At 40.1% G+C, this 72,089-nt stretch overlaps 3 protein-coding genes and 1 long non-coding RNA gene across 8 annotated transcripts; 2 read left to right on the top strand and 2 right to left on the bottom strand.

The window, feature by feature from the left end:
• Nucleotides 1–4,042: 4,042 nt before the first annotated feature.
• Nucleotides 4,043–20,007, bottom strand: LOC104931383 (vascular endothelial zinc finger 1). 3 transcript variants are annotated; one of them, XM_019262834.2, is made up of 7 exons: nucleotides 19,842–20,007; nucleotides 10,809–11,560; nucleotides 9,723–9,792; nucleotides 8,944–9,112; nucleotides 7,194–7,235; nucleotides 6,550–6,615; nucleotides 4,043–6,363 (listed from the first exon to the last, which is right to left on the bottom strand). In XM_019262834.2, the coding sequence occupies exons 1-7, from the start codon at nucleotides 19,872–19,874 to the stop codon at nucleotides 5,999–6,001; spliced, it is 1,497 nt and encodes a 498-aa protein (XP_019118379.1). In that variant the 5' UTR covers nucleotides 19,875–20,007; the 3' UTR covers nucleotides 4,043–5,998. The 3 variants fall into 3 exon arrangements, with proteins under 3 accessions (XP_019118379.1, XP_019118380.1, XP_010744679.1); XM_019262835.2 differs by lacking the exon at nucleotides 6,550–6,615 and having other exon boundaries at nucleotides 19,842–20,005; XM_010746377.3 differs by lacking the exons at nucleotides 6,550–6,615; nucleotides 7,194–7,235 and having other exon boundaries at nucleotides 19,842–20,005.
• Nucleotides 20,008–30,769: 10,762 nt separating this feature from the next.
• mrps23 (mitochondrial ribosomal protein S23) lies at nucleotides 30,770–34,072 on the bottom strand. Its single transcript, XM_010746376.3, has 5 exons — nucleotides 33,972–34,072; nucleotides 32,851–33,030; nucleotides 32,580–32,657; nucleotides 32,209–32,332; nucleotides 30,770–31,704 (listed from the first exon to the last, which is right to left on the bottom strand). The coding sequence occupies exons 1-5, from the start codon at nucleotides 34,013–34,015 to the stop codon at nucleotides 31,624–31,626; spliced, it is 507 nt and encodes a 168-aa protein (XP_010744678.1). The 5' UTR covers nucleotides 34,016–34,072; the 3' UTR covers nucleotides 30,770–31,623.
• Nucleotides 33,072–61,578, top strand: ngef (neuronal guanine nucleotide exchange factor). Of its 3 annotated transcripts, XM_027280852.1 has the most exons (17): nucleotides 33,072–33,747; nucleotides 35,015–35,159; nucleotides 36,797–36,984; nucleotides 44,143–44,242; nucleotides 46,171–46,500; nucleotides 46,852–46,916; nucleotides 49,793–50,034; nucleotides 51,091–51,251; nucleotides 51,326–51,478; nucleotides 56,080–56,209; nucleotides 56,385–56,459; nucleotides 56,900–56,989; nucleotides 57,310–57,473; nucleotides 57,810–57,968; nucleotides 58,342–58,421; nucleotides 58,508–58,612; nucleotides 58,705–61,578. In XM_027280852.1, exons 2-17 carry the CDS (start codon nucleotides 35,146–35,148, stop codon nucleotides 58,962–58,964), a joined length of 2,316 nt encoding a protein of 771 aa, XP_027136653.1. In that variant the 5' UTR covers nucleotides 33,072–33,747; nucleotides 35,015–35,145; the 3' UTR covers nucleotides 58,965–61,578. The 3 variants fall into 3 exon arrangements, with proteins under 3 accessions (XP_027136653.1, XP_027136652.1, XP_010744677.1); XM_027280851.1 differs by lacking the exons at nucleotides 33,072–33,747; nucleotides 35,015–35,159; nucleotides 36,797–36,984 and adding an exon at nucleotides 37,809–38,311; XM_010746375.3 differs by lacking the exons at nucleotides 33,072–33,747; nucleotides 35,015–35,159; nucleotides 36,797–36,984 and adding an exon at nucleotides 37,810–38,296.
• A 4,879-nt stretch (nucleotides 61,579–66,457) lies between these two features.
• On the top strand, nucleotides 66,458–68,891 carry LOC113746164 (uncharacterized). Its single transcript, XR_003462645.1, has 3 exons — nucleotides 66,458–66,731; nucleotides 66,990–67,657; nucleotides 67,846–68,891. It is a non-coding gene; the product is annotated as an uncharacterized LOC113746164 (long non-coding RNA).
• The last annotated feature ends 3,198 nt before the right edge of the window (nucleotides 68,892–72,089 follow it).

The following is a 72,089-nucleotide window of genomic DNA, read 5'->3' as shown; positions in this document are numbered from 1 at the left end:
TGAAGGTCGATGGGGGAAAAACAGTCTAAATACATATCAGGTTTTACAGCTGTTTCCAAACTTGCTGTATCAGAATGCAGATCAGTGCCTGATGAGGGCAAGAGGTGATGGATTTTGTTTCTAATAGTTATAATTTTATCATTAAAGAAGCTCATGAAGTCATTGAATAGATGGCTCAGTAGAGCATTAATGTGCTGCTATGTCAGCCACCACTCTTCTGGTGGATGATGAAACAGGGCAGCAGGGATTTGCGTAGTGAGATTCATCATTAATGTTGGACAAAGGTTGCTGCCTCTTTAAAGGAAGTTTATCCTCGCCACTGTCACTAAGTGCTCATGGTGGGAATTGTTGGATCTCTGTAAATAATATAGTGCAGTGTAGACCTGCTTTACATGGAAAGTGTTGTGTGATAACCTCCTTTATAATCTGGTGTTTCCTTTCACTGGAGCTGAGGGACTTAACCCTAACCAGGAAAACCATGGCCAGACCAGCACATTTCATTCAGAGGTCAGTTTACCACTGAATGTCAAAAAAAGACACTTCACACAGCCGTCACATTTTCCAAGTTTAATAGTTAAAGAATGAAAAAACACCGAAATGTTTTTGTTGTCACATACAGACCATGATTTGGCACAAATCCTCCACAATCCACTCCAATAAGCGAGGTCACAGAGGCACTTTCATCATGAGCAGGCCAACAGTGAGCCAGTGAAGACACTGAGTAGCCAGAGATCAGAGACATCCACAGACTGGGGACTTCAGAGCCATCTCAACCTCCCAGACACTGAAACTAAAGCTAGGAAAAGCAACTAAAACCAGAAAGGAATACATCTCTCCTGATCTGGGGTGTCTTGAATTCAGGGTGAGGGTGGGGGTGGGGTTCAGTCTGGAGATTGAGCTGAGATGGACAGTATTGACTTTCCTCTGTGGGACTCAGTATGGACAGTCCACAATCATGTTTTATTGTTTTCTTTTATTTAGACAAACCCAAATAAAAGGCACATAAAACATTGCGCATATGTTTCCATAATTATTCTCAATGGACATACATTTAAAAAAAATGTAGGAATGTTTTACCTTTCTGCTAATCAGAAAGCCTAGCCTTCGTATATATACAAAAATTACCATTGTTAATGTTCTAATACAAAAAGATTTATAAAAGTTTTTTTTCTTGCATGTGTCTGTCATAACTAACATGTCCTCTGAACTAAATGGTTTGTACAAAGATATACATTCATTTGCCTTCACATCTGCCAAATTCATCATACAAACTTCACAGAAAACAGAAAATCTTACAAATCATCACATGGCCAAATAAACTGTTTGTTTTTCACATTAGGTTAGAGTCAAATTAAAAAATGTTTTAATAACATGGAGAAATGGTCATCGATGCATTGACATGATCTGGACTCAAATAAAGATCTCATTCTATTTGTGTTTCAAGGTTGTTCCTGAAGTAGAATATGATAACTTCACAATCATTAGGTGTAAAATAAAAACAGTTTGGCTGCAGACCTATGCGGCCCTTGGCCATCGGAACTGATGAAGGCTTCCTTCACAAAACGATTCCATCACACAGCACATCTGGAGGAGGAAGCATTAACGTGTGGAAAAGTCTTGCAAAGTATTTCAGGCACACTTGTTTACGGCCACTGGAGAAGGACAAATGACACCACACACTTCCTTTCATCCTAATTTTTTTTTAGTGTTTTCTTTTCATAAAAAGTCACTAGCCTTCTAATAACTGCTGATGAACTTAAACCTACACTAGACAAGCTCAGTCATCCACATGCAACATTGGAAAAAGAAAAAGAAAAGAAAGATGGAAAATTAATCAATTTCCAAGATCATAATGCCATTCCACATTTGAGCATTTCCTTTGGTGGACAGTGTTGGCATGCATACAATGAAATTATTGGGCCAAACATCTGGGCTGCCAAGATGCAGATGTGGCCAGGTGATGTGTCAAAACAAACACTGATCATTGTCTCATTCCACCTCTCTGAAATGCCCGTCTAAGTACCTCTCTTCTGTAGTGTGCACAGCCTACAGTTTGCTGCAAGTGCTTCAGACTTCCTGCGCTGAAAAAGGCCTTTGACAACACAAGGCTTCACATCTAAAAAACTAATTCACGTGTGCTCCCCAACACACACACAGCCAGGGAACTGTAGGACAGTATGCAAGTCTGGTGTAGGAACCGATGAGGCTGAGATCACAAAAGAGAAGCTGACATGTCATAACTCGGTTGAGACGAGCACATGCCTCCAACCTAACTTTGGATGAGTGTGTTCTGTAAACGTGTTCTGGATTCACATCACAGCCCTCACACAGGGACTGAAGGTGGAGCTGCTGGAAGATAGCTTTGACTTTTTGCTGCCATATTCCTCCCTGTCCTCTTAATGGAAGATGTGGCGGTAAAGCTAAGAACAGTTCATTAAATCATTAACAGCACGTGAAAAACATTTTCTTTATGGAATCTGGTGGCAGTGAATGACACTCACTGACGGAGGCCTGTTCAACTCTGGGCCTGACAGCATCTGCAACACACACAGAGTGAGAGATACTTCAAGGTGACACTGACCAGGAAAACATCAGCACCCGAGGTTGGAAGTGGATGGTTCTTTCTACTGATATGCATTCACCACCATCTCACTGACACAGGCAGCCTGTTCACTGTTGCACCTCATCTGACCACTGCTAAACCATCTTGTCCTCTGTTGGATTACACATGAAGGAAGACCCTAGCACCCTGACATAAAGGTGTCCATCGTCAGAAGCATGTTTATGCCAGCTGAATGCACAAACTATTCATTTCATATAACAAAGTGCTGTCTCCGATGTTTCAATGACCACTCATGTACTGGCCCAGTTATTCATTTTTTTAAAAAATTCAATTGTTCCACAGTCTTGATGGACAAACATTCACTCAGTAATGGAAAGCATGTGTGAAAATGAAACGATGCTGCAACATGTATGCAATACTCTCACAGGGGGAGGTGTGGGGCTACAACCTGTGGGTGCACCACTCTTATTGTCACTGAGTCTACATGGTTCAAAGTTTGTCAACCCTTGTGCTGCTCATGATGTCACTTCCACCCTCTGACATCATGCTCTTTCAGGTTCACCTGAGCCTCCTTTGTGATCACAGCCTCTTTTTTCCAGTAAAAATAAACTGCCAGGATTCAAAATTAAAAACAAAAACTAAACAACATTCTGAACTATGCAAGTGACATCTACAGAGAAAAGCCATCTTAAAAAAAAAAAAAAAAAAAAAAAGAGCAAGGCTGGTGTCCTCGAGTCCACAGAAGAATTTTTAAGAACTACAAACAGTGTGTTCATCCTGGTTCCTTGGTTCCATGAGAAGAACATGAGCCATGTTTATTCTGTCTGCACAGGTAATGATGAGCACTGATGTTTAACATTGAAGCAGCATGTTAACTAACTAAGCATGGCTTCTTAGTGTGTTTCTGTGGTACCAGCAGTGTGAGCTGGACCTGTCAGCAGGAGCTTTCTTTAATCTTTTCTGGGATTTGTTGATTGAGATATATATATATATATATATATATATATATATTATATATATATAATTCTATTATCTATATATATATCTATATATATCTATATATATATATTTGAAACACCAACCTTGTCCTTTCATTAACCTCTGCCCATTTCTCTGTCTTCTCCTTGGTGGACGGCCACATCAGAGGTGACATACTGTAGTTCTTGCTAGCATTGCTAGCCTGTGGTATGAAGAGAGGCTCCATCTACCACAGGCAAAAGGCAATAAAATAGTGTTTCATATTTACAAAGAAATGGTCAGTGTGTAAATTGTTGAACATGGTGTTAAAAGACTATTCTCAGTAACCTTCCTGAGTTTGACTGACAGTGACAGGATCCTATACCTGCTAAAGTAAACAATCTAACCAACTGAACACACCACAAAAGTTCACTTTGGGACTGCTTTTGTAGCACAGAGTCTAATGAGCCACGGTGTGACCTCTACAGTTAAAAAAAGTCCTCAGTAATTAAAATTTAAATCATCTGACCTTTTATAATACTGCCATTTTAAGGGCAAGTGTCATGCTTTCAGTACGAGCTGTACCATAAACTGTCATGTCCTCACATAAATACATCCAAAGATTCCCAGACGTCACAGAAACATCCCAAAGCGACGGGGGACTGTTTTAAAATACAGACACGGGGGAGCTGATGGTTGATCTACACAGCCTCTGAACCATCACTTACCCTCCCCCGAAATGGAAGCTTTGTTTGTTTGTTTGCAATTAAACTTTAAAATACATAAACTATCAAATACTGATAAGTCCACTAAAAGAAAAAAGAACAGAAAACTAAAGTTGTCTTAGAGGAAGCATTGAAGAACAACTCCAGCAACATACTTCCATTTAAGGAGCTGTTAGGTATAGTAACGTATCACGTCACCCACATTTGGAGTCAGACGGCCAGTTGAGGAAATCATTTTCTGGTCACCTTTACCAGACCAACACTGTCCTTCAGTGGCTAGATAGAAATGAAAGAATTGGGAAAAAGGGCTTGCCTCTCCACAGCATACAACGTGTTCACTACAAACACTGCTGCAATGAGCTGGCTCACCCACAACTACGGCTCATGGTAAAACAAACTATTCAAATTTGAAAAAAAGGGTAAGCCAGGGATAAATACAAACACAGTATGGGTGAACATGTAGCAGTGGATATTGTGCTAACTGCCCAATAATGTGAAACCATGTCAAAGGAAGGAAACCTGTTGATGTGATGAACTTCCAGTAAGGCAGGGAATTCAATAGAAATAGACATGATCACATTCAAATGATGGAAAACGTATATTATTACAAGAACAGAATGGGTTTGGGGTTTTGGGGAACGTCTAGCTGGCGGTGCCAAATTCATGACTCGTGATTTTAATAAGAAACTTTAACGTCCTGTGACGCCGTTTTAAAAGGGTTTTCCCTTCTTTCTTTCTTTCTTTCTTTCTTTCTTTCTTTCTTTTTTAAATACAGCATTCAGGAGAAACACTACACCTCGAGAATCTTTGGCATTACTTTTCAAACTATATCTGCACTAAATATCATCCTGGGGTCACTTCAGGTCAGCATGTCAAACAAGTGACATCATTCAGGTCATTTAAGCAGAGGTAATCTGAAGTGTGAAAGTTTGTCTTTGCTTGTCATGCTGTCGATCAGCAGATAGAGACTGGAGGTCAGTCACATCTGGCACTAAAGCACCTTTGAACAGACAGGAGTTACAATCCTGTTCTCACATGACTGAGTTCCACACAATGACGGCTCAAAAGCAACCGATGAAGATTGTGACGTGGTTGATTTTGGCCTTTAGAACTTTAATTAGTACGTCTGACAAAGACTTAAGAGGCCATTTGGTGATACTTGAGGTATCTCTCCCTTTTGGTGTATTAGACCAGTGTGGACAATGCTGCATACACATGAGCAGGAGTGCCTTGTGTTGACATGTAGTTTACAGAAGTTTTGCATCAATGTGATGAAGTACCTAGATTTGTCAGCTAATTCAATCACTGGGTTAGCCTAAAACAGAAAGTCATCAGGTGTCAAATCCTTTTCTGTTGAATTGATAGAAATTACCTCTATTACAATATCTAAAACATTTAAAAAACCTGCTAAACGTAGAAGAGTCCGTATATCTCCGGTGAAAAGCAGCTAACTTGATCTCACATGCTCTTTAGGCCAATACTCTACGCTGAGTCCCTGTAAGCTAAGCAAGTCATTTTCTATCATGCTGGAGGGATTTGAAACTTTTTTCTTTGATGAATACAAAGAAATGTACTAAATGACGTCGTAATGACTCCAAGTAACTGCAAATCACATCACTGTGGTTGGATTACAGTAGTTATCTTTTTGAGTTGAATACACTATGAACCCATGTGCCACTGCACTAAGATTTGACAGGTTGTCCATTATTAGGCAGTTAAAACACCATCGGCTCTTACACGGACTAAAAAAGCTCTACCAGGGAGGGGAGGAAGGCAGAACTTGGGATAGAAAAGGCATGCTCTCCATGGGCCTCATGGCAATGTTGAGTGGCCCGGTGATATTCATGGGCATGGGAGTGGTGATGGCCACTGGATGGGCGATATTCATGTGTGCCGTTGTAGGGATGTTGACGGAGGCCAAGTTCACGGGGCCGGTGATGGTGACGGGGTGCTGCAGGTTCACTGGTGAAGTGATGTTGACCGTGCTGGTGGCAATGTTCATCTGAGCGGCGATGGTGACGGGATTGCTGGCGTTGCCACCGCGGTTCAGAGCTGAGGTGATGGCTGCAGAGTTGGTGACTGGCGTCGTGGTGGCCGAGTTGTGCACGTTGTTGGCATCTGTGTTAGGAAAAGACACAAGGGTACGTTTAGGGCTGGTCAACCCTGGAGAAATATACTACCCCTCCAAAACAAGGAAAGCCAACAGCCCTCTATGTTCCTCGGCTGTTTAGCTGAGTCACTGAAAATGTCAATACATCATTAATACATTGTGTCAACTGTGGTAATATTGATGAAGAAACCTACCTTTGTGAGAGTTGTCAATTAGGACTTGGAAGGAGTTATTTAAAATCTCTCCTACCGTCAACTCACCTGAGGGGTAAATTCAAAAAGCAGGATCAATAGACTAACCAGCTAACTGTCCATTTGTTTTAATTCAAACTTCACTTTAAACAGTAACACATTATGTATATGCCTAAGGATGGGCACACACTAGGACGGGACTGCCAATTTGACCATCACAGATGATTTCAGGGCCAGCACAGTCATTATCTAGATGGGTTTTTTTTTTTTAAATACATATTTTTCAGAAAGAATTGGTAGTTGTGTAGAGTAGGTGGTTAGCAAGCTGCTTTATCAATCAGGTCAGAACCAAGACAGAAATGACAGCTGGGTAATAGAAGACGACCTGATGAAAGGCCTTGTAGTGTGCATCTAGCTTGAGTGTTATGGTCCAGTTTGTGGTTCGTTTCAATCATCTACTGATCCTGCTTCATGAAATTTAACCTTACATTAGCAAAGCGTTCTATCTTTAAAACAGGAGAACCTTTAATCACACCAGTACTCAGAGACAAATGTTTGTGTAATTGAGCGACGTGGTACGTGAAGAAAAACTGGCCACTTAGTTAATTGAGTGTTGGGGCGGGTTCTGCTACTAACTACTGGATTACCTTTTCGTGGCCCTGAGTGGTTCCACTGCCAGTCACTTATGCCTATTCAGAAATACAGACACATATTGGGTTACAAGAGCACAGGGCAACAGTGCTGTCATCTGGGAGTCAGCTTCAACAGTTGGTCATATTCTGTGTATGTGGCATGGGGATGGGCTGTTACATATTAAACATTTTTACGAAAGGCTTCATGGTTTCTATGATTCTTTTCTTTGAGTTATCACTGAAACCAAAGTCATAACATCCAACACATAGATTTTAAATCACTGTCAAAAAGCATTGGGAACATGTTGGTGAAAGACGTTTTTCTAAACTAATGTAGCAGCAGCAGTCCTGAAGAATGTTTAACATACTGCTCGTTTCTGTATGAGATTTGTGAAAAGGGAGGTTATGCCACACACAAAACACATTCATTTGTTTAGCATCGTTCGTGACATGAAATACATATTCCGTTTTGAGCTGATTTAGTATTGCAAATCCATAAAGTTGATTCAAGACAGATTTGAATCCAGAGCAGTCACAATCAAAGCAGCAAACACATGGAGACTTGTAGCCCTTTGTGTGGGTCAAGCTCCAAGAACGCTGGATCATACAGTGATACTTATGAGGTCTTTGTTTGTCCACTGCCTGCTAAACACACACACCTCTCAAAGGCAAGTCTGGAACACAGATTTGTTGTCATACATTTGTATTCTCATGATGACTTCCTTTCTTTAGAGCCACAGAAGACACATTATACACTTCACTTCTCACAGGATCCAGTCAGGTTATTATTATAATAGAAAGTTAAAGTTGAATATACTCAAGCAAGTGTTTGACTCTCACATCTCTGTAAATCTAGCATAGATGAGGTTGATGGTTGAAGACATGTGCAAGGTGGGACACTGGGAGCGCTGGGAATGGAACCAGCTTCGACCATCAATAACTAGGCGACCCGCTCGACAACCTGAGCCACAGCCACTCCATTACCTGCCCCCACATCAGCCAGTAACGGAATTCAATTGCAATAGCCACATTTCAACCAGTAGAGGGAGATCACTGTGCTTATTTACAGCAGAATATGGAGATTTGAAATATTTTCAGATTGATCAGCAACACTACAATACCCACAAAGATGAGTCATTTTTAGCTGAAGAAGTGGATTCAGTTACAGTGACTACATTTATTTTTCTAAAAAAAAAAATAAACAAAACAAAACAATGAAGACTGCAGTTCAAATACTAGGGATCAACCCTGTGTTACAACTTTAAGAAAAATTATGGCAGAAAGTTCAATTAGAGAACTGAAGCACAGTTAAAATGACAATTATAGTTATCATGATTATTACTGCTACTAGGCATATTTGTCTCTCTCTTGCAGAAAACACTTGCTCATGGTAAAATAATATTTTAAAAGGGTACAGTCTAGACCTGCTCTGTATGAAAATTGTCATGCGATAACTTGTGATTTGTTGCTATATAAACAGAACTGAATTGAACTGACTCAAGAAACAAGTGACAAGTTCTGAACAGCCACTGAGGCAGTCGTGGTGTGAAGTTCAGTTCCACTGTTCATGAAATCACTGCTGGAGGAGTGGAGCATGGATTAAAAACCCACACGAGTATCATAACAAATGACGTCTTCAATATAGAACATTTGGTTGTGTCTGAGGAGTTTGACATAGTTTAAACTTTGTTATTGTTGAAGTGTTAAACTTAAGGTGGACAAAGTGAGGAGTCTGAAGAGAAGTGAAATGAGACATGTGGCCTACCTTTATTGTTACATGGGTTGCTGAAGCTGGCCTGGCCATGCGTCTTGAGGTGACTTGTGATGTAGGCAGCACTTAGCATTTTGCCACAGATGTTGCAGGTCACTTTACCTTCATGCCTGATCATGTGGGAGCGTAGACGGTCTTTGGTAGCAAAGGCAGAGGTACAGGCCTGGAACAGAAAACCAATAAATGTAAAATCTTTAGTCTCTAAACACCTGAGGAAAATCAGAATGGAACAAAAACACACAGTAAAGACTACAAGTGTGTACCAAAATGTGCAGATACTGTAGGTGTGCAAGGCTTTTCGAGCTCATGCTGCTGACACAGCAGCATCTTCAAACTGTCAGCAATTTATGTTCTGCAACAAATTCTGGACAGACTTGGCCACTACGAGATATTAACATTGTTGATTTTAAGCCTGGAGAACTCATTCATTTCCAATGAGAGTAGCTCTGTAACGGGAAACCAGCAAGCATAACAAAAACTACACTGCAACTCCAAGACCTGTACCATGTAGCAGCTTCAGTGTGACAGGTAACGTGGACACTACTGATGTAGCCTTCAGACTTCTCCATGATGTGGATCACTCAATTCAATTGATCACAGTATCGGAAAAGAACAATCATAGTAAACATGTATTTGTGTGCTGGTGGTGTAAAAATATGAATACAGAAAACATAATCAAAGTTCAGAATTAGAACACCGGTAACATATGGTGTATCATTAATGAGAAAACATGAAAGCAATATGTAGAAGAGACACAGAGGGCTGACTCTTACCGTTACTTGGCACTTAAATGGCCTCTCTGAGGAATGGACGTGCTTGACATGACAGCTTAGATGATCAGGTCTGCAGTGTGAGATGAACACAAGGGACAAAGTGTGTGACATCATTTCATTCACATGACATTAGAACTGGGTAATATGGCAGATCGAGCCTCTTTCTGTTTAGGTTCTACAAACATTACAGGGACCTTAACTCAACCATCAGTTAGACAGTGAGGACAAATAATGCTCTATTCAATAAAATGAGTGCTTGTAATTGCTGCTCTCTCTATCATTTAAACACAGATCAGGTAGATTTTAAAAGGATCGTTCTGCTGAAGTAAAGCTAACCAAAGCCTGATCCTTTGTTCACCTCAGCCTGCTAGTGTTTGGCTCAGAGTGAAAATTAGTGTGTGTCAATGTGAAAAATGATTTGTGTGCTCTGGTGTGAGAGATCTTGAACATTACACAGATTTGCTACACTCTGGCTCTTTTTCATTTGAAAAGTGTAAAAAACACCAACAGTCACTTTCACAAGTTCAAATAACACACACATTAGTAGAAGCAGATTTTAATCAGTGACATTAATTCACATAAATTCTGTGAGTAATGGGCCAAGATCAGACTAGTTATCTGGTTAAAGTGCTGCTGTCCATGACCATAACAACGCTGTGAGACTGCAAATGTATCGAGAGTGGCATTATGTCAATGCCAGGAGTCACATTAAACATCCAGTTAAACTTTCTGTTATGTCATATCAATAATTAAAGCTCAAAATCTAAATAGTTTTCAATCAGGACTTCATTATTTGAATCAGAAAGCTCATGAAAAATAAAGTTAGTAGTATGTACTGTAAGTCAGACTATAGCCGTTTCTTCCACGTGTCAAACATACGGTATATTTAAAAAAGCATTAAGGTAAGTAAGTAAGACTTAAAACTGTTTAAAAACCTAGATTGGGATTGACACCCAAAAGAACTCATCGAGGACATACCTCATTTATATTAGATATGTGCCAAAAAACATAGAATAAACAAAAACACACATTTTTTTCAAATGGAATTTTACATTTTAAATGTGTAGAAAAATGATGTCCACGTACCTAGAGAAGCCCTTCCCACAAACAGAGCAGATGTAAGGCTTGTGAACTCCACCATCATGGGAGCGGACGTGGTATGTCATGCGATCCTTTCTCTTGAACCTCTGCTGGCAGATGGGACACTCGAACGGCTTCTCATCAGAGTGAGACAACTTGTGGCGGTTGAGGTGGTACACATCTCTGAAGGCCTTACCACACATGTCGCAGCCGTGATTCTTTTTAACCGGCTTGGGGGGCTTCTTAGGGATGCTCTGCTGCTGTTGGTGTTGCATTGGGGTCATGATGCTAGTGACAGTTGACGTTGACGTTGTGGCTGTAGTCAGGATACCAGCTACAGTAGTGATGTATGAAGGGTTCCCGCTATTCTCACGTGGTACAGTGGATATGAGTGGCACCATGGTGGGGGCTGTTTGTGTCTTCTTAGGCCGTGATACCATCTTAATGCCAGTGTGGCAGGACTCATGCCGCCGGAGGTGATAGCTGTCCCGGAAAGCTTTGTTGCAGTAGCCACAGATAAAGGGCGTCTTTGATTTAGGTTCCTTTTTGACCACAGCAATAGGAGGCCCTCCACCACCACCACCAGTCCCACTGGCCACATTGTCTTTAAGGAGTTCTGCAGCACTGACGGGGGGTTTCTGGTCTAAGGGAATGGGTAGCACTGGTTTCTGATCAGGTGGCTCTGTTCCAGAACTGAGCAAAGGCAAGAGGCTGTTCCCGGCTACTTGGTGCTGGTGATGCAGAGCCTCATTGGCCTGCTGGAATAAGAAACACAAAGCCATATAGAAATATGTTAATACACATATGATGGAAATGACCAACAAAAAGTGTTTCTGTACCAGAAAGTAAAATACTGGCTATTCCAGGTTTCCACACACTCCTGTCTCCACAGATTCAAACACTATATAATTGCCACGTTTCCTTCTGGTAGGGCGCCGGGGAATGCTGGTTTCGATGGATGTGAGACGGACCTGACCGAACACCTGAGTAGAGGACGTTACAGTTATCTAAAAAGAAAAAATAAAAGCATGGATGCCCCTATGTAGAACCTCGGAGGACAAGAAAGCTTTTTTTTTTTTTTTTTTTTTGGGGCAAAAAAGGTTTTTTTTTTTTTTTTTTTTTTAATGAACTTGAGTTGAAATAAACTTAACTGAACAATCGTCTTTACTTAAATCAATAACACTTAACTCGACAAATACCTTCTGTCCACTTCTTCATTTGCATAGATAGTAAATGAATCTTTCTACTATTCTTAATTAATCTTACGTGATTGGTTTGGACAGGCTGGTGGAGCAGGTGTTCTATAGAAGGATACATAAACTCTAAAAATCAAAATGGAAAAGCCAAATATAAAAATCATGGACACACTAAAGAACTGGAAAATGATTAAATAAAGCAATGACGTGAAAATGTAACCCAACCACAAAAAAAAAAGAAATGCGTACAGAGAACATCTTAAGTCTGCAGCTGCTGGCAGGCATTGTCCAATTAGTCATGGCAGATCCCCAATGAAACGGACGAACAGAAGGTGGGGGCTTGTATGAATATTTTGGCTAGGCAGACAGCAGAGATTCACATTGTAGCTAGCAACTTTACAACAGGTCACCCCAGAGACGTGGCAATTGAGACAGCCTTGTTCTTTTCTGTAATCACCACTGGGCAGGGTTAAAGACCTGACCCATGGCTTTTCAGGTTCAGTCAAGCATCGCAACCCGGTCAGCCAGGAGGGGGATGTGGTAAGAGGGGGCCAGGATCCCAAGTGCTGCTTTTTTCCCCACTGTGTTCTTTTATGGACAACACAAATCCAAGCACTGATGCTTCTGGTGGGGGGTGGGGGTGGGGGGGCACTATGTGTTTTAGCATGGTGGAGAGGAGCTGGGGGCCGTCACAGGTTGTCGACTTGCTTTTATATCTGCCACACTGTAGCAGCGCTCAGATAAGATTCATTACTGCAATTAGCATTTCTCCTAACATATGTGTATGCAAGTCAAAGACAGCCAAATGCTCTGTCTCTTTCTCAGCAAGAAAAAAGAGACCAGCCTGCTGTTCTATCACGCTGCTCTGATGATTTTGATAGAAATGTGTTGTGAAGGGTGAAGTCCCTCCCAAGATAAATAGTCCTGAAAAAGAGTTGGAAGCGTGCAAATTAACAAGAAACAGTACAAATCAAACTAATCCACTCATTGTTTTTTTTTTGTGGGAGGCAGGGTACGGATCCACCACCACAGACTCTGTTTGATACAATTCAATTGTGTCTATACAAACCTCTGCTGACAACACTCTGCTGTTAGGCCTAATCGCACTGCCCAAGATGTTTGTTACAGACGCGGCGTCACATGAGGTGAACCAAGTGGACCAGAAATAATCAGCCTCCTAATAGTTTCCTTGTCTCGTACACAGCAAGTCTAGGTATGTCTGCTGTTAAACAAATTACAAGCACATAGAGTTACACACTCATGGGGAGCCTTGTGTAATAAGCTTCATCAAAATCAACAATGACATTTCACATTGTTCACCGTCTCTAAATCTGGTTGTTTTTTGGTATTTATACATTCAGCAAATTAATCCAATGACAAACTTTTGAACTAAAATCAAAGAATCAGTGATTGACTAGGCATACAAAAAAAATTTCCCCAGTTGTAATTGACCCCACTAAATGCATCACTAAGAACATAAAGATAAAGAAGATAAATATATTCAATTAACATTAGCCTCGACAAAGGAAATATGTCAATAGTAATAGTCAGCCAAAGCTGCTGTCAGGACTGTGCACCGACGATCTCAAACACAGATCACAGCTTCACATGCTGCTGACATGTCAGGAGCCATCAGGGCTCCATAGTGGACAACATAGTGGACCATAAGAGACAGAGTGAGCAGGACCTCTGCTACATGTACTGTAGGAAACTAGGAATTTACTAAGAATCAAAACGTTTCCACGTCACAAAATAATTTTTAGGATTTGTCAAAGACAACGTTTAGGGAGCAGGAGAAACTATTCTTATTATTGAGTGTGCCTGAAAGCACATTCTTTATTATTCCTCGGGCTTATTATTAATGTGGGTGCCCAGAGGGTACTAATAACCCACACTAAAAAAAAAAAAAAAAAAAAAAAAAAAAAAAAAAGATCATTTAGGACATGACTGCTAAGCTATTTTTTTCTCATTTCTACTATTAATAGTTTACAAATTAATTAGTTATTTCTGTTTTATTTAATACGGTCATTTCGAAATAAAAAAGACCGCTCGACTTAGACTGGGACTATAATAAAGGGGGACTTACTACTTCATCCACAGTTGGTAGGAGAAGAAGAAAATATTACTTAATAATATTTTCTGGATGAAGTAGTAAGTCCCCCTTTATTATAGTCCCAGTCTAAGTCGAGCGGTCTTTTTTATTTCGAAATGACCGTATTAAATAAAACAGAAATAACTAATTAATTCTTGTGCGGCCCGGTACTGATTGATCCACGGACCGGTACCGGTACCGGAAATTCGGCCACCGAAAATTTTCGGCCGAAAATGGCCCAAAACTGCATTTCGGTTTTCGGTGAAGTGGCCGAATAGTGGCGTGACGCAATTGATGCAATGAAACAACGTGCGTGGTGATCTGGCCAGGGTTGCTGATTCTTTTCTCATTCACACACAATAAACCCACGGTGCACCACGATGCTCTTTAGCAAAGCTATACACTTCTCTCTACATTATGTCGTCTCACACATGCGAGGTGCGTTCAATGACCATCGGAATGACTATGATGCGTTCATGAACGTGGGAAAAATGGAAATTCACCGGAAATATAATAAAACTAAATATTATTTCTTTCAAGAACAAATTAATAGTGAATCAAACAACATGGGCTTTCTAACAGTATAAATGAAATAATTATACTAACTGGAAATTCTACTGGAATATTTGAAGGATATTAAATAAACATTTACTTTCTTTGTAAAAACATGTCTACAAATTTATTCTAGGCTATTTATGCAATAGTAAAAAAACTGCGAAAAATTTAACAACCACATTTCATATTTGGTTTCGGTTTTCGGCCAACCATTTAATTTTTATTCGGTTTCAGCTGAAATTTTTAATTTCGGTGCATCCCTACTAACTACTAAACACACACTACTACTACTAACACACACACACACACACACACACACACACACACACACACACACACACACACACACACACACACACACGGGATGTAAACAGTTAATCGATTAATCGGTTAATTGTCGAAAAGAATTTGATTGATTAAATTAAATTAATCGGGTTAACTGAATCTAGGGCCCTTTTCCATAGGAGTTTCCACACCGAATGTACCTGAACGTAACGCGGCGACAGACCCGGAGTGGAGTATGGAGCATTTCAAACTAAGTAATGATGACAAAGACGCTCAGTGTAAACTCTGCAGTGCTACGTTTAAGTTCAGCAGCTCTACGAGTTCACTAAGATACCACCTTCAAAACATTAGCCACTAAGAAATAAATACATGCTGATTGCTAACATGCTAATCGCTAGCACGTCATCATTATCTGCTCCTGTGTCTAAATAAACATGCTCAGCCCACTCGTCACTCTCAACATTTCTGCGGGAAAATTTTTACTGTCACCTTCCTCAGGGATGATTTAAGTTGTGTTCAGTACTACATGTTACTGTCAGTTTCCAGTTTCTTACTGTTACCTTTCTCAGAACAAGGGAGATTATAAGTGCTGCTGCTAATATTCCAAGTTTTTCATCTAAGTACTTTACCAGATAATTATATGTAGGCTTAATATTGTGTAGGCTAAGCCCATATTGTATAGCATGTTGCTTAATGTTTCACATGCAACAGGTGAGCCAGTGCACAATTTGTTTTTATTTTTTTTAATGTATTTTAATTTTCTATGCAGAATTTATTTTGGTTAAATGCCATATCTGTACCGTATCCCCACTGGTACAATAAAACATTCGTTGAAAAATATAACATGCATTTTTTTATTCAGTATATAAGCAATATTTAGCTTTATGTTAAAAGCCACCGTGAGAAAATGTATATTCTCAGGAAAAAAGCTGCTTATCAGTTAATCGTTAATCGATCGATAAGGTCAATCAACTAACGATTAATGAATTAATCGATAATTTGCATCCCTAACACACACACACACACACACACACACACACACACACACACATACAGATATATCTTTTATGGCCCTTTCAAGCTTTATAGTACAGTACAGAGACAGCTGTAGAGTGACAGGAATGTGGGGAGAGAGAGACAGGGTAATGACATGCAGCAAAGGGCCACAGATTGGATTCAAACCCTGGGCCGCTGGGGCATGGTGGGCACTCACACCACACTTTCCACAGGAAATGCCGTTTTCTAGTTACTAGAAAACTGCTAACAGTTTTTCTAGTTAGCAGTGCCCTCTGGGCAGCCACACTATTGTTCTTCAAATCTTTATTATTTTTATTTTTCTTTTATACGTTTTCTGGCACTTTACTACTCCTACAAATCCTGTCCTACAAATACAAAAAAATATATCACCAGATGCAGCTCATTCAGGACATTCCAGCAATTACTTTATAAATATCTACTATTCATACTGTACAAATTATTCAACATTTTCTACAAATTCCCCCATAAGAATGCAATCTCTCAACAGACCCACTACAATTTAAACTACTACTGCATACTTTGTACTACAGACTTCAAATTACTACTTGTACACAAGATCTTAAACTACTAAACTTGTACTCAACATTACAAAATCTTTTACTCCAACTCTGCGTTTATAATGAGTGTGCATTGAGCCTGCTAGAGTGAATGACGTCAGAGCTAGAGTGAAGGAACAGCTAACGTCCATCAAAAAATAAAATCAGACCAGCCTTTTCTGCAGGGAAGCAGACAAACCAGTTTCTCTACCAGGTGAAAGAAGTCCTTTACGTATCGGAAGTCACATAAAAATTACCTACACGATCAGGAAAGCCTTGTAATACTGCTGGCGAAGTTGGTTTGATGAAGGCTTGGCCGCTAACGACTTTCTCTGTCAGGTACGTTCTGCTGTTTCCAGCTGTTTACTCTCGGTCTGCGTCTCTCCCTCTGTCACACACACGCACGCTGTTCTAATTAGGGCCCGGCATGGGGCGTGGGACACAAAGATGCACCAGCAACACCCATCCACAGTCCCATAGACTGTCATGTTAAAAAGGCAGGAACATTTCTGGAGGAAAGCAGAGTAACCAGTTTTTTGCATCGCTCTGAAAGTCCCATTCCTTAACTTTAGCCACATAAACTATATATGTAGACGTTCAGGAAGAGCTCAGGATGCTGACAGTGACGCTGGTTCAATGATAGGATATATGGTCTGGCCAAAAACTCTTGTTTTGAGGGGTACTTTCAGCTATTTTTCCTCTCTCTCAGTGGTGTCAAATGTCACATGAGCCGCTGTGGTTGACTGCTCTGCCCTGATTGGTGGGATCCACCTGGCCCTGGTTGCTTGGCAACCAAAGCCTGCCCCAGCCCCTCCCAGGCCTGACTGTGATTAACTTTATTAATAACAATGACTGTCAATAATACAGTTTGAATATTGGCCATTTTAGCCTTCTCTCTCACAGACACACACACACACACACACAGACAAGACAAACGGCTTTCAAAATAAGAGTCTCTTCACAATAAAAGACTTTGTAAAACTCCCTCTTTGTAAAACACACAAGCATGCACACAAATGCTGACCGCTATTTAATGTAGGGGGGCAATGGGGCCAGAGTCAGACACACTCACTTCTAGTTCTTATTCTTCTTCCAACGTTTTTTCAACGTGCTACTCCTCCCACAGTATTGGTCGTACATACACAAAAAAGGTGTCAAATCGACCGGCTCAGCCATAACAAGTGTGCTACCAAACGGTTTTCGAATTATTCAGCAAAAAATCCCCCCAATGTTACCTTCTGGAGAAGCTAGAGTGCGTGACATCATAGCTAGAGTGGAGAGGAAGAGAAAAATCTGTCGAAAAATAAATTTGGTATCTGCGTTTGAGGCCACAAATGTCACTCTACAGAAATAATTTATACATAGAAACGTAGGGAAATTTGCCATCTCACTCACATTCATCTAAACCTAAAGCTCTCAGACTTATAGGAGACGCACTGATGTGCCAGCAACACCAACCCACAGCCTCATAGACCACCATGTTAAAAAGGCAGAGAGCAGAGATACCAGTTTCTTCCGATCACTCTAAAAGGTCCAATTTCCTAACTTTAGCCAAATAAAATATATATGTAGACGTTCAGGAAGAGCTCAGGATGCTCACAGTGAAGCCGGTACAATGATAGGAACTACGGTTTGGCCAAAAACTCTTTTTGTTCGAGGGGTACTTTCAGACGTTTTTCTCTCTCAGCGGTGTCATATTTCACAGGAGCAGCTGCGGTTGACTGCTCTGATTGGTGGCCTCCACCTGACCCCTCTCACAGACACACAGACAGATGCACAGACAGACACACACACACACACTCACGACAAGTCTTTCAAAATAAAAGTCCCTTTAAAATAAGAGCCCATTAAAAAGGCAATGATGACACAGCCTGTTGTATTAATACTGAATGTGCTGAGCAGTGTATAAGGGTGACGGGGCCAGAGTCAGGTACACTTGAAATGATGTTAGAAATTTTTCTAGTTATTATCATAACCTCATTACTTTTTAAGTTATTTACTTGCTTAATAATTATTACATCCTCTATTCTTATTACTATACATTTCCATTAGTTTTAATTGAACAAAATGTAGGAGCTAAAAGAAATTCATTTCACTATAACTGATGACTGTATGACTCTACATGCTCATTGAGCTGAAGATGTTTACATACTGAAGTCATAGTATCTTCTGTGTTGGCAGAATTTGGTTGAATTTGGTGACACCATGTGACATGAAGTTACATCCTGATCCTGAAACAGTTTGTTCTGACTGAAGTCAGAAGAGCAGCTGCAGTCAGAACTCCATTAAAACACAGCAGCATTACAGACCACAGTATGGACTGTTTCAGGTCAGTAAACTCTGCGTGTAGTTCACTAGATGAACATTGTGACAGCCATTTGTTCCATGAGCTCTCTGCTCCTGGAACTAACTCACTAGCATCAACTGCACTCTTCTGATGATGCAACGACATAAACATACAAACATGATGTACACATTTGGAAAAGTTATTCAAACAAGTTGAACATACAAACAAATTTTCTTTAAAACAAGAGGCCACACTGCACGTTCAAGTTTACATCCTAGGTGGATGGCATACAGAAATGTGAGTGTGGGCTCAGTGCTGGCTGAAGCTTTGCGTGATTTACACTCCCGCTGTGATCCGTGATTTCAGATGTGTGCTTTAAGAGGAAAGGTTCGAGTTCTGAGTGTGCTTTAATCGCTGCTCTCCGCGTGCTGTGGAGCCTTCGATTTAAAGTGTTAGCTTGAGCTAACTTTCTTGTTAACAGACGGATGTCTGCTGAAGTTCACGCTAACGGCAGTAAAACACTCAAGTTGTCTCGCTTCATCAGCAGTCTGGAAAACACAACCCGGACTGCCCGCTGGTCCCGGTTAACGGTTATCTGTGGTGTAGCGAGGCTTGCTGTGATGCTGACGAGTCCCCTGCCTAGCTCGCCCGTTAGCCCGAAGCTATCTACATGCTATAGCAGCAGCTAATTTGCTAGCGCGCGCGCATCAACAGCAGGGGCAACAGAAATGAGCCTCGCGGTGATTTTGCACAAATGGAGACAAACTTCACACTCTGCCACGAACCACAGAACACACACTTTAACCGAGACCAGGGAGGCGGCTGCAGAGCCGACACAGCATGACGGTGTCGGCTTCGATTAAGCTGTTGGCAGTTTGCTACAGCCGAGCACACAGCCGAGCTAGCTAGCAGGCTAACGCTAACACCTTTGTTTTGCTCAGCTAACTCTGATTCATCTCACAAAGTAGCAGAAAACGTTCGGCTAACGTTTACAACGTCATGTTAGCGTTCGTGCAGTTCCTGAGACTAACACAGTACAAAGCCACTTACTTGGAATAAAAACGTACTCCAGCTCGGCTCCATTGCAACACTTGGCAGCACAGGCTAAAATCTGCAGGAAACCTACAAGGAATCTACAACAAAGCAGCTAAATATGGCAGCTCCAACTTCCTGTCACCCCCAGGCTCAACCAAGTCCTCAGGACTTTCTCCAACATCTGGACTTCACCAGAAATCTGCTGTGTTTCCAGTTTCATTACAAGAGTCAGACAAAAATCTGATGTTTTACTATAAACACGTAGTGATTTCCTATAAATATAATGAATGATGTCAGCATGTTTGCATAGAAATAACAATGAGTTATACAGACACAAAAGTAACCTGAAAATGTATTCAACTATAACAGCCTCTCGGTTCTATTTTAAGAAATAGGGGAAAAAAATATGGAACTTATTTTCTATTTAGTGCATAATGAGTGAAAACAAAAGAAATGACAGATTCATCTTTACATGTAGCTGTGTAAAAGAACAAACTCATGAAGAGGAACAGGGGGATAGATAAACAAAGTGTTGAAAGTTCATATTCCTTAAGAAAACAGGTAGATTAATCCTTGCAAGTTGCAACAAACCATCCATCCAAACTCTTGCTGCAACTAATAGTAATTTTAATTATGGATTCATTTGCTTATTATTTTCTCAATAAACCATTTTGTATATAAAAATAACTAACAAATTTATGAATCATCAATATGAATTATCAATAATAATTCTGAATTATCAATATGACTGCATTCATTTTCACTGTTGGGTTTGGGCAAACAAATTGGCTTTATTATTATTGAATGCATAAACCTGGTTACTCCTACGCTACTGTCTAGTGGAAGCACATGGCTTTATTAGTACTATTACATAAATCTTATTACTTGCTTCAAAATAAGTTTATTAGTTAATATAAATTAAACCTATGTAATTCAAATGGATGGACATTTTCTATATGATGAACATTTCAAATACAGTCCATAAAGTCCTGCTTATGAACTTAAAAAAAATCTTTTTTGATTGTATGAGTGCCCAATGTTAATCCTTCAGTATTGGGTAACATGCTGATTCACTTTCTTTCCAAGAAATTAAAAATGTCAACCTGCTAGAATATTCAGGGGATCATACAAGTCAGTGGGATACAGAAACCATGAATGTCAAAACATTCTGTCTATCCATCAAGTAGATGAAATACTCTTCATCTAAACCATCAACTTGCCTCGTCCCAACCAGGCTGCTCAAGGATGTTTTACCTCTAGTTAGTCATTCTTTATTGGATATGATTAATCTGTCTTTATTATCAGGATATGTACCACAGTCCTTTAAAGTAGCTGTTATTAAACCTCTTCTTAAAAAGCCCACTCTAGACCCAGAGGTCTTAGCCAATTACAGACCGATATCAAACCTTCCCTTTCTGTCTAAGATACTTGAGAAAGCTGTAGCTAATCAGCTGTGTGACTTTGTCTTTAAGAACAGTTTATTTGAGGATTTTCAGTCAGGATTTAGAGTGCATCATAGCACAAAGACCACACTAGTCAAAGTTACAAATGACCTCCTAATGGCATCAGACAAAGGACTCATCTCTGTACTTGTCCTGTTAGATCTTAGTGCCGCATTTGACACCATTGACCATCAAATTCTTTTACAGAGACTGGAACATCAAATTAGCATCAGTTAATTAAACACGCCTTAAGGATATAAAAAGTTGGATGACCTACAATTTTCTGATGTTAAATTCAGACAAAACTGAAGTTCTTGTAATTGGACCCAAACACCTCAGAAACTCTCTTTCTAGAGACTTAGTTACTTTAGATGGGATCACCCTGGCCTCCAGCTCCACTGTAAAGAATCTTGGAGTTGTTTTTGATCAGGATTTGTCCTTTAACGTCCACATAAAACAAATTTCGAGGACTGCATTCTTCCACTTACGTAACATCGCCAAAATCAGACGCATCATGTCTCAAGCAGATGCAGAAAAACTAGTGCATGCATTTGTTACTTCAAGGCTGGACTATTGTAACTCTTTGTTATCAGGCTGCTCCAATAAGTCTCTTAGGACTTTGCAGTTAATTCAGAATGCTGCTGCACGTGTTCTGACAGGAACCAAGATCAGAGATCACATCTCTCCCATTTTGGCTTCCTTGCATTGGCTACCTATTACATCTAGAATAGAATTTAAAATTCTTCTTCTTACTTACAAAGCTCTTCATGGTCAGGCATTATCATATCTAAACAAGCTCATAGTACCTTACTATCCCTCTAGAACACTGCGCTCTCAGGATGCTGGGTTCCTTGTGGTTCCTATAGTTTCCAAAAGTAGATTGGGAGCCAGAGCTTTCAGCTATCAAGCTCCTCTTCTGTGGAACAAACTACCATTCTGCCATTTCGCCAACAGAGGGCAACATTCACCAGCGTAGGCTACAGTCTTGCAAATATTGCTGTCTTCAGGAATGCAGCGCCAGCTATTCCAATTAGCAACAACTCTAACTCTAACTGTACAATGTCAGTTCATGAAGAAAAATCACAGAGTAGTGAATTTAGTGAACGAATTGAGTCCCTCCAGGTAGAACTGACCAGGCTAATAGAACAATTAAAATCACAAACTGATGATGCTGAAAAGGAGAAATTAGAGATACTCATAGGTGATATTACTGCTAAGATAGAAATACAAAAAACAACAGTGATAGAGCCTACCTCAGAGACAGAAAATCCTCAGAACGGAAGTTAACCCCAAAAATGCTGGAGTTAAAACAACAAGAAACCTCTCAGTAAGAGAGCAAATTCATCAAGACATACGAAAGATGGAAGGAACAAGTTAAAACTACATGCACTAAACTTAAAGATGAGTGCTCTGACCAAGTGTTACATGATGGATGCTGTTGAATATCTGGAGAAACAAGTGAGAGATGCCGATCTCATTCAGCACCTTCTACAGAGATTAGAAGAAAGATAGATTCCTGCATGGCAGTAACGACAATGTGATGGGGCTAATAAAAGTATGCATGAGTGAAGTGGGACTAGAGGAGTTTTATGCTAAGGCAGAAAACGCAAGACTTCATATGGTGCTAGACAGAGAGTATGCTCAATCAATATTTGGAACTACTGTCCACAACTCCCACTCAAGCTGTTCATCAGAGCAACAAAGCATCGCAGCAAAAAAGGCAGAGTGCACTGCAGAGTTTGCTGCAAAGAAGGCTGAAATTAAAACGGAAGAGGAAATCGCTGTACAAAGACAAGAACTGAAAAGACTAGAAAACCAAAGAGATCTTTAAGTAATAGAGGCAAAGCTTAAAGTGTACTCTGAAGCGGACTCAGGTGAACCATGGGACAAAGGTAGAACAGCACACAGTGAGGTAGAAAATTGAAGCATTGTTAGTATAAGCCCTACATGACACAATAGTTCTCACCAGATTCCTCGCACCAGAACCCTCAGTCTTCGAGATCCACTTAAGTTCTCAGAGTGGAGCACACGTTTTAAATCACTGATAGAGCGGTGTTGCACAAATCCAGCTGATAGGTTGTTCTACCTATAAAAGTACATCAGTGGTGAAGGACAAACTGTATTGGAAGGAAGCTTTTACAGAAAAGACAATGACCATACGACCAAGTATGGAAAGCACTGAATGCTAGGTATGGTCATACCTTTGTAGTCCAGCGTGCATTTAAAGAAAAACTGAATAACTGACCAAAGATTGACTCGAAGGAATCAAAACTAAGACAATTTAGTGATTTCTTGACAGCCTGCCACACATTAAGGGCCTTCATGACTGCAAAGTGAATCAAAGGATGCTTCAAAGCTGCCTGACTGGGTAACTTCTCTCAGGAACTGCCATGTTACAAAGCAGCTGCAACAAAGAGTTTGCTGATTTTGTGGCACAAGAAGCAGAAATTGCATGCAACCATGTAACATCCTTTCAAGCCTTGAAAACCACTGGAGACAGGCCATCACAAGATGTAAGATGTGCAAAGGCTAATTGTGTTCCTTAAAAATGTGAATGCATCAGATGAATCAAGTACCGTGTTGCAGAGAACAACACAAAGGATTCAGAAAGATTAGAAGTAAACAGTTCATCTTCAAACCCAGTTACATGCATGTGCTGTGGGGAACGTCACTCCATCCACAAATGCCAGACGTTCATCAATAAGCCTGTGGACGACAAGAGAAGATCGTATTTGACAATAACCTGTGCTTTGGCTGTCTTAGAAGAGGACACATTTCAAAGGATTGCAAGAATAAAGCTACTTGTGGCATATGTAAGAAACGTCATCCAATGGCACTTCATGAAGACCGTCCTCATACAGCTGCAGACATCTTCTCATGTTGTGCAGACAGAAGAAAACACATCATCCCTTTCTTGTTATGTGGGCAGAAGCGATGGTGCCCACATAACACATCACCATCCATGATAGTACCTGTGTGGATTTCTACAACCACCAACCCTGAAACAGAGACCTTAGTGTATGCTCTACAGGATACACAGAGTAACAGCACCTTTGTGAACCAAGGGGTATCTGAGAAGCTAAGGGCAAATTTAGAGCCAGTCCAGTTAAAGCTGACCACTATGATGGGAAAAGTGTCCACTGTACAGAGCAAAAGAGCTAGTGGACTTAGAGTTTGAGGGTTTTCCTTACAAAACTTTATCAACTTGCCACCGGCCTACACCAGAGATTTCATCCCACTTGAACGTTCACACATCCCTACCCCTGAAACTGCCAAAAGGTGGAAACATTTGAACAGCACAGCACAAGAAATATCAGAGCTGATGGAATGTAATGTTGGACTCCTGATAGGGCATTGCACCACGGCAAGTCAACACAGGAGGTGATGATGAGCCATATGGCATCAAGACTGACCTGGGTTGGAGCATTGTTGGAAGCGCACTGCAAGGTTGACAGAGGTAACAGGTCTGTGCAATCAAGTATCTGTCAAAGAGCTTCCACTATTGACACCTGCCACAGTCATCAGAGCTCTTGAAGCAGACTTCAGATGTACAAACCCTGGGGAAAAGAGACCACCAAGACCAGAGAGATCAGAGAGCAGAGTCCAGAGAGACCAAAGACCTACAGAGACTTACAGAGACCAACAGAGACCTTCAAAGACTTACAGAGACCTACAGAGACTTACAGAGACCTTCAGAGACCTACAGAAACTTACAGAGACCTTCAAAGACTTACAGAGACCTACAGAGATCTACTGATACCTACAGAGACTTACAGAGACTTACAGAGACTAACAGAGACTAACAGAGACTAACAGAGACCTTCAGAGACTTACAGAGACCTACAGAAACTTACAGAGACCAGCAGAGTACAATACTTGACAGAGCAATTCTGGAGTAGATGGAGGAAGGAATATCTAGCACTCTAAGAGGGAGAGAAATAAAACATCAAAAGACATCTGTATGATTCGTGGCCATCCTTCATCACACAGATCTCACAAGATAGGACCAATGTCAAAACATGTTGTCTCCACTGGTCACTTTGACAATGAAATAAGGTCTGGGTAGGAAAATATAGAAGTTACCCTTTAGGTACAGTCTTAATCTCAAAGACTGATGGTTATTATGAAATAGGGCCCTGATCTTTAAGTAATTTACCAGCTGGATTAATGCCATCCCACCAAAGTACTGCTGAAATCAGACTGAGACCACTAAATGAAAAAGGACCAAATATGAGCCACAAAGATGAATGGACCATGTCTACAAATGGCTTCTGTCGTTTGTCTTAAGTCTTCTTTGTAAAATATGATACTTGATGACCTGCACAAGACCCCTCAGGGAGATTGTGTGTGTAAACTGTTCCAACGTTGCCCTCAAAATCATTCCACTGTATTTCTTCTGGCTTTAATGTCAACAAGCTGTGCTCATATTTATCCCGTTACTGTTAAACAAGCACTCCAGTAGCTCTAACAAACGAAGTTATTAATAGAGTTATTTATTGGTTTATGGAGATATAGGTGAAAAGTCTGGAATGACACATGTACTGCAGGTCCTGAGGAAAGACGATCTTTCACCAGTGGGCGGATCTACAAGCTTTCGTAGTATAGACTCCCCACCAGTCTGAAGAACTGAAGAAGCTTCTTGGATGAGAGGCGAAACATCTTCACGGATTTACTATCAGTCCAGTTTCCCCAGACTTAACCTTTTTTGAAGAAAGATGACATTCACAGAAATCTCACCAGTGTTTTGCTCTTTTCTGCTACCTTTTATTCCAGTCTTACAAATCTTTTACTAGAATGACCTAAAAGCAATACATTCTTTTAAAAAACGAACCTGGGTTCATTTCAATCAAATATGCTTATGTACTGTATGCATTAGCACTGTGAAAAAGGAATTGAGTCCAGACAATCTTTTTTTTTTTTTTTTTTTTTTTTTTTTTTTGATAGTACAGCTGAAGATAGACAGGAAGCAGGGGGCAGAGAGAGGGGGAATGACACGCAGTATAAGAGTCCAGACAATCTTAGCTAGCAGAATTCCGTGCAAATCCCAGGAAAATAAACCAAACAGTAGAGAGGAAACAGTTTAAAGCTCTGAGAGTGACTGTGACTGAGCTAACAGTCACAATCACTCTGACTTCAAGAAGTCAATGATCTTAACAATAAACCCATACTTTGACTTTTGAGCTTTGTACAAAGAAGTGAAGTTTAAATGTGTCTCATTTCTTTCTTCAGTTCTTTCATTTTGCATAAAGCTCAGACTACAGACAGAATTCTAACTCCAGTAAAATGAGAGATTTAATGATAAACAGAGAAATGTCTGTGAGGTTTATATTTACAACACGGACATAGTCAGACACTCTTCCTATCTGACAATTGATTAGAGAAACAAAGCTCACATGAAGCTATTTCTAACACAAAGGTAACACTGAGCTATTATATGAAGCTTGTTTTATACATCCACTGTTTTCATAACTCTTTTAGTGTACATGGTCACATGACTGTGAGTAAAAATGCTGCATTTGCAGCAATTCAATATCAGCAAAATGGATCAAATGACCCCTTTTAAAGTGTTACTTTATAATAATATGAACGTGGCAAAAGAGGAGATACAACAGTTATAAGTACAGTAACCTCAAAATTATACTTAAGTAGAGTATTTAAGTACTTTTAATTACTTTTCAGCGGCTGGTCTAGTTCGAGGTTCATGTTAAGCAGACAGAAAAAGAAAAAAACAATATCCATGGAAACCAACAGTCAGGGGGATCCAAGATTTGACTGACTGGGTTTAAATTAACAGAATGAAAAGAGAGAGAGACGCGTCTATGAAGGTTCATGTGTTCATGTCAAGTCATGGTGAACACCATGTTGAACTCATTGTAACTTCTACATGAAGACAAAACATGACACTTTGTGGCCACGGAGGAAACATTACAAACATTAGAAGACAAGAAGAGAGAGGCAGAATTACAGGTGTTGAAGTGTTACACATTAAAGAAAATGTGTGAATTCAAAACCGATAGGTTTGACCAAAACCTACCACATTTTCAGTGAAGCATAACTACCACTGAATCTTACCTGGGGGCCGTTACCACAAACAAAGTGAGCAAAGATTGCATACCACAATGTCTTTTTGCATTGGCATTTCACCATTTACCAAGGCTACGTCCTTATCACAGCTGTATCACGGCTGCATGTCATCCCCCACCTCTTGTTACAAAGTGTGGCCTGCTAGGTCTTATAGTTAGGGCTGACTCAGGTCATCCCTTAGTTATGCTGCTATAGGACCGTGTGGTCCTGCACGATGTCCACTAATGTCATTATTGCTACCATATCTCCATTACAGATTATAGTTAGTTAATGATTTGCTGCTGATGTGCATCTGTGTCTCTCTATCTCTCTCTCTATCTGTCTTAATGCAACAGGTGTCTGGCTGAGCTCTTTTGTCTTTGAAGTTGAACCAGACTGCTGACAGGAAGTGACAACTCTACCCTGAGCTACTTTGAGCTTGGAGTTGGATTGTTGGTCTGAATAGCTGCTAAAATTCCTCTACAGGATGGACAGACATGCTATTGGTGCATGGGAGACAGAGATGGCAAAGTTAGAATCACAGTACTGAGGGGAAAATATAAGAAATCAGTCACAGCTTCTGATCCTTTAAGTGACAGACCAGAAGAAGTGTCTCTTTATTCATAAGTGCAGATTTCACATGTTAATAAAAATAATAATAATACATTTTATTTCATAGGCGCCTTTCTGTCACCCAAGGACACCCTTACAATAAATAAAAGTAGACAGCAAATAACAGCAAATAACAGAAACAAACAAAAGAACCATAAAAGTATACCAAATTACATTAAAAACAGGTTAAAATATGACAATGCAATTAAATCAAATGGAAAAGGCTAATTTAATCAGGTGGGTTTTAAGTACAGACTTAAATTGTGAAAGTGAGTTGATGTTCCTTATGACGCGGGGTAAAGAGTTTCAGAGCTGGGGAGCAGAGTGGCTGAAAGCTCTGCTCCCCATGTTCCTGAGCCTTTATCACACAGTCTCAGGATAAACTTCTCTAAATAAGAATGGATTTTATGTCTCAGGAGATGATGACACAAATTCACATGAGTTATGAAATACAACGTGAATACATTAGGCTGACAACTTTAATACCAATGTCCCTTCAGGCGAATGGTCCATAACAGAATAATATCACAATGAATATCAGCTGTATGAACAGGACTCTTGCTGGAGTCTAATTCTGCTGCTAAACTGGATCTTTATGTTAACGGGAAAGTGTTTTTGTAACCCTGAATACTGATGAAGAGAGAGGACGCTGTATCGATGGATTTAGGAGATGACTATAGGCCAGTGTGGAGGTGAAGCGCCACTGAACAAAAGAGCATGTGACCTGCAGGAAGGACTGCTGTGCAATGTGGGGCTGCTACACCCTGTCTGCCTGCTCCCACTGCCATGTTAGGAAGGATTTAGTAGTAATGATACATTCTCAGCATTTCTCATGACTCACAATGTTGTTTTCTCAATATCATGTAATAGTGCCCTGGAGGCACTCGTGGCAGACAATAGTCATCAAACACAACCATCAGGTCAGCATTTGCTAACTCTGTTTAGTTTATGATGAAATTCCTTCTAAACTAATGTTGGTACTTAGTGTTTAGTGAAGTGCTAATTAGCAAATGTTACTATGGTAACCCAACTTCTATCGAGCAGGTTGTACACCAATCAGATGATCGCTGGCTCCTCCAGTCTGCGTGTCGAAGTGTCTTTGGGCAAGATACTGAACCCCAAATTGCTCCTGAAGGCTGTGCCATCAGTGTGTGAATGTGTATGAATGGGTGAATGAGATATGTAGTGTAAAGAGCTTTGAGTGGTCGGAAGACTAGAAAGGAGATATATAAGAACAGTCCATTTACCATTTACGAGTTAAACTAAATGGCACATTGTAAACATTCTGTTTAAGTATTAGCCTGCTAGCCTTGTCATGTTGCCATGTTAATGTTAGCATCACTATGCCTATAAGTACAATCTTATATATAATACAATCTTATACAAGTTCAGCTAAATACACTGCACAAGATGTTTGTGCATGCAAAGGAAATACTGATCACAGAAACCGGTCAGGGCCGTTTCTATCTGTTTGGGGGCCATATGCAAGATGCTATTTGGGGCCCCTGTTTTGTCAAACGCTCAGGGGGAGATTCCTAACCTTTTCAGATTATCTGTGGTGATGCAACAGTCTGTTAGATTTGAAGAGGAAAACAGGCTTCAGTACATTAATAAATGCAACAGATGCAGCATGTTCCTTAAAAATGTTTAATGTAAACTTTGAAAACAAGGTGACATAATATAAAAAAGCTTTCCCACCAATCCAAAAGAGCAAAAAATAAATAACTTACTTACTGAAATAAATACAAATACAATGGACCAGTATCCATGTTAATGTGCAAACAATAAAAACAAAAAATGAGTAAGAAAAGTTATATATATGTTATATATGTTGCTGCTTGCTGGTCAGGAGCTGTTGAAGATCCCTCTGGCTCTTCTTGGATTGGACCTCACAAAGCTCCTTAGGTTACCAAGCAAAACTGATCAGAAGCAAATAATCATATCATATAACTGCAACTGTGTTGCACTAATGCAAACATTTAAAATGTTTTTATATTAAACATTACAATATACAGTATCGCTTTAAAGCTACTATACTACCAGTTTCAAAGTTGACTTTTTCTGCATTCATCTCCACATTATACTCGTTGAAGTAATAACAATGAAGGTAAATGAGTGATGAGGCTTTGCTGCTCATCCTCTGAGACCACTAAAAGACTGCCTCCTGATCTGCTACAGTGTGGTCACTTTTGATCTGCCTGATCATGCTCTGGATACATCTAATACAGTTTCTGCAAACGTTAGAGAGTTCCATGCACTGAGCCCTTAGAAACCTTAAGTCGAGCTATGATTTGATGCTGACAAAGTCCCTCTTTGTGTAGGATAACAATTTGACTTCTGACGTATATATATATATATATATATATATATTAATATAAACCAGTCTGTGCATGGTCACTAAGCTTTATTTTTATGTAACTGAACAATCATATACCCACAATTTATATGTTCCTAAGGTTCAGTTTGAAAAGGCTGCTTCATGTTTGAAGTAATATTTTGTTTTACTTTGTGGTGCCATAAATGTTTCAAATGATTTTAGAAGTACCTTCTATTTAAAAAGACAACCTGTGGACAGAGCTGGCAGTGACATGTGATGATGTGGGCACTTAAAGAAAACACATTTTCTGTAGCGAGACACTAGTGTAGTAGTTTAGTAAAGGGTGCAGAAATGTACAATACATAAGTTCTGTAATGACTACGTAAGTTGGCTTTATGTAAAGGATTTGAATTTTGTTTTACAGATGTTGCTACAGCTGTGTTCTGCTCTGTCAACCATTCATAGCTGCCTTGAATGTCATCATGAAAGCCTTAACTGTTCACAAAAAAAACATAAAAACTGTACATACTGGATAATCTTATGTCAGTACACATAGTACTACACATTTGGAGTGTATTGGTCAGAGTAGAATGTTATTCTATGTTTCACTGGATATATTGGGACAGGAAAGAGGGGAGGGATTTACAGTCACATCCAGGCTATTGAGATCACAGCAAAAAAGTTTTCTCAAGTGCCTGCTCATGGTGGGAATTGCTGTTACTCTGTATAAAATAATATTATAAAGAGCATGGTCTCAAGTGTCACGAGATAACTTCTGTTATGATTTGGCGTTAAATAAGTGAACTGAACTAAGATTGAAGTTTTGCAGCTAAATGTTCTGAGTAAATTGAAGTTGGACACAAATTCTAGACAATGTCACTGAAACATATGAAGGTAAAATTTGCAAAAGGACATCTCAAAATGTTCAGTAATGTCATTTTAAAGAAAATACAGAGCAGTCCATGCTCCACACGAGTCATTCGTAATAAAAACAAACAGTCATAAAAACAAAACAATCAATCATAAAAATAAAAATAAAAAAATCACTTTATTTTCATTTCCTTCCACTTCCAGTAAATATATTATAGCTATTTCCAGGTTTTTGAGCCTGTTCTACACTGCAGCACAGACTCAGGGTTTCTAGCTCTTTTCATCCTTGAATGACAAAAGCCTGCTGGCAATGCAGTGCACTGTGGCAATTTCTATGTAAGTGACATCAGCCTCGGGAACATGCAGCTGGAATGCAAACAATCCAGAGAGCAGTTCCTGATGTTGGTTGAGATCTTGGCCAGTCATGTCCAGTCAAACAGCGTGTCTGCTGTGGAGAATCTGCAGCTCATCGAGCGCTCCTCGAACCCGGGGTCTATGGTGTGTGTGACTGCAGCTCTGCAAACATGTCCTTTAGCTTCAGCTGAAGCACTGGATCTCTGGACTCTGCTGACACCTGCAGGATGAGAGCAGTACTGTTCATGTGATCGTGTGGTCAGAGCTAACAATTTGCTGATTTGTTTTAAAGAGTTTCCTTCCAGGAATATTAGTCTTTTTCTAACAGTAGATAAATCACTAAATTATGACACAGCCCCTAGATGCTAGTAGTTTTTGCTTACATGTATGAAAATCAGTAAACATACATCATGTCCAGACAAAAACTCCTATAGCCATAGTATAAACCCAACATGGAGTCAGCCATTTACAATTCACGTGCATTTATGCACAGATTTATATAGATATATAGGCATAGTATTTTGGAATGGATGTATGAATGTGATGGAGGTCATAGTTAGTTTTGCAGTTTGGCTGACTTGAGATAAAGCTTTGAAATATTATTTCTGAGTGTACAATAATGGAGCTGATGAATTCACTGACAACACGAGATTGGAATCAGCAGTTCACTGACTGATGATTCAAATTATCAGTGTTTGGTGGCAGTCCAAGTACTTCTACTTACAGGAGGAGCTCCTCTCTTTCTCAGCACGACGCCTTCTGCGAGTAAAACTTTGCCAGTCTGCTCAAACAGAGCCGAGTCATCCAGCTCACTGTTGCTCTTTAACGCTGAGTACTTGTCCACAAACCTGCAGGATCCACGCGAGAGAATAAAAAAATGTAGTAACTCTGGCATGGGAATATGTTTAATGTTCTTTGCGAGTAAGGCAGTGTTTGCTTTAGTCCTACGCCTGTGTGTGCTGAACACTCACTCTTCTAGCATTACAAAACCATAAACAACTTTTAGATCTCCCTTTAAGTTTGAATCCCGTCAGACATCATATCATACAACATATTTTCATAAAACACTGTTTTCAACAGAGGGGAGAAACATACCTCTGACATGTAGAAACAAAGTTTGATTTGGACAGATCAAAAGGCCGAGCACCTGTCCCATACTTCTCATAGAACTTCCTGTAAGGCAGATAGCTGTGGGTGAGCGAAAAACATCTACAACAACTTTTAATGCTAACAGCTGATTTCTATTAATTAGTGAATCCAGATGAGCTCAAGTAAAACCATTTTCACGTCATAAAATGATTACACTAAATTAGTCAATAAATACTGAGTTAAGAAAGAATCATCACGCTGGGAGTACTTGACTTACGCTCTAACTTCATCCTCTCTGTAGAAGATCTCAGGCACAGCCTCCTGTTTCTTGGTGAAGGTTCTGGACTGTGGCTTCACGTAAAGTGGGTCCCTCTTAGGTGGAAAAGCTCTGTATACGTCATACCAGATGGGTTTCTCTGTCGGCTTTATGACACCGGAGTGCATCAGATCTCGAACCCTGTTGATCACACCATGACACAATTGTTGATTGACGGCAATGTCAATAATTGTAAATCAGACATGTACACACCGATAAATAATAATGAAATTAGAGCCAAGTAGGGGGATCCACAGCAGGTCCAGGATAAGCTGACTGCAGGACCATGTTTAAGCTCAAAGACGTCCTGATTTTTGAGGATCCATGAAAGCACTTTGTTTTGTGTCAGAGATCGTTCAGTTGTTATGGATCAACAATTTAACACCAACAGAGAAAAGAGATCTGTGTGTTTCCAGATCATGTGAGTGTGTTGCTCTCGAGGTCTCTAACAAAGTTAAGAAACGTCACAATGTTCAGGAGATCTGTGACTACTCATGATCTGATCTCATGTTCACTTCTGCCTTTGGAGTCAACAGACTCAGGGTCTGCTGCTGGGCTCCACAGGCAATGTCTCTGTGTTGGTTCTCTGGTTTCTGGTTTCTGGTTTTTCCCTCCACACTTTAACCTCTGCCGCAGCCCAGGACCTCAGCATGCATGAGTCGCATGCTGATGACGCCACTGCACGGTTAGGTCACACTTGAAAAATGAATTTTCATTTTTCATCTTGGTTGTAGCTTTGTTTGGAACATTTCATAACGCGTGTCTTTATTTATCATTTAACGTTACAGTCAGTGTTGGCTGAGAAACGTTAACGTGCTGCCACAGACTGACGTCAGATAATGACAGACGCTGCTGCAGGTGAGCTGACGAACATTACGGTAATAACAGTAAGAACTCCCGCTCTGTCTGCTGTCACTCAAACACTATGGCGTCACGTTATTTCAATTAACCAACGTGTACTGAAACGATCCGAACGAAGTGTTACTGCGACCCTTCAGCATGACGTGGCTAACTACCGTTCATATTCAGTGTAAGCTGCCGAACACACACACACCACGCAGTGTGACATGTCGCTGTCTTACCGGGTGAACACAGTTCCAAACCTCTCCAGCCTGCTGCCAGCCATTGTACCGACTTACTCTGTGTCGGCCCGGACCGCTTCAACAACACATCCGGTCACATATCCGTCTTTCCAGAATAAAAGTATGAGGCGGCTCGTGAGTGAGCTGATCACTGATGACGGTGATCATGCTGAAGGGTCACAGTAACACTTTCGTTCGGAACGTTTCAGTACATGTTGGTTAATTGAAATAACGTGACGCCACTGTTGTTCCACCGAAACAACAGTGTCTGAATTTACTTTCATTCAAACAGACCACCGTTTATTCAGAAATAAATAGGCTACATACAACTAAATTCAAGTGCGGATCGTTGCAAAGCTTTCCTACCCTTTCCAATGCACATTGCCAAACTTATTAAGTACAAAACCGTTATATAGGTTTTTTTTAATTACTATTTCTGTGTAGTACTATGTCTTTTAAAATCTGTATTTTGTCGGCTTGATAATTTAAGAAACGCGTTTAGGCTTTTATTGTGAAGGCTAAATGTCCAAACCAAGCAACTTCCTAGCTGCCTGGGAACAGACGCAGATGCTCCTGCTGTGACCACAAGATGGAGAGCACCAATCTCCAACTACACCATGTTTGTTTCTACTGTCTGTGCTCAAAATGCCATGTGTCAGTGAATCGTTATACAACTTACCTGTTCAAATTATAATAAGGATTAAAGTTAAGACAGGTGTGTGCCAGCCACAGACTATAAATAAAAATCTCATATTGTTGGAAAATGTGACCTTCTTTTGGGACATCACAACATGAGTTACACTTAGAGTTGAAGTCAAATGTTCTGTGTACTGTACTCAGTTTCAGCTGTTGCCATAACTACACATTTGAGGAAGTTGGTGTAACCTGTAATTGTTACTGCAACAAGAGATGATGTCTTCCAGAAAAGCAATGGTGTAGTCTTATATATTAGGACTAGACTGAGCTATAGTTAGTTGTACTTGTACTTTAGCATTTCCATATATTTGTCTTATGAGTAACAATGAATCTGTCCTGGTTTACAGAGTGACATGATGAAGCTCAGGTGTTGGGGCCTCCAAAATGTGGAGGGGCTGTCCGTGGTAATCCAGTTTCCCTCTCCACTGAGCCTGAACAGACCAGAAGATCTTCTATCCAGTAATGGTGCAAATGAAGAATGACCAGCTCTAGGTGAGAGGTGGGCTCTGTTAATCTCAGGTGGAGAAGGGAGCCTCTCCCACTTGAAAACCTCACACACCACACCAGATTTTTTTTGAAGGGCCTTTGGTAGAGTCTGTCAGATCCAGGATGTGCAGTTTGATGCTCCAGCCTTCTAGGCTGATGACTAAAACGGAGCAAACATTTTGTAGCTCACTGACATGCTGACTCAAGTAATCTGAAACAAGCTTGAGAGATTCTAGGCGTTAACTATGATCCTCCATTGTAATAGACTTGGTCAAATTCATTTTCCAGCAAGTTAAAATAAGTTATATGGTCTGCTCTTACTGTGTCTGTGTGTTGGTCCAGTAGTGTGAAGCGCTTCCATTGTCAGGCTAGCCACTGTTTTTTTGTCTGTTTTTTTGTTTGTTTGTTTTTTGCTATGGTGTGTAGCCATTTAAAAGCAGATGTGGATAAAAAAAAGGAACAAACACAAAATATGTAACACCTGGATGTGAATTGAAAAGGTGAAGGAGTGAAAATGTAGCAGGTAGGCAGGAATGTGTGTTTGTTGAAGAAGAAGGTAGAAGATCTGAAACCTTGTAAACTTTTTCTTGTATCGAGGAGTATCATACATGGTCAGGCCATATTGTGCTTTAATCATATTATTTATTTAATTGTATTTAGTCTTCTCTTTGTGTTAAAGAGCATGATGCAAAGGTCTGCACTTCCTCACTGCTGAATATATTATAATATGTTCTATGCCGTCGTCCTGTGTATGTTCTTTCATTCACCTTCATTACTCACCACATGATGTGTTACAACATTAACTTGAGCCTGAGATGGAGCAAACACAAATGACTGGAAAGCCTGATCACACTGAATTCCTAGAACAATGGCAAAAACAAGCAAGCTCTGACAGGCCTCTTACTGCACTACCATAGGTGTTTGAAGAAGGAGGAGAAGAGACAAATAAAAACAGCTCAGACTGCTGCTTCCATGTGTGCTGTTCATTTTTATCCATTTCAATAAAATACAAAAACAGGCTTTACAAAAGCTGCAGCTCAGTGTAGGAACCAGTGTAAATTCTGCATAAATATGCCTGGGAATTTAAAGAATGCAGCACCACTATCCAAACTGTTCCCAATCCCCTTAATGTCCAATACCAACATGTCCCTTTTTTCTTATAGGCCCTTTGAAGTGTTTTTCTGTGCCATTATTTTCATTCATTTGCTATGACAGTTATGTTTCGCATGTCTGCTAACCTTTTAGCTGAGGTCGATGCCTAAGTTTGTTTGTCCTTCAAACTTTTATTTTTCATACTTGTACATACATACTGTATGTCTGGCGGAATGTTTGAGAAACGTACCTAAAATGATATACAAGACACATAGAATATTTTTAATATGTTCAAACCTGAACCTTGAATATGAAGATCACTGAAAAACATGATACACAAAATGTAGTGTCTGATACAGTCATACTGATACAGAGTGAAATAACATTCAAACTTCAAACATGGTTAAATGATTAATCCTGTGACAATAAAGATTTTTATAACTGTCAATAAATCCGATAAACAAACAAAACAACAATGAAGTGATCCTGCTAATAAGTATTGTGTGTGTCAGTGTGTCAAGCCTGATATGTCTTATTCTTCTGTACCACAGAGCTCAATTGTTGTCAGCCACACCATGTTCCTTCATTACCGTGAACACAGATGGCTTGAGAGTTCCTCAGGATCATCCACCAGGAGGAGCCAGGAGACGTTACTGCAGAAAGAGACTACCTTCCTTAGGCTGCTGCCATCATGAGCTGTCCCAAGATAAACACCAGAAACCAGATAGAGGGATGAATGGTATGAAGAAAAATATAGAATAATACCAATCTTATCCTTGAAGAGGAAGTAGAAGAAGAAAACTGTAGGTTAAAGTATAAGAGGTAATGCATCATGCATTCAAGTGTAACTCAAGGAAATCATAAATATAGAATTACAGTATATGTGTCACCCCACTCCTACATGAATAGAAACAAACTAAATATTCTCCTGGGCAACAATGCAGGAAATGCTCTGTGTCTCCGGACGTGATGTTTGGTATTTTGATTTCAGAACTCAGTATTGTCGGAAGGCAGTGCAAACAGGCTTACTGCTGCGGTGAAAGAAGGAGAAAGTGAACTTTAAACTCTCCTTGTCAGCTGACTAGAGATAAAAATACTGCATGGGGCCTTGGCTCAACATGGTCAGAAACATTACACCCGTTTGACATACACAGTTTTACACAAGGAAATAACACACCTGCAAAATCCATGCTGTGCTTTGTAATTTGTTCTCGACTTAAATGTGAATAATTGATCTTTTCTCTCGATAAGAAGCCCTGATCATAGAGACTATAGACAGATTTAGTTTATGGTTCTGAAAAAGTCTGAGAGACAGAGAGAGAATTGAACAGATAGAAGCTTGTCAGCAAGTGGCTTTTCAGGTTCCACAACAGAGAGTTTTCAAGCAGAGACAGGGAGGCTGGTAAGGCCAGGTCGAGTTCAGGAATGTCAGCACGTAACAGGGTGGTGTAGAGAGAGGGACAGAGGGAGGGAGCCAAACAGAGGAGGGACATAGACAGAGAGAGAGAGGGAGAGAGAGAGAGAGAGAGAGAGAGAGAGAGAGAGAGAGTCATAAATACAATAATTACAGCTTAGGCAGAAATAAGCGAAGTGACTTTCCTGGTTCCATAGGCTGCCGACGTAGCTAACAACACTGCTGTCCCTCTGACATTCTGATTCGTTGTTGTTTGTACTGAAGTTTGTACTGAAGTTATTCTTAGGATTTATTTGTCAGAAGAACTTTTCATTTCTAGACATGGATTTGTTCCTGGACTCTGGCTAATTGTAATTCATTGATGAACAGAACTTTCCTAAACTAACTTTAAAAAACAAACAAAAAGAGGACTTTTTCACCATCATGTCTGTGGCTGCCCTGTTCAGGGGCAAATGGGGGCAGAAGCCACAGGGACCCCCAGAGAAGCACCTGACTGCTGCAGTGCAACCCAGTCATGAGGAGGAAGATGAGGAGGATGACTCCAAAGTTGGTTTTAGCAGAGAGCCCATCCGGAGGAACTCACGCTTTTACCGGTCAATGAGAAAGAAGAGGCAGGCCGCAGCTGAGCAGTCTGAAAGTAAGAGAACATCAGGTGACTGATGGAACATTTAATACTGTACTGTAGCTCAGGTGCTGGGCACCTGTGCTCATGTCTTTCAGGTTACATTCAAAAGTGTGGTCCTGAAGCAGCAGCGGCAGCAGCAGAAGCAGCATGGTTAGGGGTTGGGTTCTGGCTCTGCTTTGGAGTATTTCTACATACTGTGTTTTATTGTTCTTTGCTGTTGTCCCATGGACTGTTGCTGCTGTTGTTATTTAAAGTGGAACAAAGGCTTCGTCTTCCTACCCTTCAGAAGAAATCTGCGTGAACACAACTTGATAAGCCAGTTCTGTTTGAACAGCACAATAGTCTGAGTAATACTTGTACTTTCCACAGGTCACCCTCTGACCTCAAGATTTCAAGCTCAAAACAGCTTGTATGCTCAGATAACACAGTCTATCAGTCCATCGTACAGATATAGAATTTATTGTAGTACTTCTGTTATTAGTGTCTGAAATGATTTGCAAAGATATCCTGGTGGACATTTATTGTTTATCAACCTGCTTTGTGTATTACAAATCAATAATTAGAAACTGAATGATGAAATAACGGTGAAAATTAGTTCCGAATTATTAGTTCTGACTCTGAATAATTAGAATTTCAACCTGTCCATTAGGAACCATATTCATAGAGCTACACCAAATGAAGTATTTGAGCTTAGACTTTGCCCAGGCCACAAAGGGAGGGGTCAAAGTGATTGCTTAATACATAACTAGACAGTCAACATCAGTGTTAGACATAAAAACTGTGAGATCAGTGAATCCCTGCAGGCGCGTGGCCACCACAAGATTTAACTGAACTCACTGTGCTACATGAAACAGCCATTTCTTACTGTATTCATAATGAATAAACAATCAAGAGAATTCATTTGACCACCACCTGTGGTGAAATGTTGTAATATGTCTGTATATTGTAATATGCAACGATGTTTCAAAAATGTTTCAATCAAGGTAAAAAGCTGTTAATGAAGCGAAGACTGAGTGAAATCAGGGAAATGTTTGCTTTCATTCCAGGACAGAGAAAAGATGAGAGATTCGAGTTTCAGTTCTTTGAATCGAGTAGCTAATAGAGAAAGGTTTAGCTCAACTTTGAACACCTGAACTCCATCACTGGTGTCTGGCTGCTTACAACTCCAAACTTCACTTATTTACATTATGTATAGTGTGTGTGTGTGTGTGTGTGTGTCCATTATGTGTAGAAACAGGAAAGACAACACATTCACATTGAAGAAGCACTGGTATGAACAGATCCATGCTTTAAAGTCACATATAAGTGATTTAAAAGAATTTGTGGCAATCCCAGATTTTCAAACATTTTTGACAGCTTTCATGTAGTCTGCCTCTGTCCACAGTGGGAAAAACACTTGAATGATAATGATAACTTTAAAGGTGCTATGTGTAAAACTAGTTGAAATCATTCAAATACCTAGTAAAATGATCAGCAGAATGTAAAGAAATAAGTTTTGACATTATGTCAAAGATGTCTGAAATAACTACTGATTGGCTACTTTGGCCCGCTGTGCTGCATAATACCACGTTGTCACACATTGGTTTGTGGGTAACCATTTTGAAGCCTTGAGTCTGGATTCATAGACGTTGCAATCTTTATTTTTCACAGCCAGAAGTGGCCATATTTGGACAAGAGCATTTAGAGTAACTAAATGAACATTATGTTATGTGGAAGAAGACTTGAAACTAGAGAAGTTAAACCTTTTACCGAGGTCATAAATCAAATTAGAAGTTGTTTTATTTCTCCATAAAGCTCAGTGCAGTCACACTATTTTTCGCAGCCACTGCTGGCTATTAGAAAGAATGCAGGTTTAGGACACTTCCATGTTGGCTTTACTTCCAGTTTTCTATGTTACACAAGCTCTATTTTTTTAAACAACATCTGAAGAAATTAAATATTCTGCTCTAGGTTTGTCTTTTCACAGTTCCAACAATCACAAACTCTACTTTGGTTGAGATAAACCTTTAATTCACAGAGTTAAGGTATTCTGGCTCACGCTGTTGCTGCCTCTCTGATATATAGATGTACACATACAGTACCCTCAACTTACATTGTACTTGAACTTATATTGCAATAACGTCTCAAACAAAGTGACGTGGTGTTGAAATTAGCAGCAGCAAGTCAGCAAAGTATAGTATATATGTATAGTATGTAGTATATATCATACATGTAGTATAAAACCTGCACGTAGTCTCAGTGATTCGTGTCAGTGTATGTCCCCCACAGGTTTCTGAAGAGCTGTCGTGAAGCTCAGTGTGGCGGCTCTGATGGTCACCATCTTGGCAGTCCTGCTCAGCTAATCTAAAAATGAGGTGAAGCGTGGGTGGAGCTGAGGTGGGGTGAATGAGACCTGGATGCTCAAACAAGTGGCCTGTAACTGCACCCACCTGTCAGTCGAAGCAGCCACTTAGTAATTATGCAATTATACTTAAGAGTATGCAGGTAGCTGTCAAGACAATTATCCTTCTACTGTACCAGACAGCACATCACTTAGTGTACAAGCTCATATTTTCATAATGCATAACATTACATGCATAATGCATAACATGCATGGATGAATGTATTCATCCATGCATGTGAATGTAGCAGAGCCTCTCTGCAGCCTCTCAGCCTGCATAATGTCAAATCTCAGAATTTGTCCTCGTGTTTCAGTAGTTCCTGAAAGGGACCTAAACCAATCTATTGAGCACAGAATATGATTTTAGAAAGGCAACTGGCAACATCTGGAAAAATATCAAAACATAATTAAAATATTCATTTGAATACTGTTGACCAGAGGGTTTTAAAGGCAGACTTTTCCACCTCTCAATCAAAGGCTTTTGTTTGTTGGTTTTTACAGTATATGCTATCTGTATACCTGAGTATGTTACTTTATCTTGATTTATTCAGAATTTGATCTTCTAACTGCTGATTTAACAAGACTTGGAAATCTGCAATATGGTGCAAATCTGGCAGCTACCGCATGAGCCGTAGAAGGGCTCCAAAATTAGTTTACAGCCAAGTACAAAAGCTGATTTCCCTGTTCATGACAGCTGTACTGTGGGTGTTTTTTTATAGAACTTATGTGTTCAAATGATATTAAGGCTTAAAGTTATGCAGGATTGAGAGCACAGCCACTTTGATTGACAGGTGCCGTGTTTAACCAAACAGGCATCATTTAGCCTGTCTTAGGTCCACCGACGTTCCACCTCGACGACCAGAGCCACCACACTGAGCTTCACAACCATTCTTCAGAAACCGTTGGGTGCAGGGGTCGGTGGATGCACAGGCACTGTGTCCAGTTTTATACAGTCTATGGCAACATGGGTGAGAAGTGACTCTCTAAAATTATTATTTTGTATGTTAATCAGATTGGTGTGAGTTTTCCCATGATGGTTGGTGATAGGCAGAAGGTGTATCCAATCACCTTGAAAGTGCACCCTTCTCCAAACTGTTTCCCAGATGGTTCTGTATGACAAACCATCTTGCGCAGTCAGGTTAACTATAACTTGATAATCATAGTGGTTTGTTTTAGTGTATTCTGGTGAGGAGTGTCTTGGCTCATTGTTTTTTGTGGATTAGCTGCGTCATTGCTGGGTTGTGACTCATTCTCTGTGTGCATTTCTCTGTCAAGATGATGTTTCTCTCTTGAATGCTTTTGAGTCTGAACATACTGTGTGATATTATGATGATGATCATGGTGATGATGATGCACAGTGCACTGTCACTTCAAGAAGGTTGTGAGTTTAACCCTGGCTGGGATATTTTCTGTGTGGCGTTTGCATGTTTTCCCCGTATCTGTGTGGGTTCTCCCACAGTCCAAAGACATGCAGTTAATACATTAATTGGTGGCTCTAAAATGCCCACAGGCATGAATGTTAGCGTGAATGCCAGCTCTGTGATGAACTGGCAGCTTGTCCATGGTGTAACCCGCTCCTAGGCCAATGTAAACTGGGATCGGCTCTAGCACCCCATGACCCTGAAAAGGACAAGCAGATATGGAAAATGGATGACTGATGTGATATACAACCTGGAGACCACATAAGCAGGAACACTCAAGGGTAGTTGAGAAACTGGGGCTTGGGTGCAGAGGAGGCTGGAGTGACACGCTCAAGAGGAGCAGGGAATGGGCAATTTCTGTGAGTCTAGTGACTGTGTAAACTCAGATTTCCAGTTCCAAGAGACAGTAGTAGAAGTCAGGATGGCTGTCTACAGCTTGCCCAGGCCAGCACTAGAGTTAGCAGTGACAGTGAGGGACAGCAGGGGGACTGTGACTTTCAAGTTTTTTCACTGTAATAAGTAAAGAAACAAAGAGAAAATATATTTTATATCTTTTGATCAACTCTTTCAAGCACATAGATTAAATCGGTTTATGTAAAAGATGACACGATATTGTATGAAATTCAGAAGTGTTGACTGCACAATACAGGACAAAAACGTTGTGTTGATGTCACAAAGCCCTGTAGTGGCAGTAGGAATTAAGACATTTCTGTTTGGAACAAATTAACCAAGAGGTTATTGTTTTAACAATGATGATAAATGTCCTCTAATCTGAACACATTATGAATACACAAACTAGAGATTTTGTTATTGCCTGATAGAAATAAACAGCACTGGCACATTATCAGCTGATTGCACAATTTGAATGCTGTTAGACTCGAGGCATGGGTTTTCCCTTTGTTTGAACTAATAAAAATTGAAGTAGAACTATTCAGTATCTGTGTGACAGGAAAACAGCAGCATTGACAGATATACAGGCTTGTCAATAGGCTGCAGATGAGAAATCACAGTTAAAGGCAAACATGCACTGAATTCATGTGCACATTACAAAGACTTTATATCATAAGGTTTATCTGAACATTTAAACAGAGGGCTGTTCATTCACACTACCAGGAAGACGGGTGAAAAAGTAACATTGGTTGTTTTTGTGATTTGTTGTCTCCAGTTTCTGAGTGTAATCCCACTGTGGTAAATATGTTCAGCTGTACTCGAGTATTTCTTCTGATTACATTACTTCTGATTAAAAAACTAGCCAGTCGACAACTTTTCTAACAGCCAAACATCAACAAGTATCAACAACAGCAGACACAGCAGCAGCTAATATTACTGACTAATCCAACAGCAGTCAGCCCAGCTCGGTGTCTGTCTTTTTCTCTTCTTAGCTTCCTCCATCAACGTTCTCTTGGGTCTCTTCGCTGTCATGATGTCCATAAAGGCTGCTGAGCCTGGTTACATTGCCTGCTTGGCCAGCTCTTTTTCTGGCAAGACCATTGGCCTGTAAACCTCTTCTTCTTCTTCTTCTTCTTCTTCTTCTTCTTCTTCTTCTTCTTCTTCTTCTTCTTCTTCCCGGTGGTACTAAACTCCTGTGGTACAAACACTCCCCCAGTGCTCTGAGCAAACAGTCCAGTCAGCCCAGCTAACAAACTAAGCTAACATTAGCTAACAGCAGCTACAGTTGACAGCAGTTTACTTCACTGTCCATCTGGAAATTGTAAATCACAGAGAGTTTAGGCTGAGGGGCTGGAGGACATCAGAAAACATTTTCTCCATAAAATTTGATCCAGTTTCACCAAAATCAGTCAAATAGTTGGTGGTGTGTGACTTAGTGCTCTTAAGCGTTATGTACTTCTATGGCAATGTCCGGTGATTGTACCTGCAGCCCAAAGTTCCATAGTTACAGGTGTACAGGGCACAATGACAGAGAACAAATTTACCTGATTACAAGTCAGTGTAGCATAAACATGATTTATTGAAGGAAATCTGTTCGAACAATGGAAACTTGCTTGTTGCTTTAATGTGGCATTGATTGTTGTTTCCTGTGTGGCTCCTCTCTTCAGATTCTACCAGGCCTGATTTGGACCACAGTCCATCCAACAAAACAGGAGTCTCCAATGCTCCCATACCCCACAAATCACCTTTATTGCCTGGGGCTAGACGGTGAGTCTGCATGCCTACACTACCCAACCCTATCACTGAACACAAAACACACCCAAAAAACAAACAAGCACATACAGTGCTTGTTTAAACACTGTACGCACACACACATCACTTTTATATTTCATACTTGGTGGCTTATGGCTTATCGTGTCTGTGATAAGCACACACACCTATCCAGTCTCTGTAAAGGTTAATTCATTGTCATTCAAACAGCAGTCTCCTGTAGTATTCAGGTATGTTTCAACCAGAGATATAAGTTTGTTGTCTCTTTGCTTGTTAAAGAAGCATGATATTGAATCTAACACATTGTCTATCAATGTGTGTTCACTTGCTGTGACAAAAAGTGACTAACTGTTCTAACAGTTCCACTGATGGCCACTGAGCAGATCTGCAGCAGCTCTGCTGGAACTAACTGTTCCACCACCAATAGAATACTTCCCTCAGGTGGCAGGTGACCTAGGTGAACCTATTACAACCATCCTTCAATAATCGTACCTTCATGAACATTACAATTTCTGTTGAATTTTAAAGAGGTGGCGCATCAGTGTAATGCAAATCAGTTCAACAGCAAAACAAACTACATCCTCCGAAAGGAAAGAATCTCTCTCTCTAAAACACCTTTCTTTACAGCTGGCCTCTTCTGCCCATGTCAATATTGATAACTGATTCTCAGAAGCAAAGAAAGGATTGGCATGTTGTTATTACATGTTCTCACTATACAGCTTTGGAAAGACGTTGGGGTGGTTGGCTGGGCATACAGTGTCTGATATTGACACCGGAGACCGCTGTTCCCATACTGTTCCCATAGCAACATGATTTCTTTTAACCATGATAATCATATTCCCTCACCAATTTTAGTTGCCTAAATGTAAACATATACGCTGTACAAAAACAGGAGTGTACAGGTTGATCACCTGTGTCTACACCAGTGTCATCTTTTGAAAATGATGTACACAAATATGTGAAAATAGGTGTATATATGAATATACTGTATTTCATGTACAGTGTTCCTATAGGAAGTTGACAGGTTGTGTTCACTTTCCTGACTGTGGACATGATAAGTCTATAAGATTTTTAAGATTTCTGCAGTCCAGACTGTCTGTTGTAGCCTGTTCCTGTCCCATTTGGTGGCAGATCCATACCAGACTGTGATCAATGTAATGTGATGACTTATCAAGTTAAACATTATCCAGTTTATCACACAGAGGTGCTTCAAACAGCTTTCAAACTGTAAATGCTGGTTGTAAACTGGGACTCTTTTAATTATACCTGCGTTTACAGAATAGCTCACTTTCCAAGTGGAACGCCCTGTACCTGGTTATTGATATCCTGTGTGATTAACATATTCAGACACTTCTAACAAGACTAATATTGATTTCTATCATTTCCATCCCAGTAAAGATGACTACTACGTTCTTTTTCTTCTTTTGTAAGATTTTATTTTGATCTTTCAACATCTACAATCTATATCAGAGAAGTTGGACAGGATGTAATGTAATGTGAATGAATGAATGAATGAACAATTCACAGATGATCATGGAACCTAATTCCTTGATGAAAGAATGTGAATGTTGATGTAACAAAAAACGACCTCAGTGTGGTCATGTGATGTCTTAGCTGATGCTTCCCAAGTGATGCTGTGAGTGGTTTTAGTCTGGTGTTCCCAGAGCAAGTTTAAATGTTCACTATGCATTATGGGGTTTTGTTGAGCGTCTCTATTGTACTAGTAATGCATATCCAGCCACTGAATTAGGACACAGGATGTCTAATCAATGCACAATATACAACTGTAAAAATGACATGATAAATGAATAAATAGAGGCAGCTGTACATGACATTATGTTGAGAGAATTTCACTTCCCAGGTAAAGATGAAGGTGGCAACTATAGATGTGATTCTAAAGTGTGTTTTTCTTCTCTCAAATGTAGCATTCAGCCCTCACCACAGCTTCATCATTCCAGAACTCCGTTGCCAAGCAATGGTGAGGCTGGCAGCAGACACGCTAAGTACAACAGGGATGCTGCAGATAGGATAAGAGGAAGAGGGGGAGGAGGGAGGAGTGTGGACATATCTCCTGCCTCCAACAGCCAGCATTCTACAGCTGACATGATCACTTACCGGACTCACGGCATCCAAAGAGGAGATATAAAAATGCTGTCTACTCAAACAGCTGAAGCTTGCACGGTACAGGAAAAAAAAAACACGAGCTCACAGCCGACGAGTCCTGGTGGAGCAGACCAGGATAACATCAACCTCAGGTCAGACCAAATTACATCGGTGTAAAGGATGACAGGGTTACTTTTGTGACGCTTAACCTGTGGATTTCTGCTAACAGTATATAGATATCAAACAAACAAAAGTGAGTCATGGAATGGAAAGTACTGTTCCTTGTATGCAAACAGGTGATGCAGGCTTGAAATGATTTGGGGGGGGCGGCAATTCTCCAGCTTCAGTTCACTCTGTTGATTTTGATGGAGAAGACAGCGTAGAAAATTCATCATTCTATGTCTGTGTGCTGGAATGCAGTACACTAAAGGCTACATGTAAAATGAAAACATTCAGCCACCTACGTGCCTGTCAAAACAAGTATGTCCTTCTTTTTTTTTCAGGTTTCTGAGCAATGGAAGAAGCTCCCAGACAAACAGCCTCAGCCTCAACATCATCAAAAACATTGGTGAGGAAAGACTTGTGACAGGGTGAGGGTAGCGTACATATTCCACCTACTTTATCCACCTACAGAGCTGTTGCAACAAAATCATCTCCTATTTGACACACATGCAACACAGTTTATTAACCTAACAACAGGCTTGATAAGGCTTCAGGCACTGTCGCTGAGTTGTACGTTACTGCGTGTCTCTGACTCTTCATCATCATGACTGTGTAAATATCTGGGGTGTACACACGTTAACAGTTATTTGCAGGGATTAGTTCAAAGACAGCAGCTTTTCTGCAGAGCTTTGGTAAACAATCAAAGCTCAACAAACAGCACAAAGATCTGCACAGGTACTGTTCCTCTTTCTGTGCATTTCTTTGGCTCTGTGTGCGTTTCACTCTCTCTTATGTAATTCTCAGTTCAGTTCTACGCCCACCAAAGCAATCTGCAGTATATGAGGAAGATTATGCAACAAGCTGCTGTTGTTCAATGTCACCTTCCCTCTTGTAGCCATTATTCCCTGAAAAGATCATCTGTTCTTATCAGCAAACTTTAGTCTAAGTACAGAAAACACAGACTTTCACCCGCTCTTATTTCTCCAAGAATCTGGAATTGTCTTGCCTCTCATTGCCTGCCACTTAAGAGACTGACATTCTTTTTACTTACAAAAGTTGGATTATATCTGGATTAATGCCCTGCTCCAGAAAGTGAACAGAAGATGAAGGTTATCTGTAGACTCTCGGATGAACTGAAAAATATGAATAGTCTGATGAGTAAAGACTAAAAAGATTTTAGTGATGAACACAGCTATAGCTGACACTGCTCAGTGGGCTCCAGTAGCCCGTCCTTAACACTCCTCCTGCTTACGTCACAGTCACCTGGCTACCTGTCGCAGCCAGCAGCAGAATCAGAAACAGAATTAGGAAAAGTAGGTTTTCACATACAAGTAAAACAATATTTGTGTGTGTATATATATATATATATATATATATATAGATATATATATATATATACAATATGGTATTTGAGAGCTGTACATTTTTGTGCAGGAATGTGCAGAAGAATGCAGAGTATTAGATATGATATATGTGTGGGAGGGGGAGGGGTGTGTCCTTGACCTTGGCAGTAGCAGCAGTGTACCAGATGGAGATGCAGGTGTAGAAGTGCAACATTATTGTCTACTATTCTCTGCTATGCTTTCTTGATGAGAGAGATGGTGTTCACTCGCACAGGGTGATGGGGGCAGGTTTTGCTGGTCCACAACCATCTCCACCATCTTTAGAGCACCGGGCTCCAAGTGGTTTTAACAGCGACCGGCTCACCAGATGATCAGTCTCCCACTCAAAATTTATCCAATGAGGGTGGTGTCATCCATGAAGTTCAGGACCGAGACATGTTCCACCAGAGTCACAATTGAAAATCCAGAACATGTTGACAATTTCAATATGTTCTGGAACCATAAACGACTGTACAGAACCTATAGACTTCATCCAAACCTGCAAAGGTCAAAGTTGCTCTCTGCAATCATTAACTATGCCTCAGTCAACCTGCAAAATGTCTGTGAGACAGTCAATGCCACCACGAGGTAAAGCACATTGAAGATAATGTTCACTGCCACTGTGAATACAGTGGTTCACTGCCAAAAGTGACATTTCTGTAAGATCTGGGTAAATTCTTCTTCATTCACATTTGCTGTTTCTTTGAAACCATGAAATTGTATGAATCACCATGCGATCATTTTTCATCTGGATCTGTGACAGGGTTCACCTGTTCACCCTGCTCCTCTCAGCTCTCACATTCTAAATTTATTTCACTGCCACTGAGCCTACAGAAGCATATAAAGAGGCTCCCATCATAACCAGTATTGAGGCTGAGAAAACAGTGTTAGAGAAATAAGGAGAGCATGCAGGGCAGAATGGAGGTGGAAGTGGAATACATTACAGATCTTATTTCAAAGTCTGAAAGATCTCTTAGATAAATACCAGCTGGCTTAATCTCAGGGTATTTTTTAGAGTTAGTGTTAAACTCTGTCACCTTCTCCACTCTCCGCCCCCTTGCTTTAGAAGTGCCCATCTCTAAATGTGGGAAGAGAGAACTTTTTAGAGACAAAGTACTTAATGTCAGAGCTAGTATTATTCCATCTGAAAATAGTCAGTCCACCTTCAAACATCAAATCCAGATCTCTTCAGCTCACTGAGAATAAAACTGTTTTGTATTTTACTAATATTATATCTCCTCATCTTGGCCAATTGCTCCCCTGTATTTAATCACAGGTACATATGCTACAATTTCATTTCCCTTTTCATTGAAATGAAAAAACAAACATCCTCCATACACATGAGAATGCAAAAACACTCAAACAAGTCTACATAAATGGTACATCAAATACCAGAGAAGGACATTCTGAGCATGTGTAGTGAGATTATTTTCCCCAATAGCTATATGGTATAGTTATTTATACAATTTTATTCGCCTTTATTTATGTGTGTGCAAATTGAAGTAATGACATGACTGAGGTCATTGTTTCCCAAACGCTCCAATTAATATGTCCACATAGATACACAGAAAACAGTTTTGAAAAATCCCAGTTTACTGACGTAAGATGAAAATCTGCACAAGATGTAGAGGACATATTCATGAATAAAACAAAACATCTCTATACGTGCAAGACCTTAAAATAAACGTAACCAAACCTGCCAGTCACTAATTAGCTGTTTCTACACACACACACACACACACACACACACACACACACACACATACAGTGTGGCATCATCCCCAGTTTTCATTTATTCTATATTGAGTTTTGTTTCTTAGCTTCCAGCTGGCTGTAGTGAGTATGAATCTGTGTTGTAGAAGATCACTAAACAAGCTCCGCTTTTCTTTTGACCCTTCAGCCTTCCTGTACCAGGAATATCGGGACACCTCCAAGCAGCAGGAGATTGAGCAACGACGGCAACGTGAGAACCTTTCCCCTACAGAGAATGTGGTGGCAGGGTCCGGTGTCATGTCCCCCCCAGCGTTACAGCTGCAGCTGAGGAACAGCGCTCGCTCACTGAGCTTGTGGCAGAATCTGGAAGCTGTGCAGGCCAGCGGCCTTCTCACCCAGCTACCACAGAAAGAAATCATAATGCAAGAGGTGAGTGTTCTGTGAGGGTGAGGTGTTGTCAGTGTAGGTTCATAAGTTAGTTTTACAGTGGACACACTTCGCAGCTCATTACCATCTATATCTCTATGTGTACTCTTACGAAACCATACTCATTCATATACATTGCAAATCTTTCACACATACTGTACTAGTAAAATGTTTACATACACATATTAAACCAAACTTTTAAAAAACTAACTAGTGAAATGACTACTAAAATGCTATCAAACTAGTAAAATGTTCTGTTGTATAATGTTGTGAAATATAAAGGTTCAGTAATAAATATGAGCATTACACTTAAAAAGGAAGGCCTGGCTTTCATCTGAAGGAAATAGAAGACTGTCGCTACCAGATCCACACTTCCGGGATTTAATTTTGGCCAATGAGTTGCACCTCTATGCTCACCACATGGGCTGTTACAACCAAAGGCCACTTAAATGTGAGTGGTCAATACTAGTTGACTGCTATTGCTCCAAAGACAAACTCTTATTGTGGGTAGAGTAGGTAATCCAACTGAAAAAAACTGCTGTGGAATCAGAAAAGAACTTTGTTTCTTAACTTTATTTCGCTGATTCACCGGCTCTCTCTATGCCAGCGCGCTCTCTCTTTCATTCACTGTCTATGTCACCAAAGCAAACTTCATGTCACTATTTTGCAGTGGAGACTGCCGCAGCCAAAACAGAGTACTTCCATTCAAATCAATTGAAAAATATGTTTTTTTCCACTGCAGTGCTGGATTTGGTCTGAATCAGGCCTAACTGTCACATTGTAGATATTCTCTATATGGAAAGTGTCATGAGATAATGTCTCTTATGATTTGGTGCTATATACAGTAAGATAAACTTATTTTTTATAAGAGAGGTACCTTTTTTCCATGTTTTGTGTTCTATTGGTCAGGTTTTTGGTTATATAAAGCAAATAAAGCAAGAAAGTTACTTTTATTGTAAATATGAAATCAGAGTTTCATCATATGATCTGCTTACTGGGTGTACTGTAGGGATCACCAGTCAGTATTAATGTGCTATTATGATTTGTTTTTCTGTCTAGGCCATGTTTGAGCTTGTTACCTCAGAAGCATCCTACTACAAGAGTTTGGAAATTTTAGAGACTCACTTCCTGCGTAACCCTGTTCTGTTCAACACTCTCAGCCAATCCGACATGCATTTTTTGTTCTCCAACATTGAGGAAGTCATGAAAGCCAGTGAAAGGTAGGACAAGGTACAAATCAGTATATGATGGGAAGTTTGATCATACCCTGGATAATGGATAATGATATTTTCAGGTTCCTGATGGATCTTGAACACCGAATTGAGGAGTCCATTTTGATTTCTGATGTGTGTGACATTGTTCACCACCATGCTGTGCAGCACTTCAATGTCTTCATCAAATATGTCATCAACCAGGCATACCAGGAAAAGAACTACAGACGCATTTTGTGAGTACCTCTTTGACTATTCCTTCTTCCTTCTTTATACACAAGCAGTTCATTATAAAGTGGTCCAGTAGCCATTAAAACTGCTGCTTTAACAGTTCATCAAACTATTTTTCTCTGATATTGGACAGTATTTTTGTCTTCTGAAAACAGTAAGGTCTGCCTGATTACTGATACATGCGTGGAGAAAGAGGAACTGTGAAAAAGAATATTCGGCGTCATTCCTTATTACCGCTGTTTGTTTGTTTTTACATCTGTGAATGCCTTTATTTTCAGTAGAGAACAGGTTTGCTTTTCATCATGACAAATGTGATGTGTCGGGTGTGGTTGACTATGAATATAATGCATCAACTCTTCATACCTGAGAGAGTATGACGTTCCCACGAGCTGAAGAGGGCAGGTACCTCCAAAGGCAGACAAGTGGGACTTCTGCCAGCTACTGGAAAAACCTCAGAAACCTGTTGGTTGTTTGAAAATGAAATATGAAAGGTGTTCTGAAAATAGAAAGGCTGGTGACGAGTGAATGAATGAACAAACATTTTGGAGATGCAGCACTAAGAACGTCCATATTATACAATGACATCCAACAGATGTCTGAACGTCTGTTGGATGTCATTGTTCATCTGTAGATGTCAATTACACTATTAAGTCTGTTCAGAAGGTTGATCATTGTGATCATACTCATGTGAGTGTTCAGAGTGCCAAGCCTATTTTCATGTTACGTGTTGTCTCATCAGTGGTTGAATATTAATAAGGAAGCAGGAAGAACATGACATTATTTCATACTTGGGAGAAGAAGAGCTGTTTCCCTTCCAACAGTTTGGTGTGAAGACGCATTTAGAAGAGACTGAAGTCACTTCTTGTATCTGTTTCACACCTGCTGAATCATCTCGTCTGGTTTCACAAATATATAGTTATATATATAGCTCTATATGTGAATCCAATCTAGTCTAATCTGATCTAATCTAATATAATATAATATAATATAATATAATATAATATGGAATTGAGTAGTACAGAAAAAACAACAAAAAGTAAAAACAAGAGAGGAGCAAGGAAGACATTTTTTAAATTCTGAGTTCTTACTATTTCTCCATTTGCTACAATTATTATGATATTTATAAGAATGACCATATTAATTGTATCAGAGAAGAAAAAAGTATGAGAAATATCAATATTTCAAAAAATATCAATAGTCAGAATGTTGTTTACCTTTTTATCAAACCAAAACATGTGCTCTGTCATATTACAAAAGGTACAATTCCAAGTCTCCAATTTTCCAGTGACAGTTTATCTTTGTTTGGTTTTGGTATCAAAGTGATAAAACTTATTGGTATATCACTGATAATGTTAAATCTTCGTGATAAGATTAAGGAATGCCTCATACCTATGCAATAAAAGGGACAACAATAAACAATGACCAGTTTCACACCGACTGAAACAACATTGTCTTTATTTTGAGTTTAATTGAGTTAACCAGTTGTCTATACCTGAGTGCTGGCTATCATTAGATGCAATCGATATATTGCACAGTAATATTAATAAGTCAAATATGCTCACTGAGGACATCAATAGATTCACTGAATTCGATTACAGACACCATGGGTTACCAGAACCACCTGGGATTCCCGCCTCATGCTGTGCAGCCCACAAATTAGGTCTGCAATCTGGCAACGTGGACAATTATAAAGCAGCAGTAAGAAGAGCAGTGAAGGAGGCAAAATGAGGCTATGGGAAGAAAGTCGAACTCCATTTCCAGGAGGACAATACAAAAAGCATGTAGCAAGAACAACAGGTGCATAAGTAACTTTTATACCCGCTTTGAGGCATCCAACAAGCAAAACCAGCCGAAGGTGAGGTTACTGAATGGGAGCGGGGACGTTCCAAATCTATTAAAGAAGGCTTTCAAGCGTGTGAACACCAAGAAGGCAGCAGGACCACATGTATCAGTGGGTGGGTCCTCAAACTTTGTGCCGACTGACTAGTGCCATGTTTACAATAACATGACATACGTCTTTTATACTAGGACCATAGTAAAAACTTGGATAACACCATGACTAAGACTCACTTTGATCCTTAAGCACAATCAGTCAATCATCAGTTATTTATTTAGTAACATCATTAACTAACCTCTGATTAAGTGTTTGCCAAAGACATATATATGTTGACTGGCTGGTTCTCACATTTTACCATATGTATCCTCTCTGTGGATGGCCTGAAGCCACACATTTTTTTTTCTTTGGGAAAGTAAAGAAAATGTTAAACTGATTTTTTTCTATTGTTGTGCAAAATGCGATGTTGCAGATTTTCAGCATTGTGCTACTGGGCAATTTTACAGCGCTTGTTTCGCTTGTACCTGCTGGCATGATTTAGCACAGCTTGTAATTATCGATGGACACTGGACCCAAAGATGTTGCCTATCCAGACAAGCATGCATCAGAAATGTTGGCATGCTTTGCTTCCTGGTTATGCAGCCCACTGTGTTTGTGTAGTAGTGTTTGTCATGCTGGCACTGCCTGTGAGTTTCTGCTTGGTCCATGGACCAAGTCACAGCTGTTGTTTGCTTTCCAGCTTTGCATCTCAACAGCTAGTTAGGTATCGTTAACAACAAAACATGAAACATTCATTAAACAAGTGACATGTGAGTTGTCAGGGACAGGGTTAGGCTCTATTAGAGCTATATGGAAAAGAAAATTATGTTGATTAACGTTCCACTAATGTATGTCACAAACTTATCAACTTATGTAAAACTGCACACCATCGTCTGCTTAGCTGTGATGTAACGTGCGATTGTGCTGCGAGTATTGTAGCAAATCCCCTCACTTGCATCATGCCGATTGCAGGACTGAGTAGTAGTAGTCCAAAAATGTAAATATTACTTTTTGTTAGTACTTTCTGTTCCATGGGCACTGGAAGTAGGAGCCAAGGAGCCAAGGAACCAAAGGGCACGTATTGCACCCTCAGTTGAAAATAATAAATACAAAGTGTGAGGTAGTAGGTCTTATAAGGACTGTGTGAGCATGTATGTGCAGCAATACAAGTCTGATTATGATATAGTCAGCCAATCACATCACTGGTCTCATAGCTCTGAAACAGCTGAGCCAATCACAGTTAAACCTAAAGTTTTACCTCAGGAACGTCACAATGTACATATACAACATTACAAATCTGCACCCCAAAACAGAAGTCTATCAGTTAGGCACTACAATAACCAAAATAAAGACATGGTTTAAAAGTCATAGTTTAAAAGTAAAAAAAAAAAAGAAAAGTAAAATAATGTTTGCCCATGTGTTTCTAGGGTCAAAAATGGATCACGATCAAACATGAAAGTTGAATAGAGGCTCTGATGAGATCTGGTAACCATCATAAAAGAGCAGAATATTGAGTTACAACGAGCAGTCTGATGTGTGTGAAGGTTTATATGGTTCCCCAGGAGCAGCCATTCACACAGCTAAGCTCTGCAAGGGGCTGATCCGGATCAACTCTTTCTCTCTCTCTCTCTCTCTTACTTCACTTTCATGAGTATGTGTCTCATGTCTTGCATGTGATTAAGAGGTTAACATAACTCAAAGCACTTTCTTGCCACTCATTCCACATGATTGCAGTACAGTGTAAGATGGCGTCAGATCGCACTCTGCTGGATTAACTATGATATTATCAATGATTATTTCTAGCTAACCTCATCATATTATTCTGCACCGTGGTTTATAAAAAAACGTTTCTTATCTATTTATACTTATTTAATTTCAATTAGACCTACTCTGGTCATGTATTATCTTTTTCTTACTTTTAGAAAAGTCCCATCAAAACACAGCTCCACTGTAAAGAATCTTGGAGTTGTTTTTGATCAGGATTTGTTCTTTAACGTCCACCATCCATAAAGCAAATTTCGAGGACTGCATTCTTCCACTTACGTAACATCGCCAAAATGAGACGCATCGTGTCTCAAGCGGATGCAGAAAAACTAGTCCACACATTTGTTACTTCAAGGCTGGACTATTGTAACTCTTTGTTATCAGGCTGCTCTAATAAGTCTCTTAGGACTCTGCAGTTAATTCAGAATGCTGCTACACGTGTTCTGACAGGAACCAAGATCAGAGATCACATCTCTCCCATTTTGGCTTCCTTGCACTGACTACCTATTCAATCTAGAATAGAATTTAAAATTCTTCTTCTTACTTACAAAGCTCTTCATGGTCAGGCACCATCATATCTAAAAGAGCTCATAATACCTTACTACCCCTCTAGAACACTGCGCCCTCAGGACGCTGGGTTCCTTGTGGTTCCTATAGTTTCCAAAAGTAGATTGGGAGCCAGAGCTTTCAGCTATCAGGCTCCTCTTCTGTGGAACAAACTACCTTTCTGGGTTCGGGAGGCAGACACGGTCAACACTTTTAAGAATAGACTTAAGACTTTCCTTTTTGATAAAGCTTATAGTTAGGGCTGGCTCAGGTCATCCCTTAGTTATGCTGCCATAGGATTAGACTGCCGGGGGACTCCCCCTCCCCTATGTGTGTGTGTGTGCGTGCACGCGTGTGTATGTGTGTAATCGAGCTGTACGATCAACTAAGCATTGTGTCATCTTGACATGACTGTCTGTGCAGAGAGGGAAACCAGGCATTTCGGGAGGCCATGGCAGCACTGGAGAACCATTCAAGTGTCAGGGGACTGTCCTTCACCTCGTTCCTTATTCTTCCTTTCCAGAGAATCACAAGGCTCAAACTGCTAGTGCAAGTGAGTGTACCAACATGAGTAATATCATAAACAGATACAAATATATACTGTACAGGAAAATTGCTACATTCTGCACTGCTTGATATTTTGTGAATAACAAGTATTGAAGTTGCAGTAAATCAGGGTTTTTTTTGTTGTTTTTTTGTTTTTCATTTGACTTTGCATCCGTACACAGAATATCCTGAAAAAAGCAGAGGAAAACTCAAAGCTGGAAGCAAATGCTATAAAAGCACATCAGCAACTGGAGCAGGTGAGCACCGATCAGTTGATGCAGTGAATGTTGAGACTGAGGGATAAAGTGTTGTTCTTCGTTCTTCCTTCTTCCTTCAATCATGTTTGTTCTTGTTCTAGCAACATCTATGCAAACCTCTTTAGCAGCTGCCATTGTTGTTGCCACACACCTAGCATTAAACTACAGCTGTAACTCATGGCATAGATGCCGGTAATTCCTCAGGACATAGAATGGTCTGCAAGGTTATCAAGTCGAAGCTCACTGAATTAAGTCCAGCCAGTGTTCTTTAGGAACTGAGTTCCAGGAAGTTATCCCCAGTTTAATTAAAATAAATAATAAAGAAAAATAAAGCAGCTGAAATTTCTATGATATATGACAACTAAATGTAAAACATTGAGAAGAGAAAACAATATTAAATGATTGTTCTGGAATTATAGTGTGTATTTTGTCTTCCTCAGATTGTGAAAGAGTGTAACGAGGGAGTGCGTAAAATGGGTCGTACTGAAGAGCTCATCAGCATTGAGAAAACACTGGAGTTTAAATCCAAGGTGAACTAAGTCTTATTGTCAGTGTTTTTCACACGGGTCTGTTTTCATGATAGCACATTGATGTTGTGGCTTTGTGCACATATTATTTTTGATGTGGCGCCCAGGTTTGCCTTAATCGATTTCATGATATGAAGCCTGATGTGGCTTTAGCAAAGTGAGAGGAGGCAGTCAGGACAGACAGCCGTAGGGATAATCTTAAGGTTTATCACTAAGTTATGTTTGGCACTATGAAAGAATTGTCAACCAAAGAATGATAAAATTAATTTTTGTAAATGTGATGATGTCACAGGAAACCTTACTTTATCCCTTTCTGTTGTCAGTCTGTGCCCATCATTTCCCACTCGCGCTGGTTGCTAAAGAAGGGTGAAGTGCAGCTAATGTCTGGACCTAAGAGCACAAGGACCATGCGGAGTCGTAAGATGTACCAGCCTCTGTACCTCTTCCTTTTTAACAACCTGCTGCTGGTCACCAAACGAAGCTCCAGGTAACCACTTGAGAATCTATTCTCACTGTGAAATCCTTGTTTACTCTGTACATTCAGCTGCCAGTTTATTAGGCACACAGCTAAAATGAATTATGTGTAAATACCAGCTTATTGTGTTCAGTTTTTAATAAAACTACTTTAGGGAGATTCAACTTTCTAATCATTTTGGATGATTCATTTTGTGGTGCTGTTTAATTGTATTGAAGTATACACAGACAGGTGATCTAGCCTAACATCCTTGATCGAAAGTTGTGGACAAAATTACTGTATTTTACATTTAAATTAATGGATTCTTGCACTGAAATAATATTATTAATCCAGTCAATTTGTTATCAGTGGGGACAAGTTCCAGGTTCTTGACTCATGCACACGGGCCATGTTGAGGACAGAAGATCTTGAAGACCAGGGCCAGCTATTGGCCAATGTCTTTAATCTTAGGCTGCTTGAGAACCAAGAGGAGCGTCCAGTCAACTACATGCTCAAGACCTCTAGCATGTGAGTGTTATGCAAATAATTTGGTACCCATGGTAACCATGTATGTCACATCACCATTTAAGTGCAGTTTTTAATTCAGTTATATTTTACTTATATAGCGCCAAATCAAAATGGAAGTTCTCTCCTCACACTTTCCACACAGAGCAGGTCTAGACTGTTATAATATTATTTAAAGAGACCCAACAGTTCCCACCATGAGCAAACACTTGGCGACAGTAGCAAAGAAAAACTTCCTTTAGGAGGCAGAAATCTCAAGCAGAATCTAGCTCCTTGACCAAATCAATGGTCTCTGTAAATTGGAAGAATGATAAACAGACTGAACAACGATGAATTTATGTGTAACTGCTTACTAATTGTGTCATCCTGTGGACAGGAGTGATAAGCTTCGATGGGTGTGTGCTCTCACTCCTAACCGGCGCACACGCTTTATGTCTACTAGTGCCCATCAACCAGGTGAGACAGAATATCACACCAACACTGAGTACAGTCCTTAAGTAGACCTGGAGATATGACCTGTAACCATGTGTGATCTGTATCAGACTCTCCACAGGTGCAATGTATTCAGTCATACTCATCTCAGGAGCCAGATGAACTGTCCATTGAGATGGCCGATGTTTTGAACCTCCTAGAGAGAACAGATGACGGTGTGTAGAGACACAACTCTTTGAAAAATCAAAAAACACTTGTGTTGTTTCTTCATGTCACCTCTGGTAATACTTTGTCCTCTGTATTCTAGGCTGGATGATGGGTGAAAGGCTCCATGATGGTGAAAGGGGCTGGTTCCCTAGTCGAGTAGTGGAGGAGATTCACAGCAAAGAGGTCCGAACTCAGAACCTGAGAGAGGCCTTCAGGATTCAGCATGCCCAGGAAACTGGAGGAGCCCTACAAACTGGGGCCAGGAGTGGTGTAAGGGCGGCGAGACGTATCCCAAAGGCCTCCAACTTCTCCAATACTTGGAATGAAGAAATGGGGGAAAGCAGTGAAGGAAAGAAGTAAATCAGTAATAGTGATGACTGTCACCATTCAGAGCTATATGCACTAAGAGAAAAATAATCAGAGTACATGTGACTTAATCCCTATACTCTGACATCTTGTCACTTTGATTTGAACTTGGATGTTATAGTGGTTTTAGAAACCCCAGTTTTGGTTCTCTGTGATCTGAGACAAATGATCAAGTAAAAAAAAAACATGCTGCATGTTTAATATTAACGTGTGCTGAAGGTGTTCTGTTGGCCCACACACTGGTGGTGTGTAATGCATGGAACAAAACTCTTTGGTTGGTCAGGAGTTGTGTGTGAGGATGGCAAGAACTCCGAAGTTCTCATTCAGCTGCATGAGCAAGTTTTCAAACTTTAAATGTTCATTTCATTGTAAAATACTTCCATTACCCACAACTACAACACAAAGTCAGGCATCGACTCATCACTCATGATTATTAAAATTGTTAATGAATATTAAAATAAGTGAGCCAGCTACAGCGATATTCCATCCATTAACTCCATACTGTAGACAGACTTGATTGAAGGTTGCTCCATGTTGCAGTGGTAGTCAACTTGGCTTCACAGCAGTTAGATCAGAGTCAGTGTCAGCTACACACAATCATCAAACACACACCAGATAGCCAATATATTCTCCCTAGGGTTGCTACATGTACTGTAGAAATAGCATATTACATGTTTTAAAATATACATGCTACAATGGAAGTGACTCAAGTCATGCACAACACATTACACAACCAAAGCAAACCTACAGCCTACTCACCTCAGTTTATTTAAGTCCAACAAGCTTTACATGTCTCTTCCATCAAACTCTCACACATGGTAAGACTCTTCTTCCCCAGCTCCTTCTCTCCTTTCACTTCTGAAATCCATTTATAAAAATGTACACTGCCCATCCAAAAAAAAAAGTCACCACGTGGATCTGAAACTAAGTACACCAGTAAGAGCCTTCCATTGGATAATCACTGCAGTGATATATATATTTCAGCTAGCAACAAGTTATTTAACCCTATCTGATGCTGTGAGTAGCTTCTCCATTTTTAAACAACCATGTCAGAAGACATATTCTGTGGACGTGGAAAGGATGTTAATCAGTTTCAGAGGCGTCAATGATTGGCCTGCATCAAGCAAAGAAAACAACTAAGGAGATTTCTGAATCTACTAAAATCAGATTAAGAACTGTCCAACACATCATTAAAACCTGGAAGGATGGTGGTGAACCATCATCTTGGGCACATCAGGGTAAGAAGAGAGGCGGATGAAGTGATGCACCCATCATGCCTAGTGCCCACCATACAAGCCTGTGGCGGCAGTGTTATGACCTGGGGTTGCTGCAGTTAGTCAGGTCTAGGTTCAGCAATGGTATGTCCTTAAAGAATGAGGTCAGTTGACTACATGAATATACTGAATCAATCAATCAATGGATTTTTTGCTTCCCTTATGGCACGAGCATATTCCAAGATGACAAAGCCAGGATTCATCAGGCTCAGGTTCAGGGAGCATGAGATGTCCTTTTTACACATGGATTGGCCAATACAGAGTCCAGGCCTCAGCCCCATTGAGAATCTATGGGATGTGCTGGAGAAGACTTCACACAGCGGTGTGATTCTCCCATCATCATAAGATCATGGCGGAAAATAAATGCAACTCTCGATGGAAATAAATGTTGTGACATTGCAGAAGCTTATTGAAACAATGCCACACCAAATGCTCAAAGCTAAAGGCGGTCCAACGAAATATTAGAGTGTGTGACTCTTCTTTTTTGGATGGGCAGTGTATTTTGGATATTCCTGCCCAGACATGTATTCAGCATGTCAAAATGTCACATGATAAAATAAACACCAGACACTGGACAACAGTATTTCTCAGCGATCACTGCGTATGATGAAGTAAATCATAAATTCATTTATTTTTTTAATAACTTACAGAGTAAATTTGCTGAAATACAGATAATAGGATGTAATTATGTGTACTTGAAGAGGTAATGACAGTCATGGCAGACCTGGGTTACCTTATTTGAAGGAATATCAACAAATATTCCACCAAGTGAAACCTGGAGTGAGATTACACTTCATGTGCACAACAGCTTCATTCATTTGCAGAGGGAAGAGGTTCGCTATGCTATGGCAGCTAATATTTACTGTCATGGCACAGATAGTGTTGATTAAGCCATTTATGTTCAGATCTCTGGGATTTCATTAAACCAGTGCACCAGCGAGCCACATAAACAGAATGCCTTTGCTTATCAGCACAACAGCATTCTGACTCCCTGCAGGTCACACACTCGACTGTGTGGTCAGCATGCTGAGGACCCCTGCTTTCCTTGATATAGGCTCATTCATTGTCCTTTGTGGGGCAACAAATAAATTCCTTCTTTTATAGTGTAAAGTACCATAATTGTGCTAACTGTAAATAAGCTGCATTTAGCCGTAGTTCTCCACTATGCTGCATGGGCCTCATTAAAGTTGCAGCAGGCAACATTTGAACATACACAGTAAACCTCACCAGGATGATGTGTTTTCTTCTTCATATACAGTAGCATTGTCAGCAAAGGAGAGACAGTTAGTTTTATTTGGAAAGCTCCCACTGAAACAGAACACTGAAGATATTGAGCTTGACTTGACTTGACCATCATACAAAAGCACACGGAGCACAAGGAGGAACCTGATTTTTCTCACAGATTATCAGGATTACTGTCAGGATATAGTCACAGTATAATACTATACTGTCACTACAGTAGAGTTTCAGCAAATGTGCCAGTTATTTCTAGAATCCTTAACGCAAAAGAGAAATTCCATAATTATTCAAAAGTCTTTAAATCCTAAAAGCAGTTCTTATGTCATGAAACACATAAATAAATACACAAATACATTAACACACTGGGCTCAGACTGCATACACTTATAATACATTGATAATTTCAAATGAAGTCCAAACATTTTAAAACTTCTTCAAATGTTTTCAGAATAATTTCCTTTTTTGTGAATGATTGGATCTTCAATTGTGTGGTATTATTGCTAAGAACATAAGAACAGCTTCTTCTGCCTGCCCAATGCCTGAATGCTCAAAAGATTTTGTGTACTCCACACACACACACACACACACACACACACACACACACACACACACACACACACACACACACACACAGGATAACACACACAGGATAAATCTTGTAACAGTACTTCAATGCCAAATAACTGCAGTATGTGGTAATGTAACACTAACATGTATGGATAAGCATGATTTTAAAGCCTGTGTGTTTCTAAATAATATGTACTTTAATGAAACGTTCAATGTTTAAACTAATAATTACTGAATAATAGTTATTTCATTTTGTAAGATGTAAATTATTGTTCATAAAAAAACATTAATCAGAGATGTGCCTCACTTTCTGATGTTTTTTTTTCAATTATTTTATTTATTTTCTCTCCCAGAATTCATAGCTATTCTTTCCTTTTTAATCGCACTGTTGGAGCACAGACACACATGCACCCTCTGTCATACACGGCATCAAGAATCACCACCACCCACAGAACAGCCTGTAGGATGACATAAAACATGAGGCATGGGGGGCAGTACAGTTAAAGGTTAACTGCTCCCTGCCCCCTTGTAAACCTCTGCAAGCACATTGTGTCACGCCATGGAGCCAGCTAGTGGTGATAACATGTTCTTTTCACATCCTGTGCAGCAGTGATGCAGTTATGCGGTTATGTTGGGTGTGGTCAGAGTCCTTTTCTTTTGATGGAAAGTTAGTAAAAGTTTTAAATTGCCAGGACTTTTCCTAGAGCTGGCCATTTGTCCAAATTCAGTCCTAGATAAAAGAGATATGAGAACACACCTCAAGGCCACCCACAGACTCTGAGAGACAGAATCTCCAAATGTGTATTTAGAATCCAAAGAAGTGTACTAAGAACTGTTAAAGTGTGGAAAAATCTGTAAATGCATACATAAATCTGTGAATACAGAGAAGTCATTGGTTACAACTCAGATGAGCTGACACATCTGCAGAAGCACCCAGTGATTCTTGAGGCATGACTCACATTGGTGAGCTGGTACTTAAGTCATTTTTCATTTACTTTAGATGAAACCAGGAAAACAGCCGCATGTGGCACTGAATTTGATGAATATACTGTTTATCAGACCACAAATGAGACAGGAATTAAGGCGAAGCGGAGCATTTCTGGGAACAGGACAACTTTATAACTTCATCCACTGATTTTGATAAAACTGGATTTTATTTTACGGATAAATATTTTCTGGTTTCTTTGACTGCTTTCCCTTTATCACATCAACTCTCTGTGATTTCCCGATGGAAGGATAGCTTTAATTGTTGCTAAAGTATGCAGCTAGTGAACTGTAGCTGCCATTAGCTGAGCCTGGGACAGGAACGAAACACAGCCGCTGGACGGTAACTATCTCAACCCGTTCTCATTCCCAACATACCGACGCTTTGTCACGCCCCTTGGCGTCTGATACCGACGTAAAAGGTACCCTTCCGCGTCTGTATGAAACTCTCTGGGTTGTCCATTGACTGAGTATAATCCGTTTGCGCTGGTAAGAGACGCTCAGAGCAGAGCTCCAGCTGTCCATTCACTCCAATAATAACCCGACCACAGCGATACATGACGCTGCAAGCTACAATCTGATTGGACAACCGAGGACCCTCTGCCCGGAACTGTTTTTCTCACTATGTCAAGGATTTCTTTTATTGATATCATCAACGTTTCTCAGCACAAACACGCCAAAGTGTCACTGATAATTCAACAATAAAATAGCGTCATGTTGTGGCCCTCGGTATGTTTTTTTCTCCTTCTAGCCTGAGAAATAAACTTTTATTCTTATGTTTTGGATAGCGGAAAGGCCTACACTACCCAGAATGCTCGACCATGACGATTTGCGACTACCATCGATTGGACAACCGAGGACCCTCTGCCCGGAAGTGTTTTTTCTCGTGTTGTTAAGATTTCTTTTATAATATCATCAACGTTTTTCAAAGTCCCAACTCTGTAGACCTTCTAGAAAGCTAACTAGCTCTACAGTGATGGGATTGTGAAAGGACCAAAAATCCCAGCAGAAGGCTCCACGGCGTACGACAGTCAAATTTCAGCCTTCTACCTCAAAGCATTGTCAATTTATTCCCCAAAAGGTGTCCAGAACGGGTGAACTCTGATCGTCCTGATACACATACTCTGATTTCAGCCTCCTGCCTCAAAGCGCTGATGAGTTATTCACAAACCAAACAGTGGTTTTTAAGCCTGAACTACTAGGCCTCGTTAAGTACAGAACTGCTGACCTCTGACCCTCCCGAAGGGCGCATGGGTCTGAAACTCGACACCGCGGTCGACCATGTTGTCCCCAATGCGCAGGTGCAGATTTCAGGCCCCTATCTCCAGCGTTGATGAGTTTATCAGGGATATGGCCTTGACCCTGGGGTCAGCTTGAGGTGGCTCGATATGTTCTTGTGACTGTCAATTTACCAGTGACGGCATGCTTTTTAATAAAACACACCCTATCAAATATGTCAATTCGACTTTGATGATTTCTTCAACAAACACTGAACAAAACTCACATGGTGAGTGTGCTGCATGGTGCTTTTGTGATCCTTGAGCAGCCCAGAAAGCTTTCCATGAATAAAATTGTTAGTATATGAATATAACACAGTACAGCTCCAGCGCAAACTGCACACAGGAAATTTCATTTTTCCTTCTCAAAAGGTCTGTTGATAACAAGCTCTGTCTAAAAACAGACATTATAAAAAGCACATTAACAGAGAAGTGATTAACTTTTATTTTATCAGTCATATATCAATGGTGACACACACAGTGTTTGTGCTGAAAACGTTGATGATATTATTAAAAGATCTTTAACAACACAAGAAAAACCCTTCCGGGCAGAGGGTCCTCGGTTGTCCAATCAGATTGTAGCTCGAAATCGTCAGTGGTCGAGCATTCTGGTAGTTAGGCCTTTCCGTATCAAACAAAAATAGGAATAAAAGTTTATTTCTCAGGCTATAGAAGGAGAAAAAAACATACCGAGGGCCACAAATGAAGCTATTTTATTGTTGAATTTTGACACTTTGGCGTGTTTGTGCTGAAAACGTTGATGATATATTAAAAGAAATCTTTAACAACACGAGAAAAAAAACTTCCGGGCAGAGGGTCTCGGTTGTCCAATCGATTGTAGCTCGCAAATCGCAGTGGTCGAGCCTTCGTGTAGTGTAGGCCTTTCCGCTATCCAAAACATAGGAATAAAAGTTTATTTCTCAGGCTAGAAGGAGAAAAAAAACATACTGAGGGCCACAACATGAAGCTATTTTATTGTTGAATTATCAGTGACACTTTGGCGTGTTTGTGCTGAGAAACGTTGATGATATCAATAAAAGAAATCCTTGACATAGTGAGAAAAACAGTTCCGGGCAGAGGGTCCTCGGTTGTCCAATCAGATTGTAGCTTGCAGCGTCATGTATCGCTGTGGTCGGGTTATTATTGGAGTGAATGGACGGCTGGAGCTCTGCTCTGAGCGTCTCTTACCAGCGCAAACGGATTATACTGGAGTCAATGGACAACCCAGAGCGTTTCATACAGACGCGGAAGGGTACCTTTTACGTCGGTATCAGACGCCAAGGGGCGTGACAAAGCGTCGGTATTTTACGCGTTGGGAATGAGAACGGGTTGACTATCTATATACCACAGCGCTGACCCTAATGAAAGCCTTTGCTGTCCTTTGTTGTTGAACTGCTGTAAATAACCTAAGCACTGTATTACCTGTTATCAAATGCTCTCTGTTGGTTTCAGTGCCTGCTTAGCCCTGGTCTGTAATTATTTCCTTACTATCTATAGTTCTAACCTCTACTCAGACCAAGTCCAAGGCTGCAGCGAAAACCCAGGTTTTCCCACTCATTTAAATGGGGTACTGCATTTTGGTTGTGGCAGTGCAGGCCACAGGGAATAACAGGAAAAATGCAGTGACCTGCAGTGGAGTTCAGCCAGATTTTGGAGAAACACATTAGAAGTACGCATTTACAGGTTATCTATACATGTACAAATATCAATACTTGCAAATCCAAATACGATACAAAGATTCTTTTAGACATTTACAAATGTGATTATGCCCAGTTACACAACTCTCCCCTCTCATTTAAAAATTGTTTTGCTACAAGGAGCCTGAAACTGGACAGATGCTCCTTATCCTCGCAAATCCAATTCAAAGAAATCACCATGGCACCATGACAGACTTATGGTGGGACGGGTCTGTGAAAGATTCCTCAGCTGCTTCATAAGTAACCAGTTACCTTTTTGTTCACACAACCTTTATGTCTGCATTTGGGCCCACTTGTTGAACTAAAACGTGACAGTACGACCTGATCAAATCTTTTTTTCCCCCAATTTTAGGGTTGTAGAGTTGTAAATGTAAATGAATGTCTTGCTTGAATTTTTTGAATTATTAATAGTTGGTTGTGCTGCATTATGAATGCCTGAACCATTTCAGTTCTAATTGTTCAGTTCTAGTTCTAGGTTTTTCTCATGCCACCAGAGAGATGTACTTGGTGTCTGTGGGTGCTGCTGAGCCAGCAGTCCCTCTCACTCCGCTTCACAGTTTTTCATGAAGGTTTGTTTTTACTCTGAGCCTCCATATTTTCAATGTGCTTGTCTGCAGGACTCAGGATCAGCATTATGAAGGACTCATCCTGCCTCATACCTTCACTGAATTCAACATATTCTTTATTTGAGGCAAGCACTGAGCTGTCATGAAGATGTTGGCAGGTAATAACCACTCCATAAAATATTTTAACCTTTCAATGAAAAATGTGTCTAGTGATCATGAGCAGCTATGACCTTGGAAAGTGTTACTATCATTCTGTATGAGGGGAAGGTGTCAGGTATTAGAATTTCCCAAATATGGCCATGCATTTCAGTTTTATGTATAGCTCGCCAAAGTAAAACTACAAAATGTAGCCAAATTTAACAAAATTGACACTGAGTTGTCTGTGAAATATCTGCTCCTTTTCCTTACCTCCTCAGACACAAACACACAGTGACACACGAACAAGTAAAAATCCAATGTTGGCACCACACTCAAGAAAAAGTCACTAAGTTGAAGAACCATGGACTCACTTTCAGCCCTGGATTATTACAAAAGCCTGGAGTTCCTAGGACGATTTCGGCACTGCTCAGTATTGTGGAGGATTCTGTTCATCAATGGTCAGTTCAGTCAACAAAGAGAAAGGGCACAGGAGTCCAAGATGTCTTCTGTTGAAAGGTTTATTGAATCTTGGCCAAGGAGCAAATGGAGGCTTTATGGCTCTGAACAGTGACACATCCATGTCCATAAATTTTCATACTTAATGCTTCTACATGAGGTATTTGCCATTCGGTCGTTAGTCTACAACAAGGCAATATGTTTATACTTTCAGTGGTCCAACATTGTTATAGGTCTCTATAGAAGTTCTGTTACCTATCTGCTGTGTCTATGGAGTGAGACAGCCCTATTATCTGACCTTGGTTACTATATTGTAATAATAAACACAAGCATACTGTTACATCCATGTCTGTGCTGCCCCTGTTGTTGCTCTCTTCCTCTCCTTCAGTGTTTCTCCCTCCCTCCTAGGAGCAGGTCCCAGTTGCAGGCAGCTGCTGCAGCATACACCTGAACCTCATCTGGTCATTACTCCTTCTGCTGAAATACACAGGTTCTCCATTCACTCTTCTCCAGATCTTTACAGTTTCCCCCGTGGTAACTAGTCAGGCTCCTCTTCCCAGTGAATCTTACTCACAGTGCTTTTTTGAGACTCCTAGTGCTTTCCTGGTTCTTCCTGTATTTTTTCCCTCCCTGTGTTTCCTGCCTTGTTTTTTTGACCCTGTGCTTCCTGTGCTTTAGATCACCAACCCCTGCTCAACAGCTGCCAGCTTGGTCCGATTACCACCTGTTGTCACACATGGAGCTGTTCTGTGTCTCAAACATACATATTGAACTTGTGTAACCCCATATGTGGCACCCTAACCCCTAAAATACACTGCATGCGGAACGGCTGCAGAACGGCTCCGCTCCGGAACGGCTGCGTACTCCGGCTTCCGCCAACTCACACATGATCCCATAGACATATATACGTATACACCGCATTGAGCGCTAAATCATACGTCGACGTCACCGCAATGTTGGATGTGGCAAAGTGGAGCACAGCCCTTAAGTTGCAGAGTGGCAACACACGGAAAAAGCTGTGCAAGAGTATTCTTTTCCAAGGTTTTTAACTTGGAAACACACACAGACTGCAGTTGTATAGCTGTATAGATATGTATGTTCATCAGTGCTCCCCGTGTATATATTTTCATCAATGTGCACCCCCCTCCGTGTGTATTTTTGATATATTCACACTGTTTATACTGCTATATCTACACTGTGAATATCTTTTTATGTTTGTCATATTAGGGCTGTCAAAAAATTTACTAATTCATCGCAAAAAATTATGTAATTAATCGCGATTAATCGCATTGTTTAACATGGCACCAATAAAGTGCTGCAGTGTTACAGAAGTGTCTCAGCTCTGCTCCCTGGAGGAGGATGTTTTACTTTGACTGACTGGATTCTCTATGCCATTTCTGTGTGTGACTACTCGCCCATGTCAGAAGTACACAAACCTAACATTAACAAAGTCAAATGCTCAATGATGGATGCATGTATCTTTACATGGTGTTTTACCTGTGTCTCGTCATCTTGCCTTCACTTCTGCATTTAGTTTTTGTGTTTCTTGGCATTACAATTCTGTGTAAAATTCTGTGTCAGGTTCAACGTCTGTTGTTCTCAGTTCTGGATTTCACTTTGTATGGATTTCTCTTGATTGGACTTGACTTGGATTGTTGGACTTCCTCAGCTGCCTTTTGTAGTTTTGTTTTTGTCAACCTGCTCTTTAAGTCATCAAAGTTACCTTTTTGTTCACACAACCTCCATGTTTAGGTCCACTTGGTGACAGTACGACAGAGAGTAGAGTTGTTAAATGAATCCTTGAATTTCTTAAATGAATAATAGTTGGTTGTGTTACATTATGAATGGTAAAACCTTTTCAGTTCTAACTGTTTTGATAATGATTCTAATCTTCAGTAAAGAAAATCAGTATTTCTGATTATTGTCAGGTGCGTCTTGCCCTGAGGTTCTTTAGTCAACAACTTGGTTCACTCTTGTACAACAGGGTGGTAACATCTAACTGTGGTACATACATTGCAATCAGTATAAAGAACAAAACAACTCTCCTCATGGTGACATTCCAAACTATCAACATGTCTCTGGCTCCATGTAACGGTACACCATGTAAAAAATGTATTATTTCATTTTATTTATTATTATCTCAGCTATTTCCCACTTATGTTCTGAAGTTCTTGCCATTCTCTTGACTATTCAAGAGAATGGCAAGAACTTCAGAACATAAGTGAAATAATAAATTTTTTACATGGTGTACCGTTACATGGAGCCAGAGACATGTTGATAGTTTGGAATGTCACCATACTGATTGCAATGTATGTACCAGTAGTACCTATGTACTACTGGAGGGGTTTCTCAAGACTTCAGTGTTTGATTTCAGCCAGTTCTTATATTTTCTTACTTCCCTGGAGTACTACCTTTAATCTTTCCCTGGAAAAAAACAGTGAGAAGAACATCCGACCAGACCGACAGCTGGATCATTTTCTAGTAACACATCCTCCCCCTTTCTTTGCACCAAGTTTTCATTTTTTTTTATTAGCACAGCTGACCACTAATATCAGTGGTGCATTTTACATTGCTTGGGTGAATGAAAAGTGTGGGGAGTTCTAAAGTAAGACAGATACAAACCCTTCAGCTTTTATGTTGTCGGTCTTCCTATAATTCCACCCACCAGCTTCCTGCAGCCAAACAATAAAACCTGTTTAACAGTGGGAGGTCTGTCTGTGTGGTGACGAGAAGTGAAAGTGGCTGAGTGATGCGTGGCAGCTTAATCAATGAGTTTGTGATGGATAGAGAGAGGCATGGGACAAAGCGACGAATGAGTGTGAGTGAATGGCTGTATGTGGGTGAATATGAGGAGAGGAGATAAGAGTTTGATTGAGGAGGTTTCTGTGACAAACAGAAATTAGTTTGAGTGCAACTGCTGTTACTTGGATGGGCTTGTCTTAAAGAAAACATGGCGTAATATTAGAATCACAAAACAGTGCTTCAGTGTGTCATTTGTCAAAACGGACTGCAAGTTCACAGGAAGTTCTTTAGAAGCATCTTAGCAACACACTGTGCAAAGAGAATATTAATATTAAAAGTCAACTTACAACTTTTCCTATTCCTATGAAATGTTACACTGCCAGATGATCATATTAAACAACACAAAGGGTTTAAATGAGTTAAACATACTAAAGTTCCCCCTGTGAGAAAGAAATTGCCACAGAGGATACACGCTTATCTGCCCACTAGGTCTTCGATCACTCTGCTAGCAACTACTCAACTCTTTTTCTCTCCCTCCTTTGTAAGGAAAGTTCAATCTCCTCTGCCTCTGCATGGAAACATCAGCACATTAATGCACCAGCTGGGATCGTCGTCTTGTGTTGAAGTGCAGAAAGTGTGAACAGCTTAGTGTTACATAAAAGATTTCCAATCTTATAACTGAATATTTGTTTTTCTAACAGTGTGGATGACGACATTGATTTGATGACCACCTGTATTTATTTGAGCTGGAGTTTATGGATAAAATCTATAAGAACTGCTCTGCAGCAGAGCTAACTCTCAGTGTTTGATGGTTCTTGTGCCTGAACCTGAAGCCACACATTCAAAGTTCTTGATATTTTCTCTTTACTTACTGTAGTTGAGCAGCTTTTGTCATACAGTAGCTGAATAGGGCTATAACACTGCCTCTGAACAACACAAGTGATAGTCTCACACGTATTAGGAAGGCAAGAAATTCCACTAATTAACTTTTGATGAGGCACTGTTAATTAAAAACCATTCCAGGTGACAACTTTGTGAAGCTGACTGAACAGTGAAGAGAATAAGAATAAAAATAAGTTTGCAAAGCTGTTATCAAAGCAAAAGTATCTGAAATATAAAATAGATTTTGGTTTGTTCGTGTTTTTACCACATAATTCAATGTGTGTTCTTTCATAGTTTTGAAGTATTCACTATTAATATTAAATAATAAAAGTCAATAAATAAGAGGGTGTGTGCAAACTGGCACAGTGATTGGATAAACTTGCAGATTTCAGCGGTCAGCTCACAGATCAGCTGTGGGATTAAACTGCCTTACACTGCCTGAACTGATCTCACATGAAATAAGTGGAAACCATGGAGAAAAGTATTATTAAAGTGATTCTGAGTATGGCAGTAGTGGGTTATGCTGCATCTTATTTATCATTATTATCATCATTATTGTTGTCGTTGTCTATTGTTATCATAGAATAGTAGGAAACAGGCTGGAAGGGCACAGCTCTGTGGCGAGCCTGTGGAAGTACAGAAGGACTCGGAATGAGATTATTTACCAGAACTGACTGAGTTCTCTTGGTGAGAAAATGGATCCTCTTCTGATCATAAGGCTACACATAATTTCATGCATGAATGAGTGCAGGATGTATCATGAATTTCTCTTGTTCATCATTAACAAATGAATAACTGAGTAACTCATCAGTAAATGAATATTAATGAACAGTTACTTCACACTTTAACTGATATGCAACTAAATGAGCTGATTCCTCTTACATAGGAGTTTATTTATTCATATTTACATTATTATTGTTATATTTGTATTGACAAATCGAAGGAGAATGATCAGACATGTTTAAGCTCAACACCTATCTTACAACAAACATGTTCAATACTATCAGTGGTATTCTGATTGTCACTGGGTGACAGTATGTAAAGTATGAATCTAGTTTAGCCAAAAGTGTGACCTCTTTTATTAATAAACTGTAATATCTTATCACTGTGAATGTTTATTATGTATGCTGTGTGTGTTTTTTTATGGTGTGGGAGAGTTAGCTGTCGTAATCATTCAAACCCCTTCATGTTTGTACACTGTAAAGGATGAGGGACAAAATCAGCTTCTGCTGAACCTCAATATTGATTTTTTACACAGAACGAGGACTGTGACTGTGATTGTCTCCATCTCTTTACAT

Source organism: Larimichthys crocea, chromosome VII (genome assembly GCF_000972845.2).
Source record: "Larimichthys crocea isolate SSNF chromosome VII, L_crocea_2.0, whole genome shotgun sequence".
Taxonomy (NCBI): domain Eukaryota; kingdom Metazoa; phylum Chordata; class Actinopteri; family Sciaenidae; genus Larimichthys; species Larimichthys crocea.
The sequence above is the reverse complement of the archived record's forward strand: the minus strand, read 5'-3'. Positions and strand labels throughout refer to the sequence as shown.

Bases quoted from the DNA above. Each gene is read 5' to 3' on its own strand.
- LOC104931383 (XM_019262834.2), bottom strand. From the start codon at position 19,874: ATGGAGCCGAGCTGGAGTACGTTTTTATTCCAA. The intron at 7,236-8,943 runs GTAGGCCACATG...ATTTCTGAATAG, and splicing joins CAACCCATGTAACAATAAAG to GCATAAGTGACTGGCAGTGG. The intron at 6,616-7,193 runs GTAATCCAGTAG...TTTACCCCTCAG, and splicing joins CCACTCAGGGCCACGAAAAG to GTGAGTTGACGGTAGGAGAG.
- ngef (XM_027280851.1), top strand. From the start codon at position 38,083: ATGTCTGTGGCTGCCCTGTTCAGGGGCAAATGGGGGCAGAAGCCACAG. The intron at 56,210-56,384 runs GTGAGTGTACCA...ATCCGTACACAG, and splicing joins GGCTCAAACTGCTAGTGCAA to AATATCCTGAAAAAAGCAGA. The intron at 56,460-56,899 runs GTGAGCACCGAT...TGTCTTCCTCAG, and splicing joins CACATCAGCAACTGGAGCAG to ATTGTGAAAGAGTGTAACGA.
- mrps23 (XM_010746376.3), bottom strand. From the start codon at position 34,015: ATGGCTGGCAGCAGGCTGGAGAGGTTTGGAACTGTGTTCACCCG. The intron at 32,658-32,850 runs GTAAGTCAAGTA...TCTGCCTTACAG, and splicing joins AGAGAGGATGAAGTTAGAGC to GAAGTTCTATGAGAAGTATG. The intron at 31,705-32,208 runs GTAAGTAGAAGT...CTCATCCTGCAG, and splicing joins GAAAGAGAGGAGCTCCTCCT to GTGTCAGCAGAGTCCAGAGA.